At 49.5% G+C, this 71,485-nt stretch overlaps 1 protein-coding gene across 2 annotated transcripts; it reads left to right on the top strand.

Moving 5' to 3' along the window:
* Nucleotides 1–35,289: 35,289 nt before the first annotated feature.
* On the top strand, nucleotides 35,290–71,252 carry LOC144175846 (uncharacterized). 2 transcript variants are annotated; one of them, XM_077704863.1, is made up of 11 exons: nucleotides 35,290–35,456; nucleotides 38,185–38,268; nucleotides 39,971–40,080; nucleotides 41,458–41,581; nucleotides 42,846–42,935; nucleotides 45,930–46,065; nucleotides 59,885–60,005; nucleotides 61,076–61,127; nucleotides 65,213–65,335; nucleotides 69,513–69,628; nucleotides 70,870–71,252. In XM_077704863.1, the coding sequence occupies exons 3-10, from the start codon at nucleotides 39,973–39,975 to the stop codon at nucleotides 69,614–69,616; spliced, it is 858 nt and encodes a 285-aa protein (XP_077560989.1). In that variant the 5' UTR covers nucleotides 35,290–35,456; nucleotides 38,185–38,268; nucleotides 39,971–39,972; the 3' UTR covers nucleotides 69,617–69,628; nucleotides 70,870–71,252. The 2 variants fall into 2 exon arrangements, with proteins under 2 accessions (XP_077560989.1, XP_077560990.1); XM_077704864.1 differs by lacking the exon at nucleotides 38,185–38,268.
* The last annotated feature ends 233 nt before the right edge of the window (nucleotides 71,253–71,485 follow it).

Here is a 71,485-nt window from a genome sequence, read left to right as displayed (position 1 = left end):
ATAGCAACGTATAAGACCCACTAAGGAAGCGTGAACATCTAACAGAATGAGCTTGGCAAGCAATAACGAGTGGTTGACTACATCAAAGGCCTTGCTCATGTCACAGTAGACCGCATCAAGCTGGCTTCTACCAATGACTGCTGGGACAGCCTGCTCCATGAAGCATGCGAGGTTTGTGGAAGTTGAGCGACCACGCATGAAGCCATGTTGATTAGGAATGAGGACGTGTTTAAGTGAGAAAGACAAGACCTTATGAAGAGATAACTCGAATATTTTAGAGGCAGAACAAAGAAGCGACACTGGCCTATAGTTCATGGGGTCGGTTTTTGGGCCTGACTTGAAAACAGGGAATACACGACAGATTTTCCATGATCGAGGGTACATGCCAGACCGGAGACAGTTATTAAATATTGAGGTGAACACAGGAACAAATATATTTGCATACGTTTTTAGAATTGCAGCAGGAATACCATCTGGCCCAGAAGAAAACGAGGGCTTTAGCGCTTGATGCTGGCCCGCACGATGTTCTCATCCAATTGGAAACAAGCGGAGTAACCGTCCTGGTGACAAGAGACGCTGCCGTCATCACTACCACCGCTAAGCCCAAACAAAGAAGAAAACTGACGAGCAAAGCAGTCGGCCGCATCTGCAACCTCATCGCCGTTGGAATCCAGTAGACGAATAGATTCTTTCGTTGTACTAGATCTAGAATGAATGTACTTCCAGAAACACCATAATAATAATAATAATAATAATAATAATAATAATAATAATAATAATGATCATAATGATGATGATGATGATGATGATGATGATGATGATGATGATGATGATGATGATACGTTCAAAGTTTTTGGAACGTACCTATAATGGGGGGATGGGTCAGGGCTAAATCACTTCTTGAAATCCGTGAGGACCTAAAAATACTAATCTATTTACGGAAAGACAGACGCCGTAAAATGAAAGTTCTTTATGATTAAAACCGCAGTTACCCATTAATTAGTACCCTTCCGCAATTGAAGGAACCTGAAGCAGAAAGGGAAGCTTGAATACAATTACATATGTCTCTTTCAGTCTTTCTGCATATCCTAAATTAGGTGTCCCAATAGATAAGTCGAACAGGCCCTTCAAAAGCAGTTGTCCAGCTGCTGAGAAGCGACGACAGGCGAGAAAAAAATTGGGCCCATCTCCCCGCGAGGTGGACTCGAGTAAATGCGTCGCATAGGGGGTGGGTGTATTGCGTTAACGTTTAGTGTTTGGGGAGTTGGTGGTAGTGAATGCGTTGTATCAGAAGCTTCTTGACGTAGTTTGAATGAGTCAAGGATATAAGGCGCGTTCGTAGCCTCCCATTGTGTGTCGGCTTTGTGGCGCAGTGGGTAGAGCACCATGTACATTGCGTTCCGCCCGCAGGGTCGAGGGATCGAAACCAGGCGCCGGATAGTCTTTTTTTTATATAGTGTAGGGGGAGGGGTGCGGACAACGACGGTGCGGACTACGACAGACGTCAACGCGGGTGGCATCGTGAGTTACTGAAATGCTCTGCATTTAAAATATTCGATTGTTTCCGGGACCTGGCACCGCACACACAGTTCTGTAGGTGAAAGCCCTGTTCTGAACAGATATAAATTCCGCCTTGGCCGGCCGAATTCGGCAGGGCAGCTCGGCGAAGGTCACTTCGCATTGCCGCGAGCAACAAAAATGAACGTTGCACCCGAACTTTAAATGTTGATACTCTTCAAAGGATAGGAGTGCACCTTATAGAGTGGCGTCTAAATGCCAATATCGTCTTAATCTTGAAGATACACAAAGAGCCATATCAGGTATGCCGAACTGAACGGGAAATGTTGCTGCGAGATTACCTAAATTCCCCGCTAGCTCGTTTCCCCTGATATCCGTGTGGGATTACTCTGTCTGTACCAAGCCACTTTAATGTCTTCTCTACCAGACTCAAATTTATTGCTGCAAGACATTTGACCTGGGGCAGTGTAAGAGGTAAAACAGTGGAACCCCGATAATACGACTTTCAAGAGACCGGGAGAAAGCGTCGTATGACCGGGGTGTCGTACGACCGGGGTGCGGGTAAATGCCGGCCTAGTAGACGGTCTCACGCGACAGGTGGGCTAAGAACTCATTTAAGCAAGTATATTTAGCGCGTTCTCGCGTAATTCGCGAAACTTTATCTGAAATACCAAGTTTTAAAAAAAAATCCCCTAGGTTGTGCCCCCTCCCCTCCACGGCATTCGAGCTATCCCGCCAGCCCCGCGCCATACACGCGCGTGGTCGAGCAAATTGAGCGGGGAAAAAGAGAGTGTGAAATTGCCAAGGCTCAGCGCAACGGAGTATAGTACAAGGCGGAGATGAAAAAAAAACGACTTCCCGTACAAGGTGTAGACACCCTCTGAACGGTCCCGTGCCGTCGCTATTGGGTCAAAGTGCGAAATAGATAAGATGACTGAAAAACCGTGTTGCGGCTAAAATTATTGCGCCGTCTTGCTACAGTGACTTGCTGCGGCGGCCAGCGAGTGACCCAAAACGGCGGTGCCAATGTGTGCGTGTCTTCAGCCTTGCGGCGGACACGTGTGAATGTAGGCACTCTAGCAAGGAAAGTAGCGGAGTGACAATGCCGCCAACGCCGCTTTGAAAGACACTGATAAGCAGAGAGCAGACAGAGGGGAAGACAGCGTGGTAAAAGGAAGAACCTTGGATCGAGAGGGCGAGGAAAGCGGGTATTCAGTCATCGTCCTGGCGTTGCGTCGTAGTCGTACTAGTGTTTTCGCATTCATCGCCTTGATGGCAGCTTCAAATTCGCGGTCCACCAGCCACCTGAACCCTGAACTATGGCTTCTCACTGTGGGCGCGTTGGCGCACTGCTGCCGCGTAGGGCCGATGAAGGTTAACTCCCGCTCACGAGTACCTGCCTGCTTGCTTGCGTCTGTTCAGCTACTGGTCTCGCCTACGTGCGGACCTCTGCCCATCAAGCAGCATCAAACGGGGGTTAAGAATGAAGGTCGCGATGAGGTGGCGAAGTGGTGCAACATATGGGAAAAACGCCGGTTTATCTGCGCCATGAACCGTCGTACGAAGCGGACCGCGTACACCCGAGCGTCATATCATCGGGGTTTTTAATGCATTGTTTCTATGGGGAGTTTGCCGGGACCATGGTGATCCTTCGTAAGAAGTGGGTCACCGCAAGTCCGAGGGACGTACCAGCGGGGTTCCACTGTATTAGTGAAAAAACGCCATAAACCTTATAGAACGAAATATATACAGAGTGTTGCTCGGTTTTCTGGCCTTTTAACAATGGTATCGTTATACACGCCCGTTTCAGTGGTGTAAAATGCTGACAAAGGAAGAGTTGGTCACCTTCACTAGTATACGCGAATTGATAGCGCATCGGGGCACGCGTTATCGTTTTCTTCTTCGTCACACACCACATATTCGCCATATGAGTGCAAAATACTTCACCGCACACCCACAGCCCCTTTTGTCACACTGACCCCAAATTACATCAAAACTTAGTATGAACGTACGCGACCCCACTTCGCCAAACGTTGCACAAATAGCTTAACAACCATCAATAAAGACACCCTATACCAATAAGTATACACAGAACTACGCATATATTTATTGCGGGAGGTCGGCATTTTTGCAGTAGAGTGATCTGGCGCTAATACAGTAACTTGAATCACCCTGGTGAAGACTTCCAGGCGGCATCCACAAGAAGCCCGATTTTCAATGCGGTCTTCGACCAATAATAACCCTTGAATCCATTCCCTCTCCCCACACTACAGCGCGCGTCCTCATTGTTCTGTGAAAAGCTTCACTCACTCAGTCCTCAAACCTGTACGCAGATTCGTTAGGCGACTGTTCCGAGGTGCTGTTTGTTGCTCGGTTTCCTGGCCTTTTAACAATGGTATCGTTATAAACGCCCGTTTCAGTGATGTAAAATGCTGACAAAGGAAGAGTTGGTCTTCTCTGGGAACTTTTTACCAGGCTGCCGACACCACTCCCTCGAATATTGAGCACGGGGTATTCTGGAGCGTCTCGCACACCAGCCGCTTCTCCTCTCTCGTGAACTGCTGCAATTGCCGTCTCATTCGGTGGCATAAACTCGTAGTTCTTGGAGTCTGGGTCTTGAGGCGCCTGTTTCCGTTTCTGGCGGAACCACCGACGCATCTCGACATCCTCTATGTCTTCAGTATTGTTCACGTCGTCCGTTGGAACATGCGCGTACGTGGTGTCGTTGCTGTTATTTTCGTGGGATCCTGAAAAGACAGCCATTCCGAGTGAGAATAGCACGGCCAATGCGCCTGCGAAGATCGCGGCGCCGATTAACGCGTTGACACGCCGCTGCCTTGTTCGCGCGGCCATCTGCTTCTGGCGCTCCTCTTTGGCATGGACACCGCCGGCAGGCGCAGGGCCCGCGGAGCCAAGGTGACTTGGCGGCGTCAGATGGCTGGGAGGGCCACTTCCCGGAAGACCGCCGGGGCCACCGACAACTTGGGGTGCACGTCCGCCCTGGCCGGAAGCCTGTGGTGGACCAAAGACGTCGAAGTCATCGAAGAAGGGGTCATCCACGGTCCGCAGGTCCTTGGGCGCGGGTTTCCTCAGCGGTGCGGCCAGCTTAGCACCCTGCATGGCTGACTCTTGCTTCGCTGCTTCTGCTTCCTCTACGCCTGCGCCTAACATGGTTATGATGATGATGATGATGATGGCAGTTGCTCATCCTCGAGGGTAGAAGGCGAGGAATATTGGTGCAGAAACTCAGGGAATTGTCGAACAATGGGTTACGATTGTATGTACCAAACCACTTTAAAGGAGCCATAAAGAGAAAATACAACTTCGTGTAATTTGAAAGAACTAGGATTCAGTATCTCACTCAGCTCTATTACAGCCCCAAAAGATGTATTTAACGAAAAAAAAAGCAAGAAGTATTTAAAAACTTTCAAATTTTGCGCCACAGTGACGTGTTATGTTATGAGCAAGAATGACGTCATACGGGCCAACAATAAAACATAATTTTCAGTTCGTTAACTGCACGTTAGCATTCAAGTGATGCGGTCAAATGGAACTAGAGGCCTCATTACAGACGTCCAGTCATGTGTCGTCGCGACAGGTCAGTTAGGCGGCCGCCAATCGCACAGACAAGGTTCCGTGACGTCATAAAAAAGTTGCGGGAAATTGGCTAGGGGTTCGCGACTGCTTCACACGTTTTCTCTAATATCTCCATTATTTGTTCGAGAATTGCGATGATATTGGTATCATTGTTATCGGGACTAAGCAGTCTTTCTAATAAACCCAACTTGTATTTTGTCTTCATGGCTCCTTTAATGTCTTCTTTTGTACTAAACTCAAAATTATTGCTGGGAAGGCATTTTACCAGGGATAATGCCTAGCATGCAAAGTATGCAAGTCATGCATAGTAATGGGCAAACGCCATAAAACTTATACAACGCAATATAGTAGGTGTTTTTAAACTTAATTCCTTTCCACACTGTACACAAATACTTTGGTAGGGCATCATGTCATGATTTTTCGTTTTCTCTTTTTTAAATTCATATAGATCCTGAAGATGCCAAGCCAGTGGAAAATGACGACAAGAAACATTTTTGTAGTTTGTCGTATTTTCGCGTGTCGTACTGTCGTCTTGTCGTATTCTCGTCGTGTCGTGATTCTGATGTTCTGTCGGGTGTCTATTCCTGTCCTGATTTTGATGTTCCGTCGTGCCGAATTCCTGTCTTGTCATGATCCCGGTGTTCCATCAGTAGTTGCACATGGTTTTAGTGTTATTACCCACTGTGAAGAGTAGCGTAAATGGCCGCTCTGTTGTGACTTACAGGAATGTTTGTCGTTGAGAAAATTGACTTTGTAGTTACGACAGATATCTGTGTCGTAACAACAGATGGCTTTGCGGTAACAACAGGACTTGTGTTGTCACAACAAAGTTTTTTGTCTGTCGTGGCTCACATTGAATGGAAGAAGCTGGAGTTGGAGGAGGAGGAGGAGGAGGAGGAAAACGTTTATTCAGAAAAATGGAGAGGGGAGGGGGAGAGAAAAAGTTAATTAAAAAAAACGTTTAATTAACTTGGGAAAAACTGGGATTACATATATGTCGGATGAAGATAAAGGAGCACTCGAAGGAAGCGTCTGACGCGCTGCTCGGGCGTAGGGCGACTCGCATGGGCGAACAGCGCACATACGCACAACGCAAAAGTCCAAAGCTCGAACCATATATGGTGCGAGCTTTGGACTCTTGCTTCGCACAAGGCAATTATGTACCGAGTGTAAAAGATAACTTCAAGACGCTTACCTGTAGCGAGCACTTTTATTTTGCCTTTGTTGTCATCACCAACTTAATGCGTTTTTTCTCGTCTGTTAAACATATACATATTCATTACGCTTGGGGATCAAAGTTTGCTATTGTCACAAATATTTGTGTTATTGTTGACGGGCTTGAAATCTTTCATTGGCCCGAATTAGAGAGTTTTAGCGGTCCGTCTGTTCCGTCGTGTACGTAGTTACCGTGCTGAGCGTGACCCAACTACGCATGCGCGCGCGGAAGGGCGAGGAGGTGCACCCCACCGTGACGAATGCGCGGACATGGCGAAGGCCGGCCCGCGGAACCAATCCCCCTACCGCGACGAATGCACAAGTGTCCAAACGAGTCCCGGTAAACACGGTAACTACGTACACGACGGAACAGACTGACTGCTAAAATTCTCTATTACCTCGCCCGAATCGTATGCAACACAGCGCATCAACATAACCTCACCGAGAAGCGTATGTCGATCGCGCTTCGCCGGTCCTTGCCATTATCCGCCGCTCGATTGACGCTAGGTGCTTTTCTTACAATTAACACCGATATTTTCTCCCTTGGCACCATGTAAAGGACCCACTGACTGCAATGACTTATGCTTTGGGAATCTGAAACTGTCCACAGACATATGCGCGAAATGGCAACGACGACGTCAATACAGGGGATTAACGGCGCAGCAGAGAGACTCGATGCATGCGTTTCGTCTTCGCGTTACTTCTTATAGATCGGTGGGACGAACAGTTAGTCCGCACTTGTGCACACACTCTGCTACAGATACTCCCCTTGAAAATGAACTGTAGTCCGCGAAGACTAACAGCTGTATTTTAGTCCCTATTTTAGTCATTTTTGATTAGAGCGTACACGCTCGTTGGCATGAACATCCGGCCGCGGTCGCTGCTGCGGTGCTGGATTCCAGTGCTCCGTGCTTGGTCATCTCGGCAGGCCGCCGGTGTCTGCTTTTGTTTCGCCTCTCGACGCGAGAATTATCCGAAGCTTCGGAGACGGCTGACAGTCGTACGACAGGAATTCTTGTTAGGCTTTTGCGGTATTCATGTTGCGATTTTAGACTAGGAATCATTTGCATTTTCGTTAATGTAAAGGTTACGTGGGGTAACTTGTCTGAATAAGTATTTATTTTGCAAACGTAAGGCATCAAGCTGTATTGATGGGTACTCGCCAAGGAATCCGTGGCGATACGGTTCGCCGCCGCGTCGGTGCTTCCCAAGAGGAGCACTGGAAAAGGCACGAACACGATACCGACTCCCGTAACTGGAGCCTCCCGAGCGACGGCGTGTAAGAAGGTAAGTGAGCATCCATGATAGAAACGACCATGTGCTTACCCCGAGGGGAATACGTTGTTGTGATGTGTTCCGACTGGAAGTATCAAAGTCGTGCATTCCCACAAATGGTTGCGCATTAAAAAAATTGGCACAGCTTGTACTAGTGGTGTAAGCTGGAGAAACGTCAGAGCTGGGCGTTGATCTACCGTATTTGCTCGCATAATGGTCGCACTCGTCGTCAAAGTTCGATATTTTTTATTTCCCGCGCAGTGAACGCACACTGAACTAGCCTCAGCAAATTTCGTACGTGTGGAAAGTCTACCTGATGGTGGCCGTGCGTACCTCTGTTTCCTTCCCTTTCGAAGAGGACATTGATACGTTATTGCGGCAGACTTGCCGATATCAGCGATTACGGCGAGCATGCGTTCAATATTGATGAGGAAGAAACTGTCACTAAATGCAGATAATATATTCACAAGCTAAAGAAAAAAAATTACACCATCTTCCTGTGGGGAACCATGAGGATGCAAAGCATCATAGGGGTTCCGTGTAGGTTCCATTGTGTTGCCGTTATGTTGTTTCATTTATCCGAGAACGAATGGTAACGTAGTGTGAGCCCCCATGTAGAGACAGCGAAATGTAGAGACAGCGAAGAGACCGACACCCGCGTTACCTGATCGAACACCTCCTGGTTCTCGCCTTTCTTTATTACGTGCTCACGCTCCTACCCCGCTGCCCGCCCTCTTCGTCCTCTTCTCTGGTTGAGCTGCAAGGCGCGTGGCGCTTCCCGCCACAGCTTTCCCACGGGAAATTCAACATCCTCCTCTAAAGTTTTCAGTTCGTCGTTTCCGTTGACGTTCAGCTTCGCGTGCCTTCATTGTATCAGTAGCTTCTTGACGTAGTTTGAATGAGTCAAGGACATAAGGCGCGTTCGTAGCACTTGCTCCTGTCTCGCTGTCAAAAAATAAGTCACCGGGGCCTGACGGGATTGTTTCTGAATTCTACCAGGTATTCCGTGAAGAGATCAGCCCTGTTCTGGTATCTCTCTTCGACAATAACCAAAACACGAAAGTGCTGCCACCTTCAATGCGGAACAGTAATTTGGTCCTCATACCCAAAAAATCCGTCCAAGACATCGTACCGAATGTGGAAGATTTCAGGCCCATCAGTTTACTGTCGACAGACTATAAAATCCTAGCACGTATCCTGGCCAGACGACTCGAGATGGCCCTCAGTAGTGTGGTGGGCCCACATCAGACATGCGGATTTAGGGGCCGCTCCATTAACACCAATTTGCGTCGCATGCGGACGGTCTGCGAGGTGGCAGAGTCAGGCACTTACCCCTTAGCTGTCCTGCAACTCGACCTTAAAAAGGCCTTCGACCAGGTAGACCACACCTTTCTGTTCGTATGTGGGATAGGAGAGGCAATGGTAGATTTGATAAAGACCTGCTACACAGAAATAACTACAAGCATCATCACGAATGGGGAAGTGGGGCCGCCAATCAACATCGGGAGGTCGGTCAGGCAGGGCTGCCCCATGTCCCCTATTCTATTCGCACTGTACATAGAACCTCTCTTCAGGATGGCAATAGCGTCCAAGTCGATCCGAGGCTTAGTTCTCGGAGACGAAGAACTAAACGTCCTGGCCTATGCGGACGATGTCGCCTTTGTGTGCACATCGAGAGAGAAGGCGGGGGAGGTTGTTGCACTGGCCGAAGAATTTTGTCGATTCTCCGGGGCTCAGCTCAACCTTTTCAAATCAGAGAGAGCATGGCTAGGCGATTGGCTCACCAAACCCCAACAGCTCTACGGAGTTCGATGGAGGGGGGCCATCACCCGCTAAACCTAGACACCGGCGCCCCCCGGTGGCAGACGAAACTGGCAGCTGCTGGAAGGAACCTGGAGCCCTGGAGAGCGCGAGATATTGCCCTCTTTTCTAGGGCACATGTTTGCAGCGCTGTGGCATATCCGGCCATCTTGTACGTGGCCCGTGTCTCAACTATTGATGCAGGCTCAGTGGCCAAGCTACACCGGTTGTTTGCGGTTTTCGTCTGGAGATTCACGTATGAACCCATGCGCCGCACTAACATTTTCTGGAGTACCGAAGCCGGGGGTCTTGGGCTCGTTAACATGGAACTTACTCTGATTGTTCAGAGATTTGTGTACTTCCGAGATCGCAGTGATGGCTTTCTCCAGGCGGTTCTCCAAAGTGTAGGCGCTCTACACCTGGCCCCTTGGCTCGTAACAACAGCAGAGCTTGCACATGGCGCCCGTGCAACAGGCTTTTACAGGGAAGTGGCGGGGGCACTGGCCCTCTTGCAGGAACTCTTCTCATGGGAGTATTTGTGCGCAGTAAAGCCAAGGAAGCTCTTCTGGGATTTGGTGGAACCGACCCTCCCACTTCCCTTGTACCGCTCCCCACCTTTAGGCCGCCTAAAAAGTAACGTTCTACGGCGTGCAGCGGAAGCTCCCCGTCCCAACAAGCTCGAAAAATTTCTTCTTCCGTCTGCACGCAGGGATACTCACAACTAAGGCAAGGCAGAAATAGCGGGGTTTCTTCCTCCCTGGAGGTGCCAACTGTCCGCTGTTCGGAAAGAGGGAGACGGGCGAGCATGTATTCTTAGAGTGCAATACGGCATCGTATTTCTGGGACGAGCTGCAGTGCTCCTTTGGCACGCAATGGCAGCTCACCTGGACCAATTTAAGGTTCTTGGATGCAGACACGGAACTCCCACACCTCCGAGATTGCATCCACGTCATGGGACTCCACTCGCTTTGGAAGGCAAGGGTGGATGCTGTTGAATGCGCTGAACACCCTCGGCCAGCGTGGAGGCACTCAGTCTCCGAGCTGCGTGATGCATTGGCGCAGGGTTCGCGTGTTCTTTCAGAATTTAAGGTAAAGGAGCGGAGGAGATGGGATTCAATTTGATGGGTAGAACCGGGAAACACTCCTGCTCACCTCTGCTTACCCGGAACCCCCTTTCCCTCCCTCCGCTCCCATCCCATTCCCTTCAAACGGTGCACAATAGGCACCATCATCCATTCGACAACGTTCGTGCTGGTGTAATTACCGCCCAAACTCTGCGGCTGTGCCAGCATTGCGATGCCACTAGCTTACACTTGCCGGCAGAACATGCTTACGCAATGCTAGTGTAAAAGCCGTAAGCGCCTACTTTTCTGCATGCGTAAAGCTGCTATTGTGTACGTCGAATACCCTGCAATCATCTGATGTGATCCTGTATATATCTCTGTAAATAATTTGTACACAGTGTGTATAGTTCGCTTGACCAACCACCTGACTGGTTCCCTCTTTTGAACGCTTGTGTGTGTTTGCCTGAATTTTGATGTATATTTGCTTCTCATAACTTCAGGGTATTCTTTTGTTTGCTTGTATTCGTCGTACTGCAACGTCTGAGCGTATTTTCCCATGTAATAAAGAAAAAAAATCGGTTTTGTAGCGCAGTGGGAAGAGCGCCACGTACCTCCCGTTGCGGCCAGAGAGTCCTGGGATCGAAACCGGGCGCCGCTAACTATTTCTTTTTTTATAGTGTATGGGGAGAGGTGCGGATGGACGGATGACGGAGCCGAGAGCAAGAGATGCTTCGCATCTAAAATGCGCTCAGGTTGCTGAGTCGGCCGCCATGTCTGTTTTGGTGTCCCGCACTATAACAGTGCCAGCCACTTATTGGTCGAACTGTCGTCAGCCACTTATTGGTCGAACTGACATATTCTTGGATGAAACCAGCGCGAACTTAAACAAGACATATTTCGGTCCGTTTCTCTCCGCATTGTAGGCCATCCATGGGTTTCTGAAAATTTTTGCCGCTTTCTGCAGTTAAGTGACAATGCTGGCCAGGGCATAAGTTTCGGTGGGAGAGGCCTTTGGTGTTATGGCATCAGCTGCGGGCACGGCTGGAGACCGTGCCGAGCAACGTGCCACCAACAACAGGAAGAAGGGCAGGGGCAGAACAAAAGTCCCTCGCTTATGCGCGGAGCTTGCTGAAGTCGCATATCCTGTCTGTCATCTCCACCGTAGTCTAATTATGCTCCTTTAAACACTGTTGTTGCTACAGAGTTTCATACAAACATGTACTGCAAGGAAAACTGCCGTTAATGTCGAGGCGAACAGCGCTTCATTCAGCTAGCGTGCCGCCATGTACCGAGTACGAACGTTGCACTTGTCCTTGGCATGGCTCGCCAAAAGGCTCGAAAGTTGCTCGCGGCTGCATTAAAACAGCAATATTATCGTTAAACATTACGTAAAGTTGTTTTATTAAAAAAGTGGAGCCCAAAAAGATTTATTTGACAGTGATAATTTAGAAGCTTTAGGCGGGAAGAACAAAAACAATAACGTTACCATGTTTTATTGATCTTTGTTTCTGGAGCGAAAAAAAGCCATGCGGCTAGCCAAGTCGGAGAGCAACATTGATAACTGTTATGACGGTGCGCACGGCGGCACGGTAATGCAGTGACAGATTTCCATCTAAACTCAATAGTTGTTGCCTTTACGCCTGACTCAAGCTTGAGACAGGCGCTCGCTTCTGGCTGTTGCCGTCGTAGTTTGCGGTTGCCGGTGATGACGTCCTTCCGTACACGATCAATGAGCATGGATTAATGAGCAGAGGTGTAGCGCACATGGAAGTCGCTCAGTTAGCCTAATAAAGCTATCGCCTTAATAACAAAAAACGGACGTTGAATGCGCTGTCAAATTGAACGACGTGCTCACTCGAGCGTCAGCCGATGGAATGCCACGGAATTTCATCTGCACTCATTTGTCTCGTAGAACGCCCCTTTCAATTATTACAGAGTTTTAGCAGTACGTATGTTCCGTGTTGTACATGGTTACCGTGTTGACCGCAGAGGTCGGCGAACTCACTCATGAGTCCACTCACTCAGACTCATTTGGACTCAAACTCACGCGTGAGTTTGAGTTGGAGTGAGCGCGAGGGTAGTGTGGCATGGTGAGTTTGAGCTTGAGGGAGTTTGAGCCGAGTGATCCCGACTGAGTTTGAGTCCGATTGAGTTTGAGTACGCCTGAGACCTAGTGAATTCTGAGTCCATTTTGAGTTCTGAGTACATTTTGAGTTTGAGTCCACCTTGAGTTCTGAGTACATTTTGAGTTTGAGTCCATTTTGAGTTTGAGTCCATTTGAGTTCTGAGTACAATTTGAGTTTGAGTCCATTTTGAGTTATGAGTACATTTTGAGTTTGAGTCCATTTTGAGTTCTGAGTACATTTTGAGTTTGAGTACATTTTGAGTTTGAGTACATATTGAGTTTTGAGTACATTTTGAGTTCTGAGTACATTTTGAGTTTTGAGTCCATTTTGAGTTTGAGTACATATGAGTAGCCTAGCAGGCAGCTATGGTGGGCTTTTAAGTGTCATGTGTCACTGTGGGCTCGGAATTCAGGTTACCTGCGGGTACGGCACCAATCGCGATCTGCATGATCGGTTGGGAGTGAGGGGGTGTCTGATTTTTTTTAGTTTCTTGTTGAATTTTCATGGCCATAAGCACTTGCTATATACCTAATTTTCGCGGCTGGGCGCGTGGGTGATAAAAACCCATAAAAAAGGGTTGTCTTAACTTTTCCTCCTGACGGATCCACTAAGAGCATGGGAAAGCACATGGCGGCGCTGGCGTGCTGGTTGTTCGCCTGCTACTGTTAACGGCTTGATATACTAGGGGTCATAAACGAAGAGGTGAAAGCCGGGGGGAAATGGGGGCGGGGGCTGTTCTTTCTGCTGTTTCAAATGAATTAGCTGAATTGACTGGGCAGCGCCCCTTAAGACTGAATAATGGCCACATTATATTGGGTGAAAAGTGAAACTGATGAGGCTAAGGCGTGTAAGGTATCAAATGAAAGGTCCGGATTAACGGAATCACGCGGGGTAAATAAAAAAATGCTTCCTGATTGTAGTCATCAGGCAGTCATAATGAGTCATAGATTGGGTTAAAATTCAAAATGACGCATCGAGGGCATGTGGGGAATCAAATTCAAGGTCTCGATTTGGGGAATCATTCGGGACGAAAATGCGTTATGGATATATCATGACGTAGTCATGGTAAGTCATAGATTCGGTTAAAATTCAAGTTCAAGGCGCTAGGGCGTGTGGCGTATCAAATTAAAGGTCTCGATAAGGGTAATCACGTGCTTCCTGATTATTATCATGACATAGTCAAAATGGGTCATAAATTAGGTTAAAATTCACAATGATGCCACTGGGTGTCCGGGGCATCAAATTGAAGGTTCCGATAAGGGAAATCACGTGGGACAAAAATGTGGTAGGGCTATATCACGAGATAGTCATGGTTAGTCATTGATTGGTTTAACATTCAAATTGATTCCGCTTGGATGTGATGGGTATCAAATTAATGGTCTTGATGAGCGGAATCACGTGGGAGAAATACAAAAATGCTTCCTGGTTATAACCATGAGATTGCCATGGCGAGTTTTATATTGGGGTAAAATTCGAAGTGACCCCGCTAGGGCGCGTAGGGTATCAAATTTACGGTCTTGACGAGGGGAATCACGTGGTACAAATAAAAAAAGGCTTCGCAGTTCGAATCATGAGATAGTTATTATGAGTCATAGATTGGGTTAAATTCAAGGTGAGGCCGCTGAAGCATGTGGGGCGTCGATTGAAGGTTCCAGTTAGGAGAATCACGTCGGACACTTAAATAATGCGCCCTGGTTAGTCATGAGAGTCATGGTTAGTTTGACTGGTATGAATTTCATATGACCCTGCAGGGTGTGTGGGGTATCAAATTAAAGGTCTCGTCGAGGGGGGTCACGTGGGACAAATATAAAAATGCTTTCTGGTTATAATTATGAGGATATAGCAAAAGGTACACACTCTCACACACACGCATGCTCACTCACTCACACTCACTCACTCACACTCACTCATTCACACTCACACTCTCACTCTCACTCTCACACGCTCACTCTCACTCACACTCTCACACTCACAGTCACACTCTCACACTCACACTCTCACTCACACTCTCAGACTCACACTCACACTCAGACTCATCTCACACTCACACTCAGACTCAACTCACACTCTCACTCACACTCACTCTTAATCTCACTCTCACTCTCACTCACACTCACTCTTAATCTCACTCTCACTCACACTCACACTCTCACTCTCACACTCACTCACTCTCACTCACACTCTCAGACTCACACTCATCTCACAGTCAGACTCAGACTCAGACTCAACTCACACTCCCACTCTCACTCACTCACACACACACACACTCAACTCACACTCACACTCACACACTCTCTCTCACACACTCACTCACACTCACACTCTCACTCAAACTCGCTCTCACTTTCACTCCCACTCACACTCTCACTCACACTCACACTCACATCACACTCACACTCTCACTCACACTCTCACTCTCACTCTCACTCTCACTCACACTCACACTCTCACTCAGTCACACTCACACTCTCACTCACACTCTCACTCACACTCACACTCTCACTCAGACTCACACTCACACTCTCACTCTCACTTTCGCTCTCACTCACACTCTCACTTTCACTCATACTCTCACTCATACTCTCACTCTCACACTGACACTCACTCTCACTCTCACACTCTCAGTCTCACACTCTCACACTCTCAGTCTCACTCTCTCACTGTCTCAATCTCTCACTCTCACTCTCTCAATCTCACACTCTCACACTCTCTCACTCTCTCACACTCTCACTCTCACACTCACACTCTCACACTCTCACTCTCACTCTCACACTCTCTCTCACACTCTCTCACTCTCACTCTATCACTCACTCTCAGTCACTCACTCTCTCACTCTCTCTCTCACACACTCTCTCACTCACACTCTCTCACTCTCACACTCTCTCACTCACTCTCACTCACACTCACAGTCACACTCACACTCACTCATACTGACACTCTCACTCACATTCACACTCACACTCTCACTCTCGCTCTCACTCACACTCACACTCTCACTCACACTCACATCACACACTCACAATTTCACACTCACTCACACTCTCACTCTCACTCACACTCACACTCACACTTTCACTCACACTCACACTCACACTCTCACTCTCTCACTCACGCTCACACTCTCACTCTCACATTCACACTCTCACACTGACACTCACTCTCACTCTCACACTCTCAGTCTCACTCTCTCACTGTCTCAATCTCTCACTCTCACTCTCTCAATCTCACACTCTCTCACACTCTCACTCTCTCACACTCTCACTCTCACACTCTCAATCTCACACTCTCACACACTCACTCTCACACTCTCCATCCCTCGCACACTCTCTCTCATACTCTCTCTCACTCTCTCACTCACTCTCACTCTATCACTCACTCTCACTCTCTCACTCACTCTCTCACTTTCTCTCACACTCTCTCTCACTCACACACTCTCTCATACTCTCTCACTCTCACACTCTCTCACTCTCACACTCTCACTCTCTCACTCTCTTACTCTCACTCTCTTACTCTCACTCTCACTATCTCACTCTCACTCTCTCTCACTCACTCTCTCTCACTCTTTCACTCTCTCGTTCACTCTCTCTCACACACACTCTCTCACTCACACACTCTCTCAAACACACACACACACTCACACGCGTGCATGCTGGAAGTTAGCAGCTGGGTACGGTGGCGGTCATTGCTTACAACGAGAGTGGTGTTTTTCCGAGCTACGAGAGCTCATCCCACCTAGCAAATGCTAATAAAACTAATACAAGTGCCTGAGCAAACAACGAGGCACTTTTTTGTTTGTCCCACGTGATTTCCCTCCTCGAGACCCTCAATTTGATAAGCCACATTCTTTAGCGCCACACCTCTCTGCATTTTCACCCAATCTGATACCTTCTATGACTCCCGTGTTACACGGTTCGCCATTTTCGATATTTTTCTTATTTCTTTTTTAGTTTTTTAACATTTAGTTTTATCAATTCACTACATTTACGCTTTTATAATGATTACAGGTTGAACTTCCGTGATATCTGCATTTTTGTGTATATGCAGGGCGTTACAAGATCATGGCGGGGATAGGGGGAGGGGTGTACTCGGCAAAGAATGCTACGCAATAAAACAGCAAAGGTATATCCATGAACGCCTCGGGCTTCAGAGATTCGCGGGGACACTTCGCTTTGACACAAGGCGTTTTTTCAGGATGCAGAGCAAGAATGCACGGAACCGTAACCCTAAACAGCTTCGACATAAATGAACGGAGCAGTGAGCGCATGTCCCCTCACCCAATCTTGCCTGTTTCGACCTGGGGACCCAGCACACCATCGAGCCTGGACCGCCTCTGTCATGAACGCGAACACGGAGCCTACATCAAGAGTTTGGTATCCAATATATACGTACAATTGCTTCCAACCGGCGCTACTCTTCATGGGCAACAGGTATAGCTGTATTAAATCTGCAACGAAAATTTTTTCCGACCTCACAGGAGCTACGGTGTCATATCGTGGCGAATGCAAGAGTTTGAGCGCACGAATTTCCACCCGTAATATTTTTACCACGCGTGAATTTGAAAACACTGACTGCTAATGAAATCAGAGTCCATCTGACCCCGATTAAATTCCTAGCATGAGAGAGTTGTGAGGCCATTTGAGTTCTGAATTCATTTTGAGTTCTCAGCCCATTTTGAGTTCTGAGTACATTTTGAGTTTTGAGTACATTTTAAGTTTTGAGTACATTTTGAGTTTGAGTACATTTTGAGTTTTGAGTACATTTTGAGTTTTGAGTTCAGTTTGAGTTTGAGTACATTTTGAGTTTTCAGTACATTTTGAGTTTGAGTCCATTTTGAGTTTGAGTACATTTTGAGTTTTGAGTCCATTTTGAGTTTGAGTTCACTTTGAGTTTGAGTACATTTTGAGATTTGAGCACATTTTGAGTTTTGAGTACATTTTGAGTTTGAGTACACTTTGAGTTTGAGTACATTATGAGTTTTGAGTACATTTTGAGTTTTGAGAACATTTTGAGTTTTGATTACATTTTGAGTTTGAGTACATTTTGAGTTCTGAGTACATTTTGAGTTTTGAGTCCGAGTGAGTTCTGAGTTTTGCGCTCTATGTGAGTTTGAGTTTGAGTGAGCGCAGATGTGCTGCTCAGCGCTGAGTCTGAGTTTGAGTGAGTGGTGATTCGAAAAAAAAATTGTGAGTGAGTTTGAGTGAGCCGCGCCAACTTTGCCGGGGTATGGTTGACCGGGACTCGTCTGGGCACTTGAGCATTTGACGCGGTAGGGGGATTTGTTCCGCGGGCAGGCCCTCGTCACGCTCGTGCATTCGCCACGGTGCACGTGCGACTCCTCGCCCTTCCGCGCGCGCAGGCGCATTCGGGTCCCGGTAATCACTGAACTACGTAAACGACGGAACAGACGGACTGCTAACACTCTCTATTATCGAACAAACCGACAACATTACGCGTCATATCGGAGCCATGCGTGTGAGGTATACGAACCGGCCCCATTCTCTTTATCGAGCGGGATTGCCGGGGGTGGCGTGACATTTAAAGCGAAGCTTTGTATTTCTATGCGAAAGCAACATCCGGTGGTCCAGTGCACGCAGAATGTTTCTCTGACGCGACCCGATCCGCATGCGCGAAAAAAACAGGTTGGAGCAGAGTAAGGGGGAATAGATTAGCTGGCCCTCTCGCATCTATTGAAACTGGTAAGTGGGAACGGCGCGTCGGGGGGAGCTAAAAAAAAAGAGTCTCGCGGCAGAGCGCGCGCGGAGTGCGCCGCTGAGTGACAACGGGTGGCAGGGGAGGCGGCGGTGCAGGCGGCGCAGCGTGATCGGGGAAATGGCGAAGCGAACACACGCCGCATGTTACTTCTAAATGGGTGTGCCCCACGAATACAACGCACTCCCGATGAGCAGGCAGCTTGCGATCAGCGACGCCGCGAGCAGGAACGGGAAGGAAAAGAGATACCCCAAAATAGGCAGCGTATTGAAGCGAAGCCTGCTTGGTCTCACGGACTCTCACCAATGGCGGTGTCGCAACCGAAACGCACTGCACGGAAGCCAACTTTACACAATGGGGGCACACGACGACGACGACGATGATGACACAAGAAAAAAAAACGCTTCACGTAGTCGGAATCGAAACTGTCCCTCGGAAGCCGACGTCTATCCAATTGCGCCATTCCTGCATGATCTACGATTGGAAGGGGGGGGGGGGGGGGGGCGGCGTTTTGCTGCCGCTAGAACTTCAACTGTGGCTCGCATTTGACCGTTGACATTTTGAGGCGCAAGCACTTTGGTGGCAGCTACTTGGGTTTTGGCGACGGTGGCGGCGTCGTAACCGAACGAGCAAAGGCAGGAAGAGAACGGCACAGGAAAATGACGCGAAAATGTGCAGGGGAGGGAATTATGCTGAACCCGCACGAGACGCTCGTCGGAGCGGCTGGTAAAATTGTCAGTGGGAGGGCGGCACGCGCTGCTATGGCGCCATCTCTCTCACTGCCTTCCCCATGCGCGGGAGGTTCAAACACGATATGCAACGACGTAATCTCCGGCGGCGGCAATGCACTGCAGGGTAACTAGAGTGAACTAGTTCACTCTAAGGTGACGGCAGAGTAGCGCGCGCCGCCGTGCGTTCGCCGGTCACGCGATCACTTCCTGAGACGCTGCTGATATGCGCCGTGGTCGAGGCGAATGCAGTTCGCGCTGCGCACGAATTTCGCATTAGGCAGTATAGCAATCGTCAGTGTACTTTTGACTGACTGCAGCGGCGTTTACTTTGGCGCTCCGCCATTTGATTTTCGCACCTAGAAAAAACTTCGCGTTTCAGCCATAGTCGTCGTTAGACGGAGGAGATTTGATTTTCGCTGAGAAAAACTTTAATGAAACTCAAGGAGCAATACAGGGATAAACAATGGCCGCTGATTTACCCTGAGTGCCATGAGTACGGAGTGTATAGGCGCATTTTTAAAGCGAAAGCTTTCTTAGTGGGACAGATGGCGTCCTGTCAAGAAATTAATGTATTTTTCCGTAGACAGGTTGGTCGACCGAAAAGCTCTGATAAGAGCTCTGGACACACAGCGTGTGCGTGAAGCAAGGCTTCCATTGTGTCAAAACGGTTACTTCAAAATCGCAGAAACGGAACCGTTCTAGATAAGACAATACACACATCAATCATGAAGAAGCAGCGCATAGTATACTGCTATCACACAAACCGCCTATCAGCATACGTTCAAATTGTTCGTAGATCCGTTTACTTAGTGCGCGAAAAATTCGCCCCAAGAATTCGTTCTTCGTTGGCGATTTGGGTGTTTGCAGGTTTGACGGTCGATTGGACGCACTTCCAGTGAAGGTCTTGACGCATTTCTGACGCAGTTTCGATGTGAGAAAGCTTTCGCGCTTCTCTCAACTTTATTTGGGAAGGGATAGTAATTAATTGATTGATTGATTGATTGATTGATTGATTGATTGATTGATTGATTGATTAATTGATTGATTGATTGAAGGGTTTAGCACGTGCTCAACAACATGCCCAGTTTTGCCCTTGCCGAAGAAGACCAAATTAAGCAGGAGCTCTTGATTGATTGATTGATTGATTGATTGATTGATTGATTGATTGATTGATTGATTGATTGATTGATTGATTGATTGATTGATTGATTGATTGATTGATTGATTGTGGGGTTCAACGTGTCGACGCAACGCAAGCGATGAGGCGCGCCGTAGTGGAGGGCTCCGGTTTAATTTTGACCACCTGGGGATCTTTAACGTGCGCTGAAGTCTCGTACACACGGACGTTTTTGCTTTTCGCCTCCATCAGAAAAGCGGCCGCCGCGGCCGGGAATCGAACCCGCGACCTCGTGCTCAGCAGCGCAACGCCTATAGCCACTGAGCCACCGCGGCGGGTGGAAGGGATAGTAAAGTTTTTGGACCCCGCCTCCCGTGTTTTAGTGAAAGCATTAGCTACCCGTGTTGGTCGAAAAATCCCGCGTCCATGGCACACAAAATTGTCGACACACGCCACATGAAATGGCCGGCTGCGCGTAGTATTAGAGTTCCTGTATATAGCTCCCTCCCTGCGGGAGCTATATACAGGAACTCTACGTAGTATAAGAGCAGGTCAACTAATGCTCGGAAAGTGGCCGCATTTCTCAGGGAAGCTACCCATAAATAAAGCAACCGACTGAGTTTAGAATAAAGTTGGGTGGCCTGTGCACAGGGTGTGATTTGAACTATAGACCGCCGGACTGCGAGACGAGCGCGCAACTCCTTGACCACCACAAGTCAATGACTGTATACCTAACCGAACTTCTTATAAACGTGTGTTGGAGACGTCGGAGACGTACGTACTACACGATACATCTGATGATGGCAACTTCGCAACCAATGAAACACAGAAAAGAGCAAGGCAGAGGACAGGCAATCTCAGCTTAATAAGAATCGGATTTATTGAGCGGAAAAACATGTAATTTGTGCATGGAATGCATGATTATACCACGCATATACCAAATCCACTTCTATTGTTCAAAACCATGCTACTATACGCCGGAAAAAATTGTTATCAGGAAAAGCAACTTCGCCCTCTAAGAGGTGTTACATTGGCGGAAGCTTCGAAAAACTGACTTCCGTCATGTAGTGGTGGCGTGGGGAAGGAGCGGCTTGCGGGGAGAGATGCCTCCGTTCCGAACGACGAAGAGCCAAGAGCAATGCATGGCGAGTAGAGAACAACGATGATACCGGAAGCAGCACACTGGTGTGCTTACATGACAACTGGAACTGGCAGAGAAACGTTCTCAGAAGAGCCCGGATGAGCACTCCTCGGCGCTCGCGGAAGGCGTCTGTGACCCATAGACCTTCTGGAGTGGCGGTCCCGTATACCCGCCCATGTATCGGAGTGAAGCCACGGAAACCCGTCGGCGGCCATATTGCTCAGGGCAGAAGGAGACGGCGACTGCCTTGTGCCGCCGTTGTGCCCCGTGCGCTTGCAGCCGTGCCTTCTGTTATAGCAATGAGAGTCGGCGCGAGGGAACTTTGGAGCGACTAATATACATGCGATTTATTTTTTTCTTGACACTTACACTTAGAGTTAAATACGATGCGATAGGATACCAGTTCGTATTATATGCTTACACTGTTGTCTCACGGCAGAAGTACCGCTCGAAAATATGCAATGAAAATAAAATTTAAGAAAGGGAGTGAGAAGTTGTAGAATGCTAGCTGGTGACGAAAACAATATGACACCAATAACGAAATAAACGAAACTGAAGGTTCACGGTACAACCATATTTATTCACTTGTCCACATTCAGCACCACGGTTCCCGGCCGCGGCGGCCACTTTTCTGATGGAGACGAAAAGCGAAAACGCTTGTTTTCACAAGATTTCGGCGCATGTTAATGATCCCCAGGTGGTGAAAATTAATCCGGAGCCCTCCACTACGGTGCGCCTCATTGCCTGCATTGCGTCGGCGCGGTAAACCCTACAGTCAGTCACATTCAGCACCAGATGCATTAGAATAAACTAAACGAACAAAAAATAAAAATTTCTGACTAAAAGAACAAATGCGTCAAACACTAACAGTGAGCTACATCAAATGGAAAAGCACATCAATCAATTTCTTGCACTTCAGAGATTCTTGAAAATAATCTCCCTCGTTAGCAGTGTGCGCACGTTCTTGTTGCAGTTCTCTTGGTTCATTCGCCTAGAAATGTGATGAAGCCTTGTTCTGATGTACAGGCTAGCAATTTTCTTTGATAAGCTATATATATGGTTATCAAGGGGGTCACAGTCCAGAAGGTGAGGTTCCAGCTGAGCGAACAAAGCTTTTTCAAATACTGCAGTCATCACATGTACCAAAAGGCTTTCTGAGCTAGTATTCAGGGATTTCAGGTTCTTGCATTCGTTCTGTAGTACTCGCAGTCCCTTTTCTGCAATACTGCAGATCTCTAAGACATCCCTCGATGGTGCGACAAGTCCGCCGCGGTTCTTCGCGCTGACAAGGTCTGGCAGTTCACTGGATTCCAGCGCAGCACAGCACTCCTCACAATTGGTGACAGACCGCACCTTGCGAGCCACAAATCCCGCTATATACGGTACAACAGCACTCGTCACTGCTGAGAGGCTCTGAGGGAGATCCACACGATGAGTGTAGTCATGCTCATCATCCAAGGGCTCCAGCAGCGATGACCTCCTGTGTGACGTAACTGCTGTTGGCGACTCGGCAAGGCTGACAGCACTGGACATGTTCAGGATAGACACCACATCTCGGCAGCAGTTCCCAGCGTCAGACGATGTTACCTCTGTGTGGAAGAGGAGGCGCTTATAGGCGGCTCTGAACTGGCAGGCTGTGGGGTTGTTGTTGTAGCCCCCCTTTCCCCTCACACAACCAAAAAACGTTTCCAAGTGGTCTTGTGACATCTTGTGCGTCAACAGATACTTAAAAATTTTCGTGGCCACAAGTGCATCGAAAAGGGCAGTGACACTTCGTATGCAAATTATGAGGCCAACAAACCCAGTTTTTTTCAGTCCATCTATCACTGGTCGCCCACTTGCATCCTTCAGCACCCTAATATACTCCTCGGCTTCGTGGAAGAACGATTTCCAAGAAGCTGCATTCTGTTGCCTCAGTGGGGCTTTGAATGATCGCGCCAGAGGGTTCCTCGAGTTCAGAATATCGAAGAGGCGATCAAAGATTCGAATGAACTCCGCTGTTGCGTGGGCACCTTGAAACTGGGGAAGCTTCAGTTTATACTCGCAGGAGTCCAGTGCATCAGCAACAGATGAGCTAAGGGTCTGCACAGCCAGTCGAACCTTCATTTTTTGTTTTGCCCATTCCAGATGGACTTTCGTCAGTTTGTTTCCAAGGTGCAACCCCTCTTTTTGTTGCAAGGCCTCAAGAGCTTCAATGTATGACCACTTCACTTTGCGTCCTTGAATGTCAGTGAGGTGGTTTACTGATCCCAAGCAGTTACGCACAAGCTTGATCATGTGGCAAGCATCTAGAATCACAAATACTTTGTTTGGGCTATCTTCTGAGCACTGGAATGAGGTGTTAAATCCCGGAGAACGGCAGCGGAGATCAGCACCAAGAAAACTGGCCATTGAAAAATTTGAGGCCGCTCCATCAAAAGTCAGTGATGCTGCTATGACACCTGCTGAAGTCACGCGTGAGATACACTCTTTCGTTAGCTGCGCTCTTTCGGAACCAGAGAGAGAATCAATGAAAAAATACCCAAGGGGCACCTTCAGCCTCATATTGAGTGCCACCAGCATGAAAACACAGGCATTCGTTGCTTGTGGGAGGCTGTCATCTGGCATTTCCATGCCCAAGTCGACATATCCGAAAACTTTGTTGCCCACAAGTTGGACATGTTTTTTAATAGACATGTCGTCAACCATTATGGCAGCGACCAGTGGCTCGTCTCTTCCTTGCACTATGTTCTTGATAAACTCGAATGATTCTGAGGTGAAGCCAGGATCACCATTCACCGCCTTGTACCATTCGCGAAGAGTTCGCTGGTTTGGCAAAGCATTGTTAAACTTCGCTCGCACATAATCATAAGCCCTTGGCGAATAATAGTGAAGCGTCAGTGCAAATGCTCGTAATTCTGGGGGGTATTTGTTCGTCTTTTCATGAGTTCTTTTGAGAAGCTGCTGGATATCCGGAGAAAATGACGCTTGGAAAACCTCCAAACCTTTTTCCGATAAAAGGTTCTGCTCCTTTAGCTGCTCAATCAAATCCTGAGAAGCATCAATGCGTTTTGAAAGTCTCCGTTTCTTCTGCTGCAACGTCTTGACCTTCTTTTTCAGCTGCTGTACCTCGTTGGCCGATTCATGCACTTTCTGCTTGTACCACTCCTTCGTGGGTGACGTTTGCAGGGGGGAGACTTCGGCAGCTCCATCCAAAACAGGCTCCTCAGGCGAAGGCATCTCCCGACTTTTAGGAGGAGCTCGTTTTCTCTTCTCCTACGTAAAGAGAGGCACATCGTGACAGCGTCAGAAATTTCGGCATTTGGAGCGAATGCGCAACTAAATATAAGAAACTGAAAATCCCAGAGATGCGGAGCAAACGCTACATTAACTACATTTGGGAAACGAAGCGCTCACTTGTACGAAGCGTACTCACTGGCTTTTGTAGATGCGCTGGAAACGCTGCAAACTTGGTAGGGATGCTACCAGCTCGTAGTCTCGTTGTTTGCCCTGTCCTATCGAAGCAGTCTGCTTCAAAGTGCGTTGAACACAAGACGTCAGTCTTCTTCGGAGTCCAACCTTCTCGCCTCACAGCGCGCTCCCATGCACTGCGCAATTCGACGTCTTTGGGAAACCTGAAAAGCACAAAAATGTTTCACAGTGTCTCCATGGCACCCGGACGTAAATGGGAAATGCTTGTACGCGCGAATGCATCCGTAATCGCAAAAATATGTGAGGGAAAGCGAGCGAGCGAAGCACGCTACTTACACGTGAAAAGTTATCCCCGGTGTTTGCTTCACGCGATTCGCGCAGCCAAATGCTGCGCAAGAGCCCACCATCGTCTTCAGAAGTGGTCACAGTCGTCTCCCACAGCGGCCTCACTTGAATAGAGGCATCGCACTAAAAAAAACCAACGCAGAGGCCGCACGCGCCCGCACGCGTTACAATGCGGCCGACCGCTTTCTGCCCTGAGCAATATGGCGACGCGTGGCGTCAGCCGCGGAGCCCCTCCGCCACTCCAGAAAGCTGTGACCAGAATTCCCAACGGGCAACAGGCGTTCCGCGTGTTGCGCACGGCACGTTAGAGCCAAACACGCACATGCAAGAGCACTCTCGCAGGGCCGTAGATGCGATGAATCAGGCGCCGCCGCCGCCGTCAACGGCCGCTCGGGCGAGCTGCTGCATCGAGCTCCGAGCACCGCATTGTCCCTGTCAGTTTTTGTTAACATTTAGTCCTTCGTTTCCATGTTCAGCCGGTTTCTTCTAAACTTAGATGTATTGCGTATTGGCTCTGTTGCGCTGTATGATCACACCGAGGACTTTAAGAATAGGGACACATGGTATGGGATTATTTTGTATTCGTATAGTTATGTCTGGAGTGGAGCGTGACCGGCGGGGGGCAGGGAAGGTCAAGAGCTCCGGCTTACTTGGGGAGCATTCAAAACCAGCCAGTGCCGCTTCTGCAACGACGATGTCTGTGCCTGACTGAAGCGCCTCCTCAATTTGTGCATCACTACCTCCGGCGCACCACAGAGCTCGAAACAAAGGAATGACAGAATTTGAGCGCCTCCGGCTGCTTCAAGCATTCGTGCTCAGTCACCTGACATACGCCCTCCCGTACCTTAACCCAAGTAAAACGGAGCTGTCTAAAATCAACTGCCTCATTCGAAGAATATACAAAACTGCGCTTTTACTACCTCAAGTACTTCCACTGCCAAAGTGGAATGCCTCGGAATTTACAACACAGCTGAAGAGCTCATAGAAGCCCACTCTGTCAGTCAACTTTCCCGCCTTTCTACCACTTCTACTGGCAGATACATCCTAGAGTTGCTCGGGCTTCATGCACCGATTGTTACTGACCCCAGAGTATACATTCCACCCGACTTGCACAATCTCCTGCTTGTGCGGCCGATTCCCCGCAATATGCACCCGGAGCACAATATTAAACGCCGTGAACATCGCGCACGCGTCCTAGCCCGCAAATACCCCATGGGCCAGTCCACCGCCTATGTGGATGCCGCGAGTTATACCCATCACAACGCCTACGCAGTCACCACCATCTTTGATCCAAAAGCAACCTCTTACCATTCACTCACTATCCGAACGCGCTCCCCTGCCACTGCGGAAGAGGCGGCTATTGCACTAGCGCTCACTCATCGGCCTACCCTAACAATTGTTATCTCCGATTCGAAAACGGCCATTCGAAATTTCGCCCGGGGGATTATTTCCCCGCAGGCTCTCAAAATTCTCCTTCAAAATCCTCCCACTTCCCACGCGGAGTTGATTTGGGCTCCAGCCCATGCGGGGCTGGAAGGAAACGAAGCGGCTAACCTTGCAGCTCGAGGGCTAACCCACCGAGCTGGGCCAGGTCGCACCCCTTCCCATGGAGCCCAATCGACCCGCGACAGCCTTCTGACTTTCCAGGAAATTGCCTGCCACTACCGCCTCTCTCGCCGGCGCTACCCTCCACCCCATTGGTCACTCTCTATCACCGAGGAACGGTACTGGCGCCTTCTCCAAACCAACACCCTCCCCTGTCGCGCCAGACTACATGCAATTTATCCATATGCATTTCCCTCTCCCCAATGCCCCGACTGTGGAGCCCACGAAACAGTTGCTCATATAATTTGGCAATGCCCTCAAAACTCATTCCCTCTCATCTCTTGTGTGGAGCACTGGGAGGCGGCGTTAGGCAGCTCGGATCCGCGGGTCCAGCAAGGACTCGCTGAACGAGTGAACGAGCAGCCCAGGTCACCGGCGCCCTCCAAGCGCTGGTCTCCACTCGTCGTTGACCCAACGGTTCCAGAATAAAGTTCTCTCTCTCTCTCTCTCTCTCTCTCTATATATATATATATATATATATATATATATATATGTATATATATATATATATATATATATATATATATATATATATATATATATATATATATATATATATATATATATATATATATATATATATATCTCCGAGCTCGAGCACCCTAAGTGGTCTTCTTCCCTCACCTTCAGTGCCATGAGGGAAAGTATAAAGGTGCGCCTTCGCGAAGCCCGCGCGCCGCTTCAGGCGCACGCACGCACGCACACACAATGTATTCGTAACAGAGGGCCATCGACGCTTGGCTAATGCAAGGGGAGGGCGATCGCCTGGCGATAAACGCCTCAGCGATCTCGCACATGCGCTGGTTATGGTTCTTGTACGTCACTCTCGTGTGCCCAAACCATGGTATGCACCCACAAGCTTCACAGTGACCGGCTAAGGGCGTGTACGGAGTTACCTGTCGACGAATATATCATACTCCTGCAATTTAATGTTCAAACATCTGCCTGTCTTGCCTATGTAAGCGTATACATGGCCGCAAAATAACAGCCTGTTACGTATGCCACACGAACGGAGCAAGGCACGAATTGTTCCCTGTGTTTCAGGGTGCATGGCGACCACCAGGGAATCGAGATGTCTTCCTTTCAATAACGAAGCAAAATTTGCCAAGCTTATTTTTTGGAAGGGCAAGCGACGTGTGCCCACACCTCGTGCCGATACTCTCTTCCGTTGTGATGACTGGCGTCCTACGAGTGGGGAAAAACAAGGAAGTTTTAGACAACCTCCGTAGGGAAAAACCCGGCCGACGCGGCGCAGAGCAAGTGCCTCGAGAAGAAGAAGAAGATGGTGACCGGGCCAATTTCCCTTACAGGGTGTGTGCCAGGAGGGGAGTAGCATCATCATGAAGGGCTGGCCTGGGCAGCGGAGCGAGCGGCGGAGGTTCCGCAGGGCAGCTGGACCAAAACGACCGGCAGGCGGTTCGAGCCTTTCGTGGCTTTCGAGGTTCAAGGTTCGTGGTCGCTCCAGCGGGGTGATGTCCACGGGCCTGTGACACCGAAGACCGACGTCGCCGTTCGGGAAGCTGTCAGATCGCCGAGACGTCCCTGGGAGCCACAGTTCCGAGGCAAGGCCTAGCGAACGGAGCCAGTGGCGCTTGACTCAGCGGAACCGCGACTGGTCCGCTGTCTTCCGAAACCCTGCGGCGAGGACGTCGACGCCGTGGAGACAGAGCGCCATCACTGTGGGACAGAGCCGTCAGCGTGGCGTTGTCAATTTCTCCCGCTTCTTTCCCGAACTCTAGTGGGTCGGACCTGTTTCTATTTTTTTTATTTCGCTTGTGTGCGCGTTCCGTCCCCAATATATTCATTGTTGAGTTATCTGTTCAAGACCATGGCGTCAATTTTCTTGTGATCTTCCTCCGCGAGTCACACACCCGTCTGCTTAACCCCAACGTCCTCACAGCCGTGTAAATGGGGTGTCACCATCACGTTTTCGCTCCGGTCTTGTTCTCATTTTTCAGTGCACGAATTAACCTTCCTTCGGTTGATACAATTGGCAGCTCCTGAAAATGTGGACGCCTGAGTCTGGCCACTTGTCCAGAATCTGCTAGACATTAGATGCTTGCAGGACTTCTGCAGGCAAGGAAAGCTATGTCTTTCTTCGCCAGTTCAGTGTAAGCGGGAGTAAAGCTCGAGGTGGGTTTCTTAGACCTAGGGGCAGTGCGTCCAGCAGAAGTGTAGCGGCGGAGATCTCAGGCTCAAGTCTAGAAACTGTATGCTCTCGCATTCTGGAACCTCGTCCTTCACACGTGAACATCGTGACCAAAAGCTGACCTGAACGAACACGAATCTCTCCACTCAATTGTCTATATATAGACGTGACATATACAACAGAGGAGCTCCATACCAACTTCCCCAGTGTCCTGCAATTGCACAAGCAGCGATTCGGTAAGTAGCAAAGCGTGTTCCCGTTAAAGCGTGCGGTTATCGCTTGAGAACCGGGATGACATTGCAAGTATATCATTGGCAGATGTTCGGGATCTGTTTTAAATGCAGAGCATTTCTTCAACTCACGATGTCACCCGGCGTTGTCGGCGTTGGCATGCCTCGGCGTCCGCAACAGCCGTTCCAGGTGCGCCCTCTCCCCCACTCCTCCTCGCCTGCTCTCCGCTGCTCCTCGCGTGTTCTCTTGCGCTCGTCGGCGGTCGCAGTTGATGAGCGATGGAAGCAAGACCTTCAACTAGTACCTCGACGCAATCCAACATCAGCGCCGAAGCACCAGTTCAAGACGTCGTACCATCGTCTTCGTCGACGGCGGCAGAAGACAAGGCGGCGAGGCGGCGGGCTGCCGACGCCGAGCGCAAACGTCGTAAGCGCGCTGCCGACGCCGAACTTCGTGCACGCGAAACCGCGGCCAGGCGTCAACGTCGACAAGCGGACCCTTCGAGTCGAGAGCAAGACACAGATTCGAAACGTCAGCGTCGGGCCGCGGACCCGGCCGTACGGCAACGAGAGGCGGCGGCGAGCAAGCGTCGTCGTCTGGAGGCCGCCGCCGTCCCGGAACACGCCGTCGCGGAAGCCGTCGGGCAACGTCAAAGGGACTTTGGGGGTGCCGACGCGCGCTTCAACCCCACTATGCTCTGCATTTACACGTGTCCCTCGCGCGGGGGCATGCGACGGAGGATTTTTTTGTGAAGGTTGTTTTATTAAGATTGCTTTTATGAAGATTGTTTCTACGAAGACAGGTTTTTGCGAAGATCCGATTTTGCTAGACTTTGCTCGAGTTCTGTATAGTGCCTTATTTGTTCCACAATGCAATTGCGTGCCTCTTTTGTGCACCTCTCAATGTCTACCTCTCTCTCTCTCTCTCTCTCTCTCTCTCTCTCTAGTTTTTTTCTTGTTTTTAATATAATTATATGCTACATCCTACGCACTGAACGTTGCTGTCGTTCTAACGGGGCAGTTACCTCATCAAGCTACTTCTATCGGTAGCTTTTTGTGACTGCTCTTTTCTTTCATTGTCTAAGAAAGATAAATAAAGCATTGAATTGAATTGAACTGAACAAGGACATCTGGCTAATCATCTCAGTCATCGTAAGCGAAAAACGAAGAAAACGTCACAAAGAGAAAATTATATGACGACGTACGCTATAATTAAACCACACATGCGTACCACTGGACACGCGCCACGTCCGGCACCGCGTCGAGCTTTAGCAGTCCGTCTGTTCCGTCGTGTACGTAGTTACCGTGTTGACCGGGACCCGTCTGGTCACTTGTGCATTCGTCGCGGTGGGGGATTAGTTCCGCGGGCCGGCCTTCGCCATGCCCATGCATTTGCCACGGGAGGAGGTGCGCCTCCTCACCAATTTAATCGCTGCTGTGCATGCGGCGATGGACTCTGAACTATCTACTACGTCAACATCAGCTGTGAAACATGGGCGCACACATACCGGTCCCACAATACCACGCTAATGCTTTCGCATTCACTGCGTGATAAGGAGTTCGTGAATGTACACAAAATATTTCCAGATATTAGCTCGAAGCCGAATTGGTTACGAATCCGTGCTGACATGAGCATAGGTGCTTCCCGTGGCAATTGATGGGGATGACCGAGCTGAATAAATATATTTGCTCAGAATGTGGAGAGCGTCAGTGGGGTGGCAACTTTCTAATAGCTCAATTTACATGGCTAGTATTAGGTTTGATAAGGTGACCACGCAGATGAAGCAAATTCTGATTTTAGACGAACGAGAGTGAAATTGTTAAATATGCCGATTTGCGGATGTCAGTAGACGCGTTACACAAGTTCCGGAGTAGGTATCCTAACGATTTAATGCTATGTTACTGATTTTGATTATATAAGAGACGACCATTTATGTATGCAGTTGAAGTTTATTTCGCATAATTCAAAAAGATGCTTACGAATATTAATACAGAAGGATTGATTGATTCTAGGGTTTAACGCGTCGACGCAACGCAGGCGATGAGGCACGCCGGGCTCCGGATTAATTTTGATCACCTAGGGATCGTTAACGTGCGCCGAAATCTCGTACACACGGGCGTTTTGCCTTTTCGGCTCCATCAGAAAAGCGGGCGCCGCGGCCGGGAATCGAACCCGCGTCCTTGAGCTCAGCAGCACAACGCCCCAGCCACTGAGCCACCGCCGCGGGTATACACAGGAGGTCCCGTAGTTTAAAAAACTGTCCTGTCAGACAATGCGTAAATGGGCAACATTAGAGGAGTCAGCGAGTAAACTATAAATGAATAGGGAATGAGTAGGGTCAGGCAGGGAACAATACGTATGTATAAATCCAATGCTAGGAATAGAAACAACTGCACACCAAACACTAAAACAAATAAAATGAAGGCCTAGGAATAACAACGGAAACACTGCAAAAATATATAGATACACTGCGGACAGGTTTCTACATTATGTCAAAGTAGATAACAGAAACCATTAGTTAGTTTCGGAATAAATGGACAGAGCGATCATTCCAGGCTGAAACAGCTGAAAATACACCAGTTTGCTTTCCGTAGATAGAGCGGATTTGCACGACGTTGCCCCTGTCAAGTCAATGTTATCGGTACTAGAAATGTGTTGTAATTATTTCGCTTGTGAGAAAGAGATTATTTCGCACTTAGTCTTAGATAAGTCAACGGCAATCTGCCAGGTTCCACGCCAATTATGAATTACGTTTCGATAGTATTGTAGGTGAATAACACCTTGCTTATTGACGATATAGAATGCATGGAATACGAAATGTTAACATATAAACTTAAAAAAAATTAAATACGGTCAAGAACACCACCTTTTGCGCCAGGAGCGCAGCCAGAGGTGGGTGTTTCGGGGACAGATTGCCTACCAAAATTTTTTGAGCACGGTGACTCCCCCCCCCCATTATTTAGTGTTTTTGTGCGTGCGTGCGGCACCGGAGCAGCAAAAGCACGCGGTGACTTGCTGTCACATCCCCCTTTGATGAAAGCGAGAAAAAGCTACTCATTAGCGCAGGAAGAGGGCGCCATCTGGTCAAACCTTCTGTCGGTCACTATGGATCACTAAATTTGTTGATAAACGCAAATCGTGCGCAGTAGTCCCTGTAGCGTAATGTCATCATGGCGAGGGAAAGCTCTTCTTACATTCTTCACCTTTTAACAGCAGAGCTTGAGCTTGGTCCCCTGGCGTCAGCATGAAAAAAAGATACCAAGAAAAGAAACACTCATCTGGGGCGGTATTCTCGCGTTTTGTCCCTTTTGCGTCCCTTTCAAAAGTGTCCCTTTTGGCAAGCCCTGATTGGCTAAAAGCAAACAACCGGAAGTGACGTAACGCAAGAGCGGCAAACTTAGGGTCTATTCGATTCAGCCTGCATCTCTTGAACCAGTTCACAGAGGTGCAAAGTGGGTTCCGCCATCGGCGGAACCAGCCCGGCACTTTTTTCGTCTGCTTCTGCACCTCCTCGGCAGGGAGTGCAGGCAAAGCCGTGAACTCGTCCTGCACCCGTCGGCACCACCGGTGAATCGAACGGCGCGGTTCAGGTGCCGCGAGCTGCACCACTGAAACGATCGAACGGCGAAGTGCTGCACCGCCTGAACTGGCTCACGTGGTGCAGGTGAAACGAATAGACCCTTTCTGCCAACGCTCACTGCTTAACCGGAAGTACGTCACGAGGAAGGGGCGCAAAAGGGACGTTTCCAAAAGGGACAGTTACGAGAATACTGCCCCTGGTGCGAGGCGCACAGCACGACCTCCGCGCAGCTGCATGTGGGCGGAGCCAAGCCTCGCCTAGCTATGACGTCACTTCGGCGACGTCATCGCTCGCCGGCACCGCTAACCTTCGAGAACACTGCCCAACGTTCGTGGCGTGATCTCTCGCGCGCTCTTCTCCTCGTCAGTTCACGTTCCTTCGCGCCTCAAGTGGGAAGCACAGAAAAGCTCGCGCCGGTTGCTAAGTCATGGGGGAAATTTCAGCAGCAAGTTCAGAAATCTGGGTGAGGTGCAACAGCCGGGTGTTCGACAAAGGGAAAGATGGAGCGACCGCGGAGAGCGTCACTCCCGAAGAAGATGCGCGGCGCGAAAGCCGCCGCACCGCTACTCGAGAACAGATGCGACGACATCGGTCCAATCCCGAATATCAAGCCGGTGAAGCGGCGGTGAGACGTCAGCGAGTTGCAGAAGGTCCGGAGTTACGAGCTCGCGTACATTGTACATACTTTAATGAGCGAGTGTTCCTTGCTCTATGGGGGGCTAATGATGCATTACGCAGAAAACTTGACCGAGTCACAACGCATAGCCAGGCAGAAAACTTGGCCGAGTTTAGCAGGATCATTTGGCCTTCACTATTGCACACCCACCCCCTCCACGTATTCGCATTCTCACAGACTGTAAGCCCTTCAAGAGCTACGCAAACCAGTCACCGATGATCTAACTGCATCGAATCCAACATACGACCTGAATTCTGGCCCATAATGGGACCGCTACTCATTTGGCATGGGTGCAGGCCGGGTCACACGGACCCGGATGGGGGCAACCACATGATGCCACAGTGCGCACGTCTTTCTAGTATTCCTCCCCTGGACGACCACACGTCTCGCCAATAAGGCCCGGGCCACTGCCCTGGCCTTCAACTTGATCACGCACGCCAGGCACGGAAGTCCTGTGTTTTTTTCCAGTACTCTCCCTGGCTCTGGCTTCCCAGATGCCTCACTCTGCGGAAGTATTCACCAACAAAGATGCGGATAACGCAGCCCTCGCACCCCACATCACTAGAGATTGGATTGACCCAACTGGGCCTCCACCTCCGTACTGTCCCCACTACCAGAAGAACGTATTCGCCACCCTCGAGCACCTAATCCGGAGCTGCTCCGCGTTTTCTTTTTGTTGGCCCATCCTAAATCCACAACGCTATGCCTCCCGAAGCCTCTCAAGATTACCCTCCATTTGAAGAACCTAATTTTCTTGCAGCCCTTGAGCTCTTCGGAGTAGAGAGCGGTCTCTTAAGATTAGTGTAGGGCGAATTTACCCCAGTCACGAAATTCTCTTGTAAGATATGATCTTTAGCCTAGCTGGCCTCCTCGGACCGCGACAAGTCCGAAGGGAAATCGTGCGTGGCCTTCATGGACACATAAGTTTTTCAAATGTTCTTCTCCTCCCTTCCCCTCCTCCCCACCCCTGTTTTGGCCATAGAGTTAATACTACTGACTCTAGAGGAAAAGCTGCCCGGCCAGCCCTTACATTGAAACGTTTTGGCCGCTCATTGATTAAGGACTGCAACAACAACAGCAATTATCTAGTTATATTGTTAGGAGTCAGTAGTTGTCAGGAGCTGCCTGTGCTGCCCGATTCCTCAAAAAGAAAACTTCATTAGTGCATTTTAAGGGAATCAAAATGAAAAGAACTTTACGCCTGGTGAAAATTCCAAATAATCATCAATAATTTCATGTTTATTGGTCATTTCCATGGAGGAATCTTCCCTCCATGGTCATTTCCGCCGCTCTCGCAGCGCCACCACTTTTATGCGGCAGCTGCGCAGCTAGAGAAGCGCAGCCATGGAGGAAAGAAAAGGTTAGGAGAGGCCCTGACGTCACATTTGTGAAGCCGAGTCCCGCCATGACTTGAGCCCACTGAGCCCAGCACTCTATCCCATCATCCTTTGCTATCTCCGGTTTGATTTGACTAACATGGCGTCGCCCTGCCCTCCCGCTTCGCAGCGAAAACAGCTTCGTCGCTAATTCCTCGGTGCGATGCCATGTTCTAAGCTGTTGATTTCGCCTTCAATTTGCCCATTCTAACCCTCACCCAAAGTTTCAATCAAAAAACGGCCTTCGTTTTTGAGATAGAAGGACGATTTTTCAGCTCTTAAGCCTGGCAAAGTAGCGTTTGTCGTCGTCATAGCAACAGGCTCGCGGAATGGCGAACGCAGACGAGTTTAAGCCGCCTCCGACGGCGGAGTTTTCAAACTGGCCTAATCTAAAAACGTTTGTCGTAGCGACTGTACTGGTTTGAAAGCGTTGCGAGGCAGCCACATACCAGGCGCCGTAAAAATTTGTCCGTTCTATTTGCCCAAATTTGGCCCCCGCAGTTGTAAACAAGTAAGCAACACTGTCCATGGGCTCAAGAAAAATGACGCCACTTCCTCCACACTTTTCGCAATGCATTGGGATGCTAGGGGCCTCTCCTGAGTTTCTTTCCTCCATGAGCGCAGCCAACCAAAGCCAGTCTGCAGTTCCCACTTTCAACGGCGCGGAGGCACCTCGCTGTCGCTTCAGCGCGCTATCCGATGTTCGTCGTCGTCCGTCCTTAGTCTTTCTGTATTCTGTTGACGCTTGAATCTTCGTCCTCTTAACCTTTTAGACTTTACTGCCCTGCCGGTAAGTACCGCTCACTAGTGCAACGTGTGCGTTGGTGTTTTTCACGTGTTACGCCGTGCCGCATTGTTGGCTCACAAAGAAAACGGCCAAAAAGCGAAAGCAACGTTCATTCATTGCCTATTTCTATAACGCGCTCTCTGCTCTCGAATGCAAAGACAGAGAAGCGAAAGCGGCAGCTATTTGTCGTTGTCAATAACATTACGGGCCTAGTTAACACTTGTTGCGCCGTGAAACGCAGCTATCTTCCGTGTCAACAGCCCGCGTGACGTTGCAGTTTTGCGAGAAAAGGTGCGAATTTCTGGCAGTTTGGCTCGCAGAACGCGTTCGTACGACGTCACGGCTACCGGCTGCGTTTACGTGTCTCGGGAACAATGCGTATCTCGTGGCGGAATCTTGTGCTCTGTTAATGCTGTTTTCTTGCGCTACCCCGAGCCCCTCGGTGTGATATTTCCCCCGACTCATATTTCGTATTGGTCGCTTTACTGCACTTTCTTTCTGTGTGCGCTTCCGATGTGAGGCGTAGACGGGACTTCTGTCGCGCTTGCTGTCATTAAGAAGCTGTCGACTAGCCGCACCGACGCAGTGCTGCGCATTTTTGACGTCTCTTAGGGCGTTTGTAGCCTCGCCGGTGTTGCAGTTAGAAACCAACTGTCTCGAAAAGCAAAATGCTTACGCGTCAAACGCAGCGAGCAGTTTGTTGCCAAGTGTGCGGCCAAATGGCGAACTGACGAACGCTCGTGGCGTTGACTGATCTTTGGGCCTCTTGTGGCGTCAACGCTCGTCTTGTGGCGTCAACGCTCGTCGTCAGTCAACGCTCGTGGCGTTGACTGAACGTAATCTTTGGGCCTCTTTGAATGTCAATCTGACTCAATGGGGCTTGCGGATATCCAATAGCTTTTTTTTGTTTTCCGCGTGTATTCCTGTGATGAAGAGCTCTACTGGGCAAGTCCTGCACTTGTGATACGAAAAAGTTTGAATAAGAACTAGATACCCATTTCTCAACCAACGTAGCAGGCTTTACACGTGGATTTTGATTAGAAGTAGCACAAGCTCTGACTTCACGTCAGTGTACTGTTTGAGTCAAGTTTACAGAATTCGTTTACGGTGACAGAACTGTGCCGTTATTAAATCTTTTTAAACAAATTATAACAGCACAAAAAAAAACGGGATCAAAGACTAGACAGAGCCACTGAAAGGTGCAATGACACAGCGCCTGTCTTTGTCAGTTACAGTGCCCGCATGTGGGTCTAATCTTTGGTCTTTAAAGATCCCCAGGTGGTCAAAATTAATCCGGAGCCCTCCACTATGGCACGCCTCATCACCTGCATTGCATCGGCGCGTTAAACCCTACAATCAATCAATCTAATCTTTGGTCCCGTTCTTTTCGGGCTGCTGGAGTTTGTTTCCGAGATCATGAACCAAGTCACACCAGAGTCCTGCCGATTCTTTTGGTTCTCGTGTTGCTGATGTGCACCTACTACCTGTTGGTCACGTATGGTCAAAGTGCGTTAATGTGAACTCAGAGGGGACCATAAATTAGTTCGAGTTAGCAGGCAGGTGCTAGAATGAGCAACCGTTGCGCCGCGTGGTGAGGGCAGTACTCAGAGACCCACGTCTTATCACGAATTGCTTGCGATGCATTAGGTGATTTTGAGAATTGAGAAGAGCCCAAACAGCATGATGGATTAGTAAACTAAATGCCACAAATAAGTACTAAAATGAATTCGTATGAGCACAGTTTCCTTTATGCCGAAAACATAAGATGCTACGTGTTTGTTCGCTTGCGTGTCTAGTAAATTTGGTTTGGTTTTGCAATGCATTGTACTTACTCCCTTTGGGCTGCTAGTTCAAGTTAACCATTGTGAATACCGACGCATTGGAATTGTCAGGAGTTTTTTCTCTTTCAGGTGCAGGGTGTCAGTTTGAATTAACCAGGTTTGAATTAATGAGCTTTTACTGTATTTTGCTGGCGAGCACCCTGCAAAACTTAGTGCTTAGTCCTGACTTGGTGCTGTATGGCTGGCCGGCATGGCGCTGCAGTCGTGCACCTTTGAAAGAAGAAAGCTTGGCCGAATGGCATTCTCTGTTGCTGGAGGCGTGGTCTGTTCACCTAAGCTTACGTCGTTAAAAGTTGTGTTAAACACTTAGCATCACTGGTCAATGGCAGGATACAATACTTAGGGGGCCAGCCTGCCAGGAAAGCACTGAGGTGCAGTGGGTTCATGAAGTAAGGGAATAAGACAGCAAGGTTAGAGAAACCAGTTGGTACGCATTGTACGACCGTTGCTCCACTAGTTTCATTCTTGCAGCTCTCTCCCACCTGCTTTTCACTGCATGTGCTGCGTACCCTTCCTTTTGCATTCCCAATGTTGCATTTAAAAGCAAAGCCACATTACTGCTCTTCTCTCTTTAAACTTGCATTCCTTGCGGGCACCCGAGTTTGCTACCGTGGTGTGTAACACGGAATCGTTTCGTAGAGCTTTGTTACGGCAGTCTTTGATTACAGAACAGTCACAAGTCGCTTGTTCCGTGAGCCAAAAGTACCTTTTTAGAGATGTGAATCTTAGTTAATTCATTGACCTATATATTTATACTATAAACAAAGTATGGCCTATAACCAGGCGAAACGTTCTTGACTTTACAGAACGAACCTTGGTTGTGATGCTGATGTTTTTCTATAGTTCTGAGTCTATAGAGGCTGCATGCACTTTTGTTATGCATTATGCAGATCTATACGAGGAGCTTCCAGTCAAGCTATTGGTCTACACGAAGCCTGAGCACACACTGTCGCTGTCTGTCTTGCAAGCTACAGGTGTGTGACTCAACCTTCCTTCTATTCGTGAACTGCGCTTTCGGTTACTAAGGGCACACTTTTTTTACAGGAATACAAACCAACTACGTGGACAGCATGAGTGCGTGTGTTTTCCACGTTGTTCGTTTGTATTCTTTAAAAAAAAAAGTGTGCCCGTAGTAACTGATAGCGCAGTTTACAAACATGCAAAACCAACTTACTAACTTTCCAACTTAGTACTTTACTAACCCTCGTTCTGGTTCTGTCAGCGTCCGTCCGGGGGGAAATGTAAAATCCCTGGCTTTTTTTCTCACGGACATTCTTACTTATAAAGGAGTACTAACACAAAACTTGCGTGCTACGTTTTTTTGCTGCTGCGAGTACCTACGAGCCCAGTAATCGTAGAACGGCACATTGGATGGGCAACCACAGGGTAAATAATTTCCAGCCTCAATTATTCATGTTAGTTCTAGTTTCGGCGAAATAAACACTGAGGTATCTTCTGCCATGACAGGACAGCACTCCTTATGTCGCTTCTCATCACACTACAAGCGGTCTGAACGCGCATGCGAGAGTGAGCAAGTGTGCCCAGACCAGCCGTGGTCGCATGTGCGAAGTAGCAAAATGTCAGTTCCAGCATTGTGACGGCAGCCAGCAGCTTAGTTACGTCATGGGAGCCACGGCGCATGGCTCCCAAGGTGCAGGGTGAGGCAGTCAATGTGTCATGTTAAAAGGGTGTCTGTTCTGAGCTTTCTCTTGGGTGCCGAAATCAAAATTGCTTTAAAATATGTTATACTGAACAGCCAGGGCTGAAAATTCCTGGGAGATATCTCCATATACAAAGGAAGCTTTTTGCATGGTTATCTCAGCGTTGAAATTTCATGTCGGTACCTTTCAAGGTGCGCAAACTTGTACCACCAGCTGCCATACAGCTACTTGTTTTTTCCATTGTGCCAGAATCTTAGTTTGGCACCTGGACAGGTGACCTAATGAGGTTGGAGCATGAAGCAAGAACAAGACAGGAGGGGAAATGGGGCTGGCTGTAATGGCCAGAGGACGTCGCAAGCGCTTGGCCAAGGTTAAGCTAGTGCCATCTGTCGGGAGAATAAACTGCACAACTGCCGTGGTTGGCATTGCACTGCGCAGCCCCAGCATGAATTGTGGCTGCTGTCGGTTGGTCCATCAGGTGTCGCCACCTTCGCCTTCATCGTCACAGCTACGAAGCATTGTAGTCCGCATTGAATTTTTGTTTGTGTCTGTCAAATTATCTGGTTGCCCGCCCACAGCAGCTGCGATGGGTCGTTCCCCTCCTTCATATATTCTTGCTCCATGGATTGGAGCACTGTCACAGGGTCTCTTGGGGCAGTGTAGCTCTGCACGGCTACAAGGGGAATCGGTCCAGTGCGGGTTGAGCTTTCGTTGAACGTTTGTTTCTGATAGGTTAGTGGAGGTCAGTTCATCTGGTGCAAAAAGTCAGAGCAATGCGCTTTAGTAAGGTGTTTACACTGACTACATTCTGTGCAGAAAACTAAAAAATAAAAACTTGTGAATAGGGAAGGCGGGAAACATCCTGAGAATGGACACTAAGAAAATTGTACAACCAGCTACTTGTGGCTTTTTGTCCCAGCCTTGGTTTATTCCTTTGACAGCAGTGGTCTCCTTGTTCGGGGTGTGAGCTTAATTGTGCCAATCCCCCTCTCCCCCCCCACATTTCCTCGTGCAGCGATGGCCACTTTCACTCAGCGAAAGGAGCCCCTGGTCACTTGCCCGTATAACCCGGCGCACCAGGTGAAGAGCGGGAGGTTCCAGATCCACATCACCAAGTGCCGAAAGGTAAGTTTGAAGTGGGAAAAGGCCAAATTCCGTCCGTAGCTGGTCGTTGACGTCGACTACCCCAGCCTTTGTCCGCTCTCCCCCGCAAAGGAGCCATTGCGCTCCACCCTGTTTGAAATGGGGCTCACAGAGGTTGCACATCTGTAGCCACGCTTGGTGTTTTCTCGCATGGGGGACACTCTAGATGGAACAGGAAAGGACTGGACTTGTGTTCAGCTCCGGCGGCCTGTGTGCCGAGGATTTCAGCAGCCTTGATCATGTATTTGCTTTGCCCCAAGCTAGAATTGGGGTGCAGAGCTAGAATCATGGCTGCAGCAGAACTAGCTTTCATGTAAATAATAAATCAGCAATAGGGAAATCTGTCTAGTTACTGTTGCCTTAAGCTGTCTCACCTGCTTGAATTGTGTCACTCTAGTGTAAAAGTTTAATGTTTTCATCATTTCTTGTGGCGTTTTTGGTTAAAAAAATGGCAGTGTATCTAATCTTTTCGTTGCAAATGTCACCGAAAGACGATAGTCGACTGGTGCCGCTGCCAGTACATGCCGTCCTTCTCTTTCCTGCTCACCTCTCATGCTGTTTCTCTCCCGTCTCGTTCCTCCCAAGATAACACGCTAGAGGTTTGCTCCAATAACTTTAAATTTACCGCGTTCCACTGCTCCCAGTTGGGTGCCTTGATGCCAGCGCTGGCGGAGACACGTGTGAATGGAGGCGGCACCCTACTGCAATGTTTATAGAACCACGTTGCCCTACTGCACGAGCGTTCCAAGTGGAGCGTGGATACAATCTAATGGAACCTTTCGTTGCTGTTGCCGTTTGATTTTTTTGATTGCCGCCAGGTAGCGCAGGCAACAGCAGGCGACTGTTTTCTGCAGTTGATGTAGTATTTCATTTGCTATCCCAAAAACCAAGCATCCATGAATTTTTTAATAAAGAAACACTGCTAGCACCACTTATGTATTGATTTTCTGTCTCATATTTGTGTTATGTCTTGTCCTTGTTCAATGATCACAGACACCGGACAGACGTTTAGATTTGGTGGTGGGTATGTAAACTTATTGTGCAGCTTCCGTTTCACTTTGGCCGGCTGGCTGAATCGAGTCAGACACAGATGAACCAAAATTTCTGCGTTTAAGTAGCCCAAAAAAGACCATTGTCTTTAAGAAAGTTTCATGGCTGGCATGGAGTTGAGTGAGCTACCAAAGGCTAGTTTTTTCAGGTCAAACAAAGCGGTATTTTGTCATCACGGTTCCTGATTAATAAGAAAGGAGCAGACTAGTCCTTGCTTTCCCAGATAGGCCAGTGCCCACTTACCCCTGACCTTTTCTTTCTTGTCATGCGAGCGTGCTGTTTGTAAGTTGTGCCTGTCCCTGTGTGCAGGCCTACCCGGAGAAGGACATGAAGCAGTGCCCCTTCTCTGCGGAGCACGTGGTTCCGGCTAGTCAGATAATGCACCACATCTACACCTGCCCCCTCAACACCACCGTGGAGCGCTTCCTCACCGGTACCTTCCTTCCCCTGTTGTCGTTGTTGTGGAATCTCTCTATATCAAGCGTCGCTCCATTCCAAGCGATTTATGGTCCCCAATGCAGTGCATTGAGGGCAAATGATATCCGCTTTTAACGAAGCCCCGCTTTTAACCCAGCCGGTTTTCTTTCTCGAGGACTTCTTCGTTATATCATACCGAGGGTTTACTGGGATTCCGACTTGCCTAGTTTCAACTAGCACATGGTCCTTTTGTCGGAGCTTGGTGTATTTGAATGGGGAACTGGGGAATGGGGAGCTTTTGTTAGTTTGAACAGGCTGTAAACAGACGGCTTTTGGGAGGCATGGAAGGAGGTAAATGACATCTTTTCTGTGCTGCAAATGCCGCAGTTTCGATCAGGGAGCATCTCGTGTGTGGCCAAGCACCCTTTGATGAGAAGACTGTAAATGTTGAAGAATATTGCAGGTTAACGTCATTAGAACACTGTATTTATTTATTTTATGGTAACGCAGTCACGGTTAGGAGAGGACAGCTGAGGTGGGTGTTTGAAAAAAAAAAAATCAATATAAGGTAATAAGAATTGGGCAAGGATTTTATTGTTTCATACTCCTCTGCGCAATCCAGGGAGCTTGAAGTACTGTCCTGCTAGAAGGTACAATCATTGTCTTTGGGAAGAGCTCACCAAGCAGCGGCTACTCACTGAGTTGAGCCCTCATGGGGGTGTCCGTTTTAAAACAGTCCAGCGTCGTTTAATGCTAAAGAACCCATATTTGTGCGAACCATCTCGTGAGGTTCTTGAATATGCGTTCAAATGTCTCTCTAAATGGACACCTTGTTTTTGATTAGAGAAGTCTAAACACACTGTACTGTTTCTCTTGCAGGCCTCTTGGTGTGTTAAAAGTGTGTTTCATCAAAAAAGACCGCTTTGTCTCGATAACAATGGTATCAATTTTTATCGTAAAACTTCAATTGAAGAACGGAGGTTAAAGCAAACATGCGAGGCAGTGGCATCTCCTCAGCTACTTTATGCGATTTCTGTGCTGTCATGGAATTTTGTTTTTGCAATTGGCAAACATTAACCGAAGCCACCACCAAGAAACGTGAAAGGGCAATTATAGTGGGGCCTGTAGTTGCGTCTGATCATATCATTTTGGTTAGAAGACACCTTTTGTGGCTGGTAGGGAGCCAAGTGAGTTGCGAAGGGTTCGTCCTTTCCAGTGGAACAAAGTTCCGTTTTGTCTTCATGGGCTCCCATAACCAGCGCGTCCTCGCATTCTCGCAGCTGACCAGAAGGATGTGCCGAGCGGGAACCTGCTCCTGCCCGAGCGCGACCTCAACCGAGAGATACCCAGCGAGGAGAACTGGGACGCCGGTACGTGCTCCGTTTTCCAGTTCTGTGGCTTGGGGGAATTTCGCCCCCCGGACTCTGGACCTCCTCTGGCTCTGCCTCTCCGAAGCTCTCCTCCCTTTCTTTACCGCCCTGCACATGCTTTTATACCTGCGTAACTATGTCTAATATTGGCTTTTATTGCGGTACAGGCACTCAAAAAGGGAACTCGTTGATTGGGACGAGATAAGTTTAGGGCGGGTTTGCTGGTAGTAAGTGAACAGTCTCAATTGGGGTATGAGAATGGGCCGAATACAGATGGAGGGCGGACCAATGCTCTTTTATGACATCAGTGGTTGTTGTCATTACGCGTATTTTAGTTGAAAAGGCTTAGTATTATGGCAGACATTAACAATCTGTGTGGCGCACAGTGTCCCTGTTGACTCACTCAGGTTAAATGTAGATTTCAAGTTGCATTTGTCAGTTCAAATTTGGCTGTGAAGGAACCACTTCGCTGGGCCTCTGTCTGTTGTGTGTGTGCGCATGCGTGGGGTTGTAGTAGCCTTTTTTAAAATAGCTCTTCGCCACGGAGCGGTATAAGTCGAAGTTAAGTTGCGCGGATGGCAGTTGGTGTAGACGGCTGATGGGAGCGAACAGAATTGAACACTTTTTCTTCAGAGTTCTCAAAACGCTGGGGTGTCTGCTTGCCGCTACAGCATGCGCACCCTAGCAGTGTCCACCACTTTCAGGGGTCTCTGTTTTGTGCTAAAGTGGCTGAGTAAGCTTTTCCGGGCACAAGTGTCTCTGCTGGCACGCAGCACCCAAGCTCTGATCATGCTTGCACAGAGGGGCCCCCTGTTGTCCTTGTTGCCTGCCTGCTGTCCTTGAGTGTGAAGTGTGCCTTTCCCCCTCTCTCACTGCTTGTGCCATCCTTGCCCCCTCGTCAGCCAGCCCTGCCTCCCTGCGAGCTCTGCTGCTTCGGTGAGTGTGCGAACGGGGGCGCTGCGTGTCTCTTTGTGGCTTTTGAGGGCGGGTGGGGGTGTTGTAGTCAAACATTGGGGATCGCATAATTTAGTTCGAAATGTCAGGTCATTTCAGTTCATACCTGTGGCTCTTATTTCCATAGTATGCACGTTATTTTTCTAGCTGTTGTGTTTGCAGTGACGATTAAGTTTTAGGTCAGGGGGCGGGGGGAATCTTTGTCTGATTTCTATAGACCACAGTGGGAACAGATAATTTAGTTGGAGCGGACAATTCTATACAAAATGAGGAATGAGCTACTCAAATGGTGTTTGACGAGTGCTGTGATGGATAAAGTTTGTGGAGGGCATCACCTCATAGTAATGTCAAGAGGCTCGAGGGGAAGGACGCGCTGTAGTTCAATAGTGGGGGGGAAACGGGAGGTGTGGTAGCACAGCAACATGTTGCTTGAACAACGAGGTAAGAAAAGAAAAAAAAAATGCACAGTGGCACAAAGATGCCTTGAGAAAAGGGTGGCACCATCAGGCACAAAGCAATGTCCCAGAAGTAACTGAAAATTTTTGGCGGCAGTTTAACTCTTTCGGGACCGCTCCATAGGCCATCGATCACATAGGATCGATGGTTTCGCGAGCCTGCAGAATACAAATTTTCGCTCGATGGAACACCTAGCGACATCTAGGAGATAGTTTGAAAACTGGAGTTTTCTCTTTTGTGAAGTTTCTTTTTTTATCGCCAGGCGGCAACGCGTCAGATATTTTATTCTGACGGGCAGTGGTTTCGAATGCAAACAAACATGGCGTCATACTCGTGCGAGCGCGATAAGAAATCCGCCTCGTCTCGGCTCGCATATCTTCGCCTTCTACTGTGGATTTTAACGATGAGAGTGGCAGTGAAGAGTCGAAATACGGCTTTAGAGATCGGATTTCAGCTCGAGTGAGGATTCGGGTGTCGATCAGCCTGGAACATCAAATCGCGCTCAAAGGTGGGTGTTGGTTTCGGTTTCAATTGGCTCTGGAGTAGGTATGCGCGCTCGAACTATGCTCTGGCTGGTTTATATTTATTCGCTAGGGTGTTAACTACCTATGGTGGTGATCTCCTGCCACCAGCGCAGAAACGGATCAAGTTTTCGCCGAGACAAGAGCCCGGCGTGTACCTGGGCGACGACGTAGCCATGGCCCGAGTGCCAAAGAGATCACACACAAAACAAAAAACCAGTTACACCTAGCCGCATCAAACTTTTTCAATGAAGAAACAAAGCATTGTGTTAGATTTTGTATATCCTGAAATAATTTTATTCTTTTTTAAATTTTTATATTTACGCTTTTTTCTATCTTTTTCTGTAGTTTTTTTACGAAGTTCTTAGTTTCAGATTTTTTCATGGTTCTATCGTCAGTGTTGAAGTAAAACTTGGTATTTTATGTAAAAGAACATATAATTAGCTGCATTTTGGTATATGCTAAGGCAGGATGGTGCCTTTGCTTTATGTAAAAAAAAAATTGTACCGAGACCTCCCTTTTTCATCCATTTTTCCGGCGGTCCCGAAAGAGTTAAGGGCACACAGCATTCCTTTCAGGAGGCCATAATAACTTGGTGTTAATTTCCTTTACTCGAAAGAACGAGTACTTCACCACTCGTTGCGGTTTTGTTCGAGGTAAATGGGTGTTAGGGGAATTTGCATTTTAAAAGCGCCGTTGGGCCGTTCCAGTCTGCTGGTCATCTTGGTTGGGGTGGGAGTTTGGTCTGCAACGCTTCCCTCCTGCTCAGCTCTTGCGCATGCTTGCCTGTCCTCACCTCGAGTGCTGTGCATGCATGCATTCTGTCCGCACCTCTGCCCGCCTGCCCATGCTCACCAAGCCCGTTTCTGCCTCCCCCTCCACCTCTTCCTCCTCCTGCTGCTCCTCCTTCCTGGTTGTGGGGGAAGTGAAGTGGCCTTTGGGATGCTCCCGGAAGAGCAGAAGGCCCTGTTGCACGCGGCCACTGGCCAAACTGCCTCCGTTGCCCCTGCTGCCGAGGGTGACGGTGACGGTGGTGGGGACGGTGGTGGACCACCCCGTGCAGAGGTGGCCGCCGGAGGCGCGAGGAGCACCCTGGAGGACAAGATCCCCGTGCCTGCGGTGCAGCCCGTGTTCGCCGACGTGCAAGCCATGGCGCCCGCCGAGCGGCGCAGCTTCTACGCCAGGCTCCACACGCAAGCGTGAGTGGCTGGTTCCGTGCCGCGTGCCTTCCTGAGGAGAATGCCTTGTGGAGGGGCCACGCAGACGAAACACCAGTTTGGTTCATTCGAAAGATGGCCTCGTTAGGATCATACTGACCCAACTTTTAACTTAAACATCGCTCAAATAAGCTACATAATTAGGAAAAAAGGGAGTGGCCTTGTGACCCACTCGCTCATTTCCCGCAACAGAACCTATGATGTCATACCAGCCAGCCCTGCGATTGGCAGAGGCTGGCGAAAGCAGACGCAAATTAGGCAGAGCTTATAAGCTTGCCGAATGAGCTATTTGCACTTAAATTTAGGGCACATTATTTTTAAAGCAGTAAGAATGGTGGGATAAACACACGTAAACATAGTACAGATGTGTACTGCGCACACTATGCTTGTTTTAGCTGCACAGCAATCCGCCACTTTGGAGTTATCCTACACGACACTGGCCGATTGGCATAAGCGACAATGTCTTAATTAAGTGACTGTATTTGTCGAGCGAACTCTGTTTCACAAAACGATTTTCTCCCTGAACAAAAACAAGCCAGGTACAAATACGCGCAAAAGCAAAGCAAAGGCAGAAAACGGCCCACTGTGGTATGGTGGTGCCATCTAGGTTGACTAACGGTAAATAAGTCTGCTTCACACCAAGTTTAGCTTGAAGACCCATCCTTATGTCATTGCAGATGTAAAAAAACACGATTTGGCGGGAGGATCGAAATTGTAACTCAAATTGATTTTCTTCGTGAATAAAGCATCATTTGCTTCCGGACAAGCACTGGGGGCACTACAAAACGCGAAATCTTTCGAATAAGACAAACTTGTATATTGTCTGCATTGGCCCTTTAAAGGCACACTAGTGGGTGGAACCAACAAGTTGGCCTGTGTTGACAAGTTACGGCGCCATGAATCTAAATACAGTCTACGCTCGTTACAGCAGATCCGGCAACAACGGACTTTCGGTTACAACAGACCATTTCTGTTGGCGTGTCTGGTCCCCATGCATTTTAGCCCTTTAGCCACCAACCCCGAGCTGTACTCGTCACCCAAGTTTGTACCAATATCGCCAACGACGAGTCGCGCTCGTCCGGCCCGATTTTCCGCTCCTTCTGCCACCAAAGACGTATCACGGTCGTCAATTGCTTTGCTTGCCATTTTCAACCCCAGATAGCGGTAGTTGTCTATGGAAAACTGAATTTTGTGCCTTTCGCGCACGAAAGGCGCGAAATAGCCATTTCACAATGCCACCAAAGACGTATCACGGTCGTCAATTGCTTTGCTTGCCATTTTACACCCCAGATGGCGGTAGTTCTCTATGGAAAACTGAATTTCGTGCCTTTCGCGCGCGAAAGGCGCGAAATAGCCATTTCACAATGGCGCTTCGCAAAAGGAATGCTGGTGGCGGCGACGCGTCAAGAAAAGGAAGTGCTTCTTGGAGGAGTGAAGAAAGCGGCGTTGGTGAACAAATAGATTTTGTGTCCGACAGTGACATAGATGACTTTATCCTGGATATTGCTTCAGATAACGACGATAGCGACGGCGATGATGACGACAACGAAAGTGACGCACTGACCAGTGCACGTGTGTGGCAGCGCGTGGACACCGATAACCCGCCATCTGCACCTCCACGGTTTCCCTTCTCTTCAGTGCCCGGAATCTTGCGGAAGCCCACTGACGAAAATAACATTCTCGGCTGGTTTCATGTATTTTTTGACTGGGACGTCATTGACCTAACCGTCACGGAAACAAACCAATTTGCCGTAGCGTACTTTGCTGCCCGGGGTACTACATGGAAACCGGTAGACCGCGATGAGATTATGGTCTTCCTTGCACTGATAATGTCGCAGGTTATTGTCGGCAAACCTCAAGTTGAGATGTACTGGTCAACAAAGCAAGTTTTGGAGACACCAGTGTTCAGCAAAGCCATGAGCAGGAACCGCTTCAACGCGTTGATGCGCTGCCTTCATTTCACCAACTTGAAAACCATGGATGAAGCTACTCATCCACACCCCCGGCTATGGAAGCTGTGGCCCGTTATCACAATTCTGAACGAGGCATTCCTTGATGCCTATGTGCCAGAACAGGATGTGTCCGTTGATGAGAGCCTCCTGCTTTTCAAGGGAAGATTAGCACGCAAAGAAAACACGATTCTGGTGCGAGGACTGCCATCGGGCTTTGTGTGACACCATGCTTCGAAATCTACCACACAAAGAGCAACTATTAGTCATGAAAGCTTTTGTTACGATGAAGGAACGTCTGTGCAATTTTCTGTGTGTTAGCGTGATTGTACCAAATAAATACTTTGACTTTCAGTACGTTTTTCTACTCACTACCACGGCATGCATTGAGGCAAAGCCGCCCCAGCAGCAGGCTTTTTTCTTTTGTAATTTCTGTGCTAATTCTAAACAGAAATTTTTCATGCAATATATTTTCAGAATCAGAATTGCATGGGGAAAAATATGACTGCTTAAAAAAAATTGGTGATTTTGGTACATTGTTTGGAAGTTGAATTGGTGGTTAAAGGGTTAAATGGAGTCCACTCCGCTCACAACGGACCCGGCTAGAGCAGACTATCGGCTACAACAGACTAAATTTTAGGCGAAAATTGTTTCGACTGAACGTTTATAGCGGACTTCCGCGGGGCCGGCGCCCGGTGTGCTTTTTCGTTTATTTTGGCAAGAAAACTATTATGTCTGGCAACGTTGCTGGCAGCCGGGTCGTTGGCGCAGCCAAGCCAGTGCCAGTGGCTTTTTTTTTTTTTTTTTTTTTTTTTTTGTGCGACCAGCGGCATGAGTGACAGGGTAGCTGATTTCACTGTCGGATAAATTAAGCGTAATTAACGGTGTTGAACATGGGGAAAAACAGGCTGACATCGCCAGAAGTACAGGCCTGTCTAAGCAGAGTGTCCGCTCTACCGTCAAGAACAAGGCCGCTGCCAATAAACGCGACTCCGGTGAGATTGAAAACAGGGCTATCGAATACTCGGCAAGGTCCTCGGAGGCGAGTCTGCCCTCGTCAGTTTTTTTATGTAATAAAAAACTCGGGTTCTTGAAGTTCGGCTTTTATTATTCCCACGCATGCATCGTTCCCGTTCCGTTCGGGGAAAAAGGTAAGAAATGCCTCAAGTAGGGGTTGTTCCCCATCCATTGTGTGCAATCTGCCGGTAACCATGCGCAGTCCAACTGGTCTAACTTTAGATTTTACAGCTGTCAGTCATCAGATTATTTTGTAACAGCTGTTTCAATGACCAGAATGAAATCGCTAAAAATGTGGGAGCTACCTTGAGGGAACGTCAGGCAGCGATCCGATTTGTTCGACGAACGGTTTCGGGAAAACCTGCCTCGTCGTGAGGGGATTTAAAAGAGCCTAGCTAATGCTGATGGGCACGACTGATGTTTTATAGCTGGTTTATAATTGTGCCTAGTTATATTCTTGCGTTATTTGCTCAGCTTATCTTGCGTCTTTACACGCTTGACCACACGTGCTAGGCCTTTTCGAAGTGCCGGTGCGCATGCGCTAAGCTTTGGAAATGGTGTTTACGTGATTCTTTGCCCTCGCGCGAACACTGTGCAGAAGTGCTGCAGGCGTGTAGAAAGAACAAAGTGTATGTACTATGCATGCAATATCGGTCAAAGTACCCACTGCAGAGCTGCTCATACCCCCCCCCCGTTGGATACTGCATACTTTGGCTACAGCGGACGTTTTTTTTTTCGGATTCAGAGGGTCCGTTGTAACGGGCGTAGACTGTACACCATTGTTGCGACTGGCAGTTTTTTAATCGCGCAGAAAACGCTGGAAACTTGAAAATAGGCGACGACGCCCCGAACGGTTCTGGGTACTACGGTTTGTGACGTCACAGAAGTTGTGAACCGCGAGCACTCATTCGAGAAGCCTCTATAAATGCTTCCCTGAAATTAACAGTTCGTAGGTGCTTGAGCACATGAAATAAATGTAAATCAAAACTTTCCATGTGCTGGTTTATCTAGAAAGGCTACAGCTTCTATACATAGCGGGATAGGCTGCTTCCCTCACGGTTTGGCTAGCCATCATGCTTTCCATTTTGTTTTGGAAAACCATTGGTGCACCATCACAGAAGTCTGTAATCTAGGATGGCGAATGCCCGACCTGCAAGCAGTATCCCCTGCTGGAAGCAGCAGAAGGAACAAGATGCACTGCAGGTAGTTACGCGACTGGTGTAAGCTTGTAATCTGCTATTCTTTGCACGCAGATGTTGCTATCGGTAAGGCATTCTTGCGCTGGTGCGGACCTAATTGCTCGGGAAGGGTCCAGGGTGCTTACTGCAGATGGTTAGCCGGCTGGCCCGACCTTGTGCTTTTTCGTTTGCTGCGTTCTGATGGAGACGAGGAGGAGGAATCAACTTTTACTGAGCCCAAGAAATCGGTGGTGCGCGCTGGCACCAGACGGGGTGGTTCCCTAGTTACGGGACCCATATGTTCCCAGCAGCTCCTGGCCCCTGTCTGTCAGTCCGAGCTGAGTCGGCAGGGCGGGGCTGGTCAACAAGGTCTCCCATCGCTCAAGGGGTTGGGGATTGGGGGTGTTGTGGGGAAGGGAAGGAGGGGGGGTCTTGAGTTTTGTACACTCTGTCAAGATGTGTGGCAGGGTGCCCCTCTCTCTTTTGCAAAACGGACAGAGCGTATCGTGTTCCGCAGGGTACATGAGGTTCATCAGTACGGGATGCGCAAGCGATCCCGCCTGCGCTCGACACAGGATCGTCTGTTGCTGCCTAGTCAGTTTGGGGTGCGGTTCCGGCAGTCTGCGCCTCTCCTCTCGGTACATCCTGGTAATGTCCCGAAAGCTGGTAACCGGGTGCGGTAGCTCTTCCGGCTCGTTCTCGGCCCGGATTGACATTTCTCGGGCATGGTAGTCGGCGATGGTGTTGCCTGCTACCCGCGAGTGAGCCGGGACCCACACGAGCTCTATGGCTCTTGCCGGTGGCTTGCACTTGGACAGAATGGCTCGGGCCGCGGAAGAGATTACCCCCCTGCGGAAGCTTCCGTACGCTGTCATTGAGTCGGTGACCACGGTGTGCACGCATGGCGGTGCGAGTGCCAGGGCCACGGCCACTTCCTCGGCAGCTGCGGGGTCTGTTGTCTTCAGGGACGCGCTGACGATCAGCCGGTCTCTGGACGTAACTACCGCCGCTGCACGGTCGCTGTGTTTTCGGAGCGAGGCGTCCGCGTAGAGGACCCTGGGGTTCTCTTCCAGCTTCCGGGCCATTGCTTTTGCCCGCGCGGTTCGCCTCTCGTCGTCCTTGCCTGGCGTCATGTTCCGGGGAAGGGGTTTGGTCAGAATGCTCATCTTCCAGTCTTCCGGAAGGGCTGCCTTGATGGGTACTGGCTCGATCTGCCAACCTATCTTGCGTAGGACGGCTCGTCCGTGCTCCGTGTGACTGAGCCGGATTCTCTGATTCGAAAGGTGGGCTTCGATGAGCTCCTCCACCGTGTTGTGGACGCCCATGTCTAGCAGTCTTTGCGTGGACGAGTATATGGGAATGCCGAGTGCTTGCTTCGTTGCCTTGCGAAGCATCGTGTTTAGGGTGTCCCTATTCGCTTTCGTCAGCTGGAGATACGGGGCGGAGTAGGTAACCCGCGACACGACGAAAGCGCGTGCCAGGCGCATGGCATCGTCCTCTTTCAGGCCTCGGTTTCGGTTAGATACCCTCCGAATCATACTGAGTATCTGTTCGGATGTAGTCTTGATCTTTTTGACGGCGGCGTGTGCCTTCCCGTCGCTCTGAAGTAGTAGGCCGAGAATCCGAATCTGCTGAGTTGACTTGATGGCCGTTCCGTCGATGGTGATGGTCACGTTCGGCAGCGGCTCCTTCTGAGGTTTCCCCGGTTGAATCATGAGCAGCTCAGATTTCTGGGGAGCGCAGCTCAGTCCGCACGACTTGGCGTACTCGTGCACGGTCGTTGCCGCCCGCTGCAAGGCTTCCTCCACCCAGGCATCGGACCCGGCTCGGGCCGTCCACACCGTAATGTCGTCGGCGTAGAACGCGTGGTCCACGCCTTCGATTTGCTTGAGTAGATCGGGCAGGGGCAGGAGGGCCAGATTGAAGAGCAGGGGCGACAAGACCGACCCCTGAGGGGTGCCCCTATCGCCGAGCTCGACAGGGTCCGACTTCTCGTCCCCTATACTGATGGTCGCCGTTCGGTTTGTCAGAAAATCTTTTATGTAGCCGAATGTCTTGCGGCCGCACCTGGTCTTGTTCAGATTCGGCAACACGCTTGCGTGGGACACGTTGTCAAACGCTCCTTTCAGGTCGAGGGCGAGTATCCCGCGCGGCGCGTGCCTCGTTGCCTGCTTGACGACCAGCTCGTGGAGTTGGACCATCACGTCCTGGGTGCTGAGATGATGTCTGAAGCCGTACATCGTCTCCGGCATCTGATCTGTTTCTTCGAGGTGCTTCTGCAGCCGGCGAAGAACCATGCGCTCCATAACTTTCCCCGCGCAGGACGTGAGGGAGATGGGCCGCATGTTGTCTATCGTGAGGGCTTTGCCGGGCTTTGGAATGAAGTGGACCTCGGCTTCCTTCCATTCCTCCGGCAACCGCGAGCTGTCCCAGGTTTCGTTGATTTGCTCTAGGAGGCCGCGGGCCGCTGCACCGCTCATGTTACCGAGCAGTTTGTAAGTTATGGCGTCCCTGCCGGGGGCACTTCTCTTATTGCTTTAGTCTATCGCTGTCCAAAATTCCGTCATGGTAAACGGCCTGTCCAGCTCGTCGTTGTCGGGTCCTTCGTACGTCTCGGGAACCGGGTACTGGCCCTTCTCTTTGTTTAGGTACCTCGCCTTCAGGTCTTCCAGGAGCCTGCAGCCGTCTCCCTTGTACGTGTTCAATACTTTGGTAAGGTTGCGATTGGTCGCAGTTTTGGTACTCAGCGGGTCGATTAAATGCCTCAAAAGACACCACGTCTTCCGCGCTGAGAGCTTGCCATGCAGGCCGTCGCAAGTCTTCAGCCAATTTTCCCTGCATAGCTTGGCCACGTGCTCGGCGATCTGTTTGTTCAAGACCGCAATGCGTTTGGCCAGCTTTCTGTTATGTCTCTGACGCTTCCACCGCCGCGTTAACGAGTGCCGAGCCGCCCACATGTGTGTAAGTCTGGCGTCCACATACGGTACCTGCGCCGTCGTTGCGATTTCCTGGGTGAATTTCTGGAGGACCTGCTTCTGGTCCCTCGCCCATTCGGTGTAGGTTTGTTTTCTTTCGGCCTGTGCCGGCTCTTTCTCGGCCGCCGCGTCTTGTTCTTGGGTATACTTCCTCATCTTGTCCCAATCCGTGATCCGCGCCGTCCCCAGCACAGCCCAATATCGGGAGCCTCGGATCGTGATGCGGATCACACTGTGGTCAGACCCCAGGTCCGCTTCTTCGCTCCTCGTCCAGGTGACGTCTAGCGTGCCCGATAACCACGACAGGTCTGGCGTAGTGTCCCTCGCGGCACTGTTGCCTCTTCTGGTGGGTACGTCCGGCTCGTTCAGGAGGGCCATCTCGTGATCCTCCATTGCCTTGGCCAACGATTTTCCTCTCTTGGACTGGAACTTATAGCCCCACGTTGTGTGAGGGGCGTTAAAGTCGCCGAGGATCAGGAGTGGCCTCGTCCCCGCCAACCCTTTCGCCTGGCTCACGATGCGGTCAAACTCGTACTGCCGTTGTGACGGACGGCAGTACGCGCTCATGACGAATAGATTGCCCGAGTTGCCAATTTCTCTTGCATGAATTTCGACCAGCGTGTGCTCGCACCCGCCCTGCGCCGTGACGTGTTGTGTTGCCGCCACGTTGCTGCGGACGAGCACCGCCGTTCCGTTCTCCGTGGGGTCTGTGTAAGTGACGTACCCCGGGAGTCGTGGTTTCCCGTTTGTTTCCTGTAGAGCTATTACATCTGGCTTGTTTTCTTGCCCGTCAATGTGTAAAGGTAGTTCCGCTTCTTTGTTGCGAATTCCGCGGCAGTTCCATTGGTAAATTACGGTGGTGTCTTCCCCGGTCTTCTTCCTGTGCTTCTTACTTGGCCTCTGCGTCATCCTCCTCGGATGTCTCGAGTCGACCGCGCCTTTTCGCGATCGCATCTTTGATTTTCTCGGCCCGTTCCTTTTTCAGGGACGCAAAACGGTTTGTGGCTACTTTTATTCCTTCGGCACGCTCCTTTTTCAGGGACGCGAAACGGTTCCTCACCGACTTTGTGGCTACTTTTAGCGCTAGGCGCTCGTGCTTTACCGAGACCGTGTGAAGCTGACTCTCGACAGCTCCGAGTCGGGCGTCCATTTTGCCTAGCCTTTCGTTAATTTGGGTTATTGCGGACAAAATGGCCGTAAGCTCTCCTCCTCGTGGGATCGGTGTCGTTGCCGTGGTCGTGGTCTCTGCGGCCGCCGCTTCCTCTGCGCTCGCGGGACCCTCTTCGGCGTCCATCGCCTCTTGATTGCTGGATGCACGTTGAGTGGACCCAGCCGCTCCCGCCGTCCGCCCTAGGGGGGGCGAGGGGGGATCCCTCCGCGCCACCTTGCGCAAGCCTCCGGCGTTGTTTGTCGCCGTGGTGTTGTTTTGGGGTCTTGCATTTACCGAGCTGCCGTTACTCGCCAGCGTTTCAATCTTGCTCATAAGCGCCCGTATTTGGGCATTCTGCTCCTGGATCTGAGCGTTTTGGCGCTCTATGATCCTCTTAAGCTCTGCCACTTCGCTACTGTCCTTTTGCAGACTCGATTGTGAGTTAAGGTGTTGGGAGGCGGGGAGGGGTGGGAATGCGGTGTCGCTGGTTCGAGCGACGAGAGACCTGTTGGTCCAGCCCACCTTTTTCTCGGCGATCCCTCGACGTCCGGTTGACTCGTTCCGGGACTTCGAACTAGCCCGGTAGTTCGAACTGTTCCGTTGTCTCGAACTGGCCCGGGACCCCGAGGCGGCCCTGAATTTCGAACGGGACGTGGTCGGGGATCCGGATCTCCCGCTCGAGCAGGGGTTCACCGTCTCCCAGCGGCGGTTGCCGCCACCGTTGCCACCCCTGGATCGTGACTTCGATCGGGAGCGACTCTGGCGGTCGTTTTCGCCGCTACTGTTGTTGCTGCTGCGGACCGGCGTTTGCGACCGGCCCCGTTGTTTGGAGGCGCTACGGTGGGGTCCGCCTGCAGGACCTCTTTTCTCTCGGTTCCTTCTCCCAGCGTCTTCTTCTTCCTCCGCTCGGCGGCGTTCCCAGCGCCGCCGGCGGACGACATAGGGCGTCTTGAAGCGGGCTTTGCAGGCCTTGTCCGCGGTCAGGTGTTTGCCTCCGCACAGGCCACACTTCGGGACACATTCGTGGTCTTCAGCGGGGTTGGAGATTCCACACCCTCGGCAGATCTTGTTCGAGGGATCCGGGCACACGTCCATTCTGTGGCCTACTCTTCCGCACGCATAGCATACGTCAATTTGTTTTTTGTGCAACGTGCACTCCGTGAGCAGGTTGCCGTATCTAACGTAATTGGGTACTTTGTGCCCTTCGAAAGCAATGACGACCGATCGGGTCTTACCGATTCGGTTTGCCTGTAGGGCTGTTGGGTTATGCTTGTGCACAACATTGTCCTGAATCTCCTGGGCCGTATCCTCAAGCGGGATGCCCCTTATGACGCCCTTCACCGTGCCGTGAGGGGCCGCTTCGTAGGCACTTACTTCGTGCGCCGTGCCGCGTATATCGATCCTTTCCACGGCAGCGTATCGGTCGGCGTGCTCTCTCTTGGAGGTGCTCACCACAACGATATTCTGCTGAAGGTTCAGGCACACGACGTCTTCATTTGCTTCATTTGCGGGGATCTGTGCCGCCGCCGCAAGTGTACGACTTAGTTCTACGCGGGTCACATCGCTCACACGGAGCCCGCCTCGTGGGCGCAACACGATCTTCATGTCGCCGCGCGGCAATGCTGGCATGCGCGCGCCCTTCAACAATTTGCCCTTGTTTATACGTTTCACCCTTGAGTGACGTGTATCGGTGCCGGTAGCGCCACTGCCGAGGTTGTCACTCTGGCTGTTGACTTCAGCCGTTGCCTTGGCGCCATCTTGGCTCACTCGAAGTACGAAGAGCAAAAAATTACGCCCACCTCCATGCGACGCTGAGAGTGGTTCAAGCGCAAGCGGAGAGCAACCGTCGACCGAAAGGCCGCCGGAGAGCGGCACACCGGTTATATGCGCAGCGCGCCCGAAGGAGAGCAGACCGCGGAGAGAGAGAGTACTGCACATGCGCAGCACCACGCGCAGCGCCGCCCACCGGTGGAGTGAGAGCGCGCTGGGCCGCACACCCGCAGATGTTGAGAGAGTGTGTTCGCTCTCACCTGGGCACGCGTCGGCGCCAGTGCGTCTGCCGCGGCTATGACGCAACACAATCCACTTTAATCCAGTTCAATCCAAATCCAAGCCAATCCAATCCAGTGCCCCTCGCGAGAGAGAGATCGCTATCGGAGAGGAGAGGGGGTGAGCGGAGGAGAGTGCGGACGCCGCCGCCGACGGACGCATGCAAGAAGGACAGGGCCGCCGGCAAGAGATGCTCTCAGCGTCGCATCTAAAAATGCCAGTGTGTGCGAGATTTCGGCGCACGTTAGAGATCCCCAGGTGTTAAAAATTAATCCGGAGCCCTCCACTATGATGTGCCTCATCGCCTGCGTTGCATCGACGCGATAAACCCCACAAATCAATCAATCAATCAGTTCGTTTGCTGCGAGCCGGTGTTGATAAATAATCCATAAATCGTGCTTCACGTAGCTCTATTCTTGTTATGTTTGGGCCCTGGGCGAGCGTCGGCCACAAGGACTACTCGAGATGGTCACTGGGAAGTGAGTGTATTTCATGCTAGGTTCCCATGAGAGAAGAGGATAGGACATAATTATGATCACCTGGGGGACGCCCTGTCGGGCAGCCGTGCTTGCACGACATTTGAAACGTTGTTTGTCGCTTCTGAAAGGGCTTCGCTTGTGGCCGGCTTGGTGGGGGTCTGGGCGTCCGGTGCAGGCTGGCACACCGGCCGCTGGAGCACTTAAATGCATTTCTCGTTCTGTCGGTGAGAAATAATAAAAGTCCAAGCCAGCCTTCTTGGCCTTCTTGGTAGGTAAAACCATTGCTAGCGTTAGAGTGCCTAGCGTGAAGTGTTTTTACACTCAAGACTGCAGCGGGGCCTCGCTCCTACTTGGTGGCATGATGGCCGCATCACAAAAAAAGTGAACGGGAAGCTGTGTTTACTTATTTCTCTGCAAATAATGCATCGTTGCTCGTTGAACAAAAGCCGAGGGAGCTACAAAACGTGTGATTGTTCAGTTAAAACAAAATTTCGTTCATCCTTTAGTGTCCCGTTGAGCGCCCTGATCAAGAAATGGCAGGTGTTGTGAAGAGTTTAGGAATAAAAAGTGTGAATAATGTGGTGGGATGCGAACCGCAGTAGCAGGCAGCCCAGTGCTCAACCCACTGGGCTATCCCATCATGTTGCGAGCGGTAGAAGAAAAATTTCTTTTCTTCGTCACACATGCCCACTTGGGGGATTGGCCAGGGACTACGGGGCCCGCTTCCGGAAATTCACATTAATATGTATTGAAAACGTAGAACCTGTAGAATAGTACATGCCACATGTCACCTGAACATGGTGGGACGTGAGTAGAACGGGGCCACACCAGCCATGCAGAATTTGGATTCTAGGGAATAAGTGGCACCTGCCAGTCGGCTTGCTGGCGTAATTCTTGCTGTAAGACGAAGAAGCTAAAGCAAAGAAGCATACTCACACACAGTGTGGTAGAAAAGAAGCTGGTCGATGTAATTTGTGCCAAAAGACAAAGAAACAAAATGGAGAAAAAGACGTAGATATAATGTAGCAGGGGGAGGAGAAGGAGTACTAAACGTTTATGGAGTAGTCAGTGTTGTTGGGTTGACCACCAGGTGGGGGACCTCCTCAGTCCAGGAAGCCCGGGGTCTTGGCAGCCTGTCTTGCCCGGTCTACCAGATGTTGGTTATCCGGGTTGGAGCTGGTCAACCGTACAATGTAGCAGTGAGGCTTTTAATAAGTACCACCAGCCTTTCGCCTTCAAAGCATGTTAAAGGCACTCAAACTTTAAACTGCACTCAAAATTTTGTCCTCTTGAAAACACTATTTCTGTATAGTCTGCTGAAAAAGGAAGCAAGATGCAAAATACAACAGCTGGAATGCGCGCATGGACACCGCAAGCGGTCAGCAAAAATAGGCGGTTATGAAACCGAAATCGAGAAGAGTGCGGCCATTGAAGTGACGCAGCTGTCCAGCATTTGGCTGGACGGTCAGTTGCTTGGGAGTAAGCCTGCGCACGAGCTTTATGCGTGCACGGGGCAGCAATGGGGGACGCGTGCGCAGCAGAGCTTGACCGGTTCTCCAGCTGCGTGGCTGGCCAGAGGAAGAAGCCCCCGTCGGCTGGAATGTCACAGGCGCGTCATGGCTGTTTACGCGATCCGCCGTCAGGTGCAGCGTGGTCTGCGGCAGAGCTTTTTTACACGCTTCTGACTGGTTAACGAGGTGTCCTAGCTGATTTGGGGGTACTTACTACACATCAAACATAAATTTGGTCGAGGTGAAATTTCAGTGCACTTGGCCTTCAAGTGCCCCGAGGGATTTTTATGCGCCTCGGGACGGGTGTGTGCCTAGCCGGTTTGTCACGCGAGCTTGGGAGGTAGACTGGAGGGTGGAGTTGTTTGACCCACCCACCCCGGCGGTTCGGTGGCAAAGGCGTTGTGCTGCAGAGCCCAAGGATGTGGGTTCGATTCCCGGCCACTGTGGCTGCTTTTTCAGATGGAGGTGAAAAGCGAAAACGCCCGTGTCGAGATTTCAGCGCATGTTTAAAAGATCCCCGCCGGGGTGTAGCTATGGCGCATTAAACCCGACAATGAATCAATCAACAGTTGGGTTTTTACCCGAGAGGGCAAGTTGGAGCTGTGTTACTATGTACAGCATGATGGGCAGCGCAATACTTGTATGCCAGCGAATGGAGGGCCAATTCGATGCGGCTGACTTCACCATAAAAGCATGGGTGAATTCCACAGGAGGTTTTACTAATCCTTAGTACTGCTGCATGACGTGCCGGGCTGCATTCGTTGTGCTGTGTGTGGAAAACTGAAACTGGGCTTGATGTCTGCCTCTTGCTGTACTCTGGGGGCCTTGACAGGATTGGCACCATTCGAACTTTTGTCTAGCTTGTGGGAAAAAGAGTAGGATCTTCAGACGTAGGCAAGCTTGTGTTTTCAATAAGGATGGCCATGTTTGGCAGTTGAGGGTAGGTACGCTTATTAGTTGCACCAACTATGGAGCACAGAAGTTCTATAAAAAAAATGCTACGCATAGAGCTCTTTGGGCTGCCCTGTGTCTTTGGCCCTGCGGGCACTAAACCTGCGAGCCTTGTAATACAGCTGCTGGCAACACTGGCACACGGCAATACGGCACTACATTCCGAATAGAACAGCGATGGGAGAGCACGTATTATAGAAGGGGGAGCGAAAGGTGGGCGCTCGTGTTTGAAGACTTCCTTGAGTGCAGTCAGAGTAAAGGCATTGTTTTGGGTATACACATATGAGTAACAGTGTGGGCGCTCCTTGTTGTTGCAAATGGACAGTGCTGTGGGCTTACCTCTATGGAACGAAATCTCTATGCTTGGGTGCGCACATTCTTCGGTGCATTTTTGTCTCGTACCGACTGTGTGGAGCATTCTGAGCTGCTCGCAACAATGAAGTGTGGTGCGCCACGACCTGTGTGGCCGTGTTTCTTCTTGTTCGGCGTGTTTGAGGCGCCCTCGGCCTGCAGTGTGCCGTGTTGCTGGGGTCTGTGCGCAGGCAGGAGCGTGAGAGGAGGGAGAAGGAGCAACAGGCCAAGCAGCAGCAGCAGGAGGAGGACGAGGTGCCCCAGGGGCCGCCCACCCTCTCCGTCCCACGGCAGCCCACCACCATGCCCAAGGTGAGGGGCGGTGGAGGAAGCCTCTGTGGTGTACACGTTCGTCTCGGTGCATTCTCCCTTTTACCTTGGGAGCACCAAGCAGTTGGATGAGAAGAATGGAGAGGGGGATTGCGAAGCCCAGTCCCGATCCCACTTGTGAGATGGTGTTCAGTCCCCCTCTCCTTCAAACCTTGAGTGCCTATCCTTTGCGTGTGTCACCTGTCACCTCTAGATATGACACCACAGGATATCGTCATATCCTGTGGTATTCTTTCGAAAGGGGACCCAGATTGTTATGCCACCTTTCAAAGCATGTGTGGGATGGTTGACGACAGTTCAGGGGCCACCAAGGGTGTTGTCACCTGAAGGTGGGAGAGTAGCCCTCCAGAAATTGCTGGGAAGACGCGCGCTAGGAGCAGCCGGCCAGTCTGCCTATAGATGTGTTTGGCTTAGCACTGCGGCGGATATTCGATTGCCGCTCTCGTAAGCAGTGCAGATGACGATTTTTAATGCAACCCGCCATCGCATCATCAATGCCTTTCTCGTACGTGCTGCCTTGTTTGGGACTTGGGTTCCCTTTCGTGCAGTGGTAACAAGCTATCGCTTGAGCTACCTGCACCACTTTGTGGTCGCCACCAGCGCAGCGACCATGCGGCTCACTCAGTGCACTTTTCGTGTCCCCGGTGCGTTTTCACGTCCAGTGTGGTAAAAAGCAATAAAAATAGTGCCTGGCATCGCTGTAGAACTTGGGTTGCGGCCAGCTGCCCGATGAGCCGCCAAAATCACGGTGCCTCCGCCGCCAACACTCGGGTCGTTCGTTGCTCGAGAGCAGAAGCTTCGACCTCCAATTGGAGCGGCAGTGCGGAAGCGGCCAACGAAAACTCGTGACGTGTTTGGATTTACCAAATATCCAGGGAATGTCGATTGCGTGAGTGTGTCGCGGTTTTACAGACTTCAGACCTGGAGACTGTGCTTCAATCACTGCATGACACTATCCCTGCAATGTTTGCCAGGGTTGTTCTGCTGGAAACTTTTCGCGGTGTAGCAGTTTCCCACTTCTGATGCAATCTCCCCCGTCTCCCCTTGACCAGGTTCTGCCATACGAGCACGCAGCCAAGTTCATCCCTCAGCTGGCGGCGAAGCGTAAGTGCTAAAACTGTTTCCCGGCGCTTGAGGGGCTTCCATATGGTGGGGGTTGTTTGACTGAAGTAGCAAAGTAACTTGTTTCTGAGGGTGCTACATTTACTGTTCCATCTGGAACTTTAAAAATCTCTAGCTTGCCAGTTGCTTCTGTTAATTCTCTTAATTAATCAGTTGAACGGTACTCTTTCAAGGTACGCGTTCATTATCAGAATACAGGTGCCGCCATGGATAGTGCAGCGATGCCATCACCAGCTTTTCAACTCCTGTACACTGGTTGTAAAATGAAAAGCGAACACGAAAATATGAGCCGGAACGTGCAAAATTGAAAAATACTGTTCGTAGAGTTCATATAATGGCACGCTATTGGTATACTTGGAAATCCACATTTCCCAACTTTGTTTTTGAACTAAGCCACGCATCATTTTCGCTCGCATGGAAAGAAGTCTCGCTATGTGTGTGTTTAGGTTCGTATTTTTGTGTTCGCGTTTTATTTGACGACCACTGTACATTCGAAAAGTGGAATGCTTGGTTAACTTGCAAAGTGAACAATGACAATATTGGTTTAGCCATCTTTCATCCCTAGGCATTACCTCGGCAGTTGTTGTTTGAGGTGTGTTTGGTGTTCAACTGTATTGCATCCTAAGTACAATTTTTTTTGCCCACACAAGCGAGTGGTGAAAAGCAGTTCTGAATATGCGTGGCTTTATCGGATTACAAGGCAAAACTAAGGGCAGCTAGTAAAGCTGAATGCTTTTGGCCCATCAAATTGGATGCGTCCAGTCAAGGCAGTAAAAAAAAGCAGAAATAAAAGCATCTGCAGAGAGTAGTCTTGTGAGCTGGTATCATTTTGTAAGCTCCAATTTAAGCATACTATCGGCAGGGTAGCAGTTTTGTTTCTGTTTGCACTACCACAAGGTTTTTGCACTTTCAGCACTGCTGGCCAGTTTTGTGTGGATGCACTTCTCACGTAAATTAAAGGAAGCAGCACTAAATAGCAACGTCTTGTTCATTAGTACATATGAGGTATTGGTGGAAATGTAATACAAGTGCCTTTGCCCTGTTTTTATGGAATGTAGGGATGTAGCTACAGCAAAACTGTGCCGTTTTTTTTCCCTAACATTGGCGCATTCCTGCCGGTATAGTTTTCAAAAGAACTCAGTCTCGTGTGAAACAATTGAATCGTGGTCAATGAACACGTGGGCGGGGCCTTGAAAAAGCACCTGAGAAGTTAGACATTGTGGTGAAAACCTTTCAGGTTTGACTGAATGGAAATAGATGTGTAGTTGTTTCTGCACAGACATACATGAGACTCGGGCTTGAGCGTTCACCAAGTTGTATTCGGGCACAACTTAAGATTTGCTGCGGTGATGAGAAACTGCGAAGAAAAGTGGGAAATGTGATGCATTAAGCGCAGTCTCCTTTCAAAGCTCGCACGCACATTGAATGTCCAGCGGAGTGATGTCGCAACGTGAGGTATTGCCCTTCTTAATTTTTATCCACGTACAGAGTTACTCATTGTATACCAGTTGTGAAATTCCTGTAGGCGACATGTATTAAAAACTGGTCTCCGGTTGATCCCCCTGTGCTGGAGGCATGGGGCAAGTTGACTAGCCTGCTGCCATCTGTTGACAGAAAGTTGAAGGGTAGTGCAAGTGCTTGCATCTGCTTAGAGTAAATCCTAAAATACCATGGGAACGTAAGTAAAACTTGCCTAATTTTATGCTTCCTAATTTGAAAAGCAAGCTTTACTTCATTAGGTTCTGTTTTAAGTTAATCTTTAGCACAGTTAAGTTTTTGTCCACTGGGGGCTACGCCGATACTTTCCCATCAGCTTCAACAAAGCAGGGGTGCTCGCACAATCCGAATTCTGAAGGCGTTTCGTGACTGGTGTGTTTTGAACCACGGAGCAAGATATAAAGAGGAGCGACGACTGTGGCCCAGAAAAAATCGTTTGCTCGGGCCGATAATGTCCACGCGCCGCCGGCCGCCCAGCTTTCCCTTTGCTCTCTTCCTCCTTCGTTCGCCCTCTCGTCGCTGTGCCTCTGTACATGGCTCTTCCCTTCTTCGCTCTCCCCAGAGGCATCTTTTCTTGCGCAGCGACGTCTGTCTTATGCCTGTCCTACTACGCAGGAGGCATGCGGGCCCCGCAGAATTTAAACACCCGTGCGCGGCCGCAATAGACGGCGCAGATAATCGCACGCCGCCGCATACATGGCGATCGCTTATTCCCGGAACGTTTATTCTGACATTATGAAGATCCACTAAAAATATTGTACTAACCCAGCACATGTAAGCGCAACTGAACGACGACGACTTCAGAAGCACCAAAGAATGAGCAAGAGTAATATGGAACGCCACAACATAGTCTAGCGTGATTCTGCTTACAACGAATCGATGCAGCGCAAAGGTTACCCTCTGTTGTTATCCCGCTCTCCGGCCGCGTGCTTAATTATTTATGCTGCTTCTGCGCACGAACAACACTTACGAGGGTCGCCCGGAGTCTCCATCGGCAAACGGCAATGATGCACATTTCTGTGCCAATGACTGAATTGGACGGCTGCCCTGTTGTATCAAGTGCACAAAAACACTGTCAGCTTGACAAGGAACCTAAGAATATCAAACGCATACTTCATTTTAACTCATGCCGCAACTTACCGCCCGATGTTCACTGTCGCTCTACGGTCGTGTTATCTCGTCGATAACACCGCGACTCCAAATAAAATGCTGCGATTTGTATGGCTGCAATTTTTTGGCCTACCAGGGTTCCCGGCGTTTTTTTTTTTTTTTAAGTGGCTGACCAGCAAAACAACCGGCTCGTTAAACCTTTTCTTTCGGCGAGTTATCGCGAAATGAAGGCTTCTGAAAAGACCGCACTGTCAGGGACTTGATCTCGAGCAGATTGCTACGTCGCGGGCAGTCGCGGGTGATGTTATCACATTTCTGTTCTTTTCTGATGAGCGTGTAAGTGCCGGCCCGTGTTCTAGGCACACTCTGTTTTGGACGCAAGTTGCAGAACTGCGAGAAAGCTGAGGGAACTTTTATAATCGTTAGTGATCAAAACCAATTGCTCCTTTCGCCTTTTGTAAAACCTGTTAAAACACAGCCAAATTGGTATTCCCAAATTTACAAAACGGAGCCACATTTTCGGCAAGCACCGCGCAAAAGGTAGTGTTTGTATAGCAGCCATATGTTTGTGTGTGGTCTCTATATTTTGTTTTCCCGCCATGCAAACCAATCCTTAACGTATCTTTGCCGTACGGCCACTCAATTCCTTCGGGTCCGGGTTACCCAGAAGGTGCAGTCGAACAAGTTAATCAACTGTGCGAAGGAGGCGCGCCATGAACGCGAAGCGGCGCCAAAGCAGGCCCGAAGCAGTCCGTGCCCAAAACTACCGTCGCCGAAGCAGACGACAGAGCCGACGGAATGCGTTCCGCCAACTCGCCCGCCGGCGCACGGGGAACGCCGGCCGCTCCGCCGCCGGCCCCATTCGCTGCGCCATCTACACTGTGCTCCGCGAGTTATGGACATTAAGAGCCCGCCGGAGAGAGCGAAGTCGGCGCTCCTGTTTATCTTGCTCCGTGTTTTGAACTCTGCTCGAGCGTGGTCGAGCATGGTTTTAGAGCTGCTAGATGGGGGAAGTTTGGAGCCTGCCAATTTGTGGAGCATTTTTTTTTTTTTTCTTTGGATCTGTGGATGGACAGTCTGACGTGACACTGTTGCCTCATAAGTGTTCTCGCGGTTTGTAAATGTCAATGACGAGGCTTTCGATTGGCGTGCCTCTTCCAAACTGTGCCTGTTTGACAAAGTGTGTCTGTACCCGCTGCGGTGGCTCGGTGGCCAAAGATGTTGCGTTGCTGAGTGCCCAAGGACGTGGGTTTGATCCCAGCCGCGATGGCTGCTTTTCTGAAGGAGGAAGCAGAAAGTGGGAATGCCCGTTTGTCGAGGTTTGGGTGCGCTATAAAGATCCCCCAGGTGGTCTAAACACATCCGGAGCCCTCCACTAGGGTGTGCCTCGCGGCCCAGGTGTAAATTCAGTTCGTTCAACCCCAGGAGAAATTGACAGTGTGTGCGTTGGTGCCTTTCAGCGGCGGAGGATGACGACAGTGACGACAGCAGCGAGGAAGACGAAGACGAGGAGCTGGAGCAGGCGATGAGGGCTCGCTGCCAGGGCCTGGGCCGAGGCTTCGTGGGTGCACACAGGCCAGCCGGTACGTCGGCACAGTGCGGGGAGGACGCTGGGCTGCCGAGCATGGGGGTTCGATCCCGGCCGTTCTTCTCGTGAAGGGACGGGGGAGCGGAAACACCTGTGTGTTGGCATTTCGGTGCTTGTTAGAGGGCCAGACAACCATCTCTTGCAGAATGCACGTCCTCTAGCTCGTATGAAAGCCAGTGTTTTGTTTAACGGGCCAGCCACGAGGAATTTCTAAAATTGGTGGAAAAAATTTTAATCTGGCACTAAAATGTCTGAAATCTGAAAGGTTGGCATTGTGTTGTGTCTCAACATGGCACTACCATATGTCAACAAACAGCTCCTTTTCAGTGTCCATGTGTGATTCAAAAACCACATAAAGGAATAAGAGAGAACCATGCCGTATTCTTTTTTTCTTTTTCTTTTTTGTTAGCTGAGGACGAGTTTTTAAATACTTTTCATCTCACTACAGTTAAAAGTATTTTGCTGCACGGATGACTGTCATGAGTGCAAGCGTTTGCTTTGGCAGCATACACAGATCTAGACAATCCGCTTTCAGATGGGCTAGGGCCCTATCAGGGAAACTGGTTCAGTTCAGGGTGTTCTAAGCGATGCCTTTTCATTTGGGATAGAGCACATGCTCCACAAAAATCAGTTGTCTGTCCCCTTGAAACCCCCAGGTGGTCGAAATCGATGCAGAGCCCTCGGCTCTGGTGCTGTTCATAACCGAGGTGTTGCACCTTTGCTTTGGCTCTTGAAGCCCCATAAATTTTTGAATTTCCATATTTGCACGATTCTAACGCACCTCTGGTTGTAATGCGCAGTAAAATTGAACACACAGAAACCACAGAAATAGCTCAGCGCCAATTCTGCCATGCGCACGAAATATTGCCATGAACAACCACTCAAAATCGTACAAAACATTTATTTGAACATAAATCGGCACACGCTGCAGGCAGCTAAAGCCCTTCTGCGAAGCTGTTTCGCACTTAAAAATGTGGTTCCTTTTTTATTGCCAATTGTGAATGCCACTCCGGGACGCCTTATGCACAGGGCACTGCCCGGGCCGCCAAGATGATTGCTTTGCGTTTGAACAAAGCCCCTATCACTCATTAAGTTGCTTCGTTACGGTTTTGAGTTGGCGGTTTTGGTTTTGAGGTTTTTGAGTTTTGTGTCCGATTTTAACACGCAGCTATTTTTGATTGCCTATTTCCATGAAAAAAAAAAGGTGAACGTTATAATCGTGCAAATATGGTAGATTGGATGTTTGTTGTGGCACAATTATTCGAATGAGGGCCTTCCATTGCACAAAGCGTGCGGGTATTAATTAAGGCTGGTCTGCGGCTGCAACAAGATGTTTTGGAGCTTTCACGGTTTTGTAAGTGCCGGGGGTTTTAATTCAAGGGTAGCAGGTTTATTTGCTGAGTGATTGTTATCCTTCCTTGCTCGACAAGGGATTGATCGGAAGTTGGCAGCACTGTAAAGCAGGAAATGCTTCTGAGGTTTTTATGGTTATATTTTTTGTTGCAGGGTCCATTTTAAGGTGTTCATTTTGCCTACAGAGTTACAGACTGTGGGGGACCGCATGCCGTTTAGTGTGGCTTCTAATTAATAACCTCTTAATAAGTGCCACATTTTAGTGCAGGTACCAGAAAAACGGATGTTCCCTCAGGTTAGACACTGTGTGATTTTGTGCAAAAACCACCGCTGTGAACGTAATTGGAGCAGTGTAGCCACGTAGCCAGATAAGCGGGCATTTAAAATTAGCGGTGCCACTGATGCGGGTGTTATGGGAAACATGGAAGAAAATTAGATTGCTCAAGATTAGAAGTTGTGTATGTGCACTCATCTCCATTTTTGAACACGTTTTCAATATTCAGCGAGGTTTGTGGGGTGTGATTCAAGGTGGCGTCGCGTCAGCTCCGTTTGTATCTCTCCTTGTGTTTACTGTTGCAGGGGTTACCATCGGTGCAATCCAGTCAGAGCAGAGAAACCCCGACTTCATTTTAAGTGCAGAGCACTTTAGGGGCTGGCCTTGTCGTAGCTCGCTCGCTGGGCCCAAGTAGAGCCGCACTGCGTTCTGTCGTCGCGGCGTAACCCAGAGGCTTCGAAAGCCAAGCTCGAAACTCATGGACCGCTGGCGCATGCAGTGCTGCCACTCCTGCGCCAAATGCGCCAATTTGCGCCAAATGAGGTATCCTGCGCCATCCTGATAAAAAACCACGATTTTGCAAGCAAGTGCGCCAAAAGTGCGCCAAAATTTGTCGCGCCAATCGTGTGCAGCCTGTTACAAGCACTACTTCGCAGTGGTCTCTAGACATGTATAACTAAATCGGGTTGATAACTTCAACTCCCTCGCACCCGTAATCGTGTTTTCCGCGGTGAGTTTGGTTGGCGCTGTCACTGTACCGCCGATACAGTGTTTTCGTCTAGCAAGTCATTGCAGCGCTGGCGTACCGCGGGTAAAAACTTTCCTTCTTGTTGTAGTTTCCAATAATTCCTGCTATAAACAATAGGTAGTTATAGGTGGCGTTTATTGCCGGCCCTCTCCGCTCCGAGAGCCAGCGGGAGCGTCGTTTCGCGGCATGCGTGACGCGGTCGGCTGCTAGCTCTCGCTTCGCTTGTTGTGCTCACGGAGGGGACCGCCGCAAGTGAAGCGGGCCGTGAAAAACAGCCAGTCTCTCTAAAGCACGAACCTCATGGAGCGTTTTCTGCTTGCGAAAACGCGCCGCGTAAGCACCCGCACGCTGCGCGCGGCGCGGCAACATGGTGGCGGCTTCGGCCGCGAAGTGGTGTGGGGAGCTCGAGCGACCACTTTTAAGCGCTCTCTAAAACACCGCTCAAGGTGCACACAAAGTTGCTTGTGTGGTAAAGGTGCTTATAATGTGGGCGAAAACGGTACTATAAAACATCATCCGCGTCACTAGTGAAAACGCCCATGCAATGCCTGCCGGGGTGGTAAGCCTAAAAACCGCCGACGGAGCCAGCCGGCCGTGACCGGGCTGTCTCGAGCGCTTCAAAACCGCCGCCATGAGGCACGCGCCTCCCCATTGGCGCAAGTCGCCAGGCTCCTCCCACTGCCGCGCGCGACGCGCGTCATTTTCTGAGCGTGGTAGAAACTCCCGCGTGCGGGCGTGAAAAAATCGCACGCGCAACGCCGACGCGCACGAATCGCATGCAAAAGTGCCCCATGCGCATTTCTCGTGCACATTTCCAGCTAGCTTGGAAATGCGCACGAGGACTGATAGCAAGCGCCTGCATCTAATAAAATGAAAAAGTAAAACACGAGGGCTTGCCTCAACAATTAATAAACTAGAAGAGAGGCGCGTTGTTTTTTTGCTAGGCAGGTTTGTCGAAGCCTTTCAATATTCATTATCGTGTTGCATGTTGTCTTTTATCCACACCAAAAAGGAACTAAATACCTTGCAAATTATGTTTTGTTGCATTTTTGCTATTGCGTGGCGGGGAGGGGGATGCAATTAGGGGATTTAATTGCATCAAACTTCTGGCCCCAGGAATGACAGGTTGGGCTATAAAGAGCCAAATATGGATACTTTTTCTTGTGGTTGTAGAACTTTTCTTTATTGGCTATTTCGCTATTCTTGGGCTATTGGGAGAGCTGACTGTGAAAGCTATTTTTAATGCATGTTCGAGCCTGCCAACTATGAAGCGTTTTCAGCGACTCCTTGAAAAAAGACTTCCCCTAGTAGGGACAAGAAGATCATTATTCTTGAGCTGTGCCGTCCATTTGTGATCGCATGTGGGAAAAGCACCTTGAAGCGCATTCCAGGACGACCTCCACATCAATTACTGGACGATACTGGTCAATTTTTAGTGTTGAGAGATGCTTTGGGCACATCTAGCAGTTGATGTTTAGTTGCTCCAAGGTGCTCCAAAACTGGCATTTAGGTGCTCCAAATTGCTCCAAAATTAATAATTTGCTGCTACAAAAATTGCTCCAAATCACCGTTCATCAGTGGCACCACTGCGCATGCCATACATCTCCCCATTGTCTAGTGCAAAGAAAACTGCAGGTACATTTGAGGCAAACTATACTTAACGGCAGCGCCCACGTTCATTTAGTTAGGGTTGGTTTTTACGATAGTAAGCGAGAAGTTACAGTGCAGTGATTTGGTGATTCTGGCAGCTTTCACATTGAGTGGAACGGCTTTAATTTTTCCTTTACCCTTTTCCAGGAATATCAGTTGTCAATGGTGGCGAGAGTGCGGAGGCGCGGGACCTGAATGATCGCATGAAGCTGCTTGGACTTGGGCGAGGCCGCCGTGTCCTTCCGAAGTGATAGCCAGGAACGGTACTGCGCACCTTTTTTTCTCCTCCCTTCTTTGCCTTGCCTTCTTAAAAAAAAATTTTGTTCCGCCTGCATATATTTCATCCGGCGCATGCCACGTTAACCAAGTTGGTGTTCCTTCTTGCCGGACTAACTTATAGAGTGAATCTTTTATCCCATGTGTTGACTGGAACCACATTCCCTGCTCAAATACTGCCATTTCAGAACATTTCAAATTCAACACTGCCGTGCGAAACCTAATTTTTTAATCTGCTTAGTAATGCCATATACTCCCACTCCTTTCTGTAGTGCCTCTTGGCTCTGAGGGTACTGTAAATGAATAAATTAACAATGGCACAACTATGCCTGAAGGCTTGAGTAGCACTGTAGATGAGACCCATGCATGACAGCTGAGGCCCCTAAAGAAATTGACAATATTTCTCTGAAGTTGAGGGATATGCATAAAAAGAAACAAGTTATGGTTTTCACGTTTATTGTCTTTCTCTCGAAGGGGCACCTGGGTCTTTGGGGCTGAAAAATTGCAAAAGGGAAAAAGATTTTTGGTAATTGCTGTTTTTCTGCAAAAAAAAAAAAAAATGCTGTTCTTCTGATCTACCAAGTTCCTTGACCTGCGGCTGCGTATATGAACCGTAATATCAATTTAAAACGCCAGCTACAGTCAAGACCGTCTGAAATTTGTTGAAGAAACGGCTTATTTTGGCAGCTTATAGCGCTCATTCAACATGTACAGTTGCAGCTATTTTTGTCTCGTTAAAAATGTCCGATTCAGTTTTCCGGTGCAACTACTTTATGTTCAATGAGTGCATGGCATGCAGTTGGCTATTCCGTGCACTGACAAGGTGCAATCGAATTGGCAGTGTCGCACAAGTCGTCCGCTTGGCAAGTCATAACAAAGCCAGGGGAAAGTTATAGCCAATAAAGCAACGAATGAAGAGGACTTAGCAGCAGTAAAAGGGGAAGGTCCTGGTTTGCCTCAACTGCTGTGGATATTTCCAATTTCATGAGGGTTGTTGTATGAAGCGTACATGCGTGTACACAGAGTATTGCGTGGGGTCTTTGCAAGGGCTGCAGTAATTTATCATAAGAAGCAATTGTTGCATCTGTGAGGTTTTACTTTACGCATGAAAATATTGTAGTTCTCAATGCTAGGTTTATCAAAAATATGGGCAGATAAACAGGGCCCAGAAATATGGCTTGCAAAAGTGCTCATTTGGGATTTAATTTTTTGCCTGTCTCTTTTCCAGCTAGCAAAGACCACCTTGAAAGGGCATCTGCAAATGCAGCAGGTGTCTCCAGCTGATGACACCTGTCTGGCAAAAAGCTTTACTGATGTTGGTCGCATAGACGTTGGAACTGTTCAAGCTGACAGAGCGGAACTTTTTTTAACTTGTTGACAGAAAAAGTGTCATTGAAGTTGTCACTAGCAGAGCAATTGACATGGCAAGGAAGAGGTTGCACAGACAGTATGCTCACTTTGGCTTGTCATTTTGCAAAGGCTGAAATCCATTTGTTTTCATTTATGTGTTCCTCTCGTTGACACATTTCAGACTGTTTTATCTCATTCTGTGCGTTCCTCTGTATAAACTATCGACGTTGAAAGTGCCTAATAAAGTTCCATCACCATCCACTTTGTGTCGTCTTTTTTAACGCCAGTACTGGGCGTTCTTGACACTTGTAGTGGCTAGTCAGCTTGCCATTGAACTTGTATGGGTTCATAATCTTTTGAAACTCCGCTGATAAATTGCAAATAATTTCTACAACAAATTCTTCTTTTTTTGTTGTTGTTGCTAGTGCATGCAAGTTTATCTTATTTATGTGGGGTTCACTGCCTTGAAAATTGTACAACGTAGCTGTTAATTA

Source organism: Haemaphysalis longicornis, unplaced genomic scaffold (genome assembly GCF_048455015.1).
Source record: "Haemaphysalis longicornis isolate Haplotype H1 unplaced genomic scaffold, Haemaphysalis longicornis Haplotype H1 scaffold_3, whole genome shotgun sequence".
NCBI classification, from domain to species: domain Eukaryota; kingdom Metazoa; phylum Arthropoda; class Arachnida; order Ixodida; family Ixodidae; genus Haemaphysalis; species Haemaphysalis longicornis.
The sequence above is the reverse complement of the archived record's forward strand: the minus strand, read 5'-3'. Positions and strand labels throughout refer to the sequence as shown.

What these genes read in the sequence shown, in the direction of transcription:
- LOC144175846 (XM_077704864.1), top strand. Translation starts at nt 39,973, where the DNA reads ATGGCCACTTTCACTCAGCGAAAGGAGCCCCTGGTCACTTGCCCGTAT. An exon ending in ACATCACCAAGTGCCGAAAG is followed by an intron (nt 40,081 to 41,457) that starts GTAAGTTTGAAG and finishes CCCTGTGTGCAG; the next exon opens with GCCTACCCGGAGAAGGACAT. An exon ending in CCCTCAGCTGGCGGCGAAGC is followed by an intron (nt 61,128 to 65,212) that starts GTAAGTGCTAAA and finishes GGTGCCTTTCAG; the next exon opens with CGGCGGAGGATGACGACAGT.